The sequence below is a fragment of the Pteropus medius genome, unplaced genomic scaffold (genome assembly GCF_902729225.1).
Source record: "Pteropus medius unplaced genomic scaffold, Ma_sr-lr_union100, whole genome shotgun sequence".
Classification (NCBI taxonomy): Eukaryota; Metazoa; Chordata; class Mammalia; order Chiroptera; family Pteropodidae; genus Pteropus; species Pteropus medius.
Window position 1 is genome coordinate 1,358,397 of NW_024344253.1, and position 72,089 is coordinate 1,430,485.

At 37.7% G+C, this 72,089-nt stretch overlaps 1 long non-coding RNA gene across 1 annotated transcript; it reads right to left on the minus strand.

Moving 5' to 3' along the window:
• Window positions 1-41,286: 41,286 nt before the first annotated feature.
• On the minus strand, window positions 41,287-56,801 carry LOC120607818 (uncharacterized). Its single transcript, XR_005654240.1, has 2 exons — window positions 56,686-56,801; window positions 41,287-42,491 (listed from the first exon to the last, which is right to left on the minus strand). It is a non-coding gene; the product is annotated as an uncharacterized LOC120607818 (long non-coding RNA).
• Window positions 56,802-72,089: the final 15,288 nt, after the last annotated feature.

Here is a 72,089-nt window from a genome sequence, read left to right on the forward strand (position 1 = left end):
GGGAGAACATATGTCAGTGATAATCTTCTCCATGCACTTAACTGGAGACCTTCCTGGTTCAGCTCATTGAGTATTTTTCTTCATTCTAACCCTCATTTTTTATTCCCTCTCTCTAAACTGAATTCCAATATAATCAGCACTTCTTGGTTTCTGTTGCCTCTCTCCCTCCTGCCTTCACTGTCACCATCTAACCTTTTTTCTTTTCTATTTTGTCTCTCATATCCTTCTTCCTAATCCTTTTCAGATTGCTGTTTCCTCAAGCCCTTAACTTAACCTCAGTTCCTCCCTGCTCCTTTAAACCTCTTTCTCACCTCTCCCTGTGAACACACAGGTTCACTGAAAGCACACTGCCTCAGCAACCTCTTAACCCCTGACCAGCTGGGGCATCACATCCCCCTCCCTGCCCACCGCAGCAGGAGTGAGCACATCTCTCTTTCAAGGTTTCCTGTCACTTAATAAATATCCCTTGGCATATTGAAAGACAGGTACCATCTGGCTTTGGTAATCCATCAGTGAACATTCTTAGAAATATTAAAATCACTTATAGTTAATAACATTTACTTTACCTTTCCAGAACTTTTAATCCACACTCAATTTTTGGATATGGATGCTATTTCATTTGTTCATTTGCTCCTACAGGACAATTCAAGCCTGAACTTTTTACACAAATATCTTCAGTGTTACAGAGTGTCAAAAGCACTATATTTCGTAGTCAGGGGTTGGTAGAGGATGGAACACATTTAACTTATATCTTGATTTTTGAAAGTTTAGCTCATTCATTGTTAGCAAACTATGTTCTCACCATAGTTATAGACACAGAGGGCAGGACACAGTCCCAACAGCAGGAAATCAACAGGAGAAAGTCCAGGCAGATGGCAAATGTGCGTCAGGGGAGAGTCGGCAGGGAGCAACAGGTGTGCTGGCAGAGAAGGCAAATGCAACATCAGGAGGTGGGTTGGCAGCAGACAGAGTTGATATTAGAGAAATCTGGCAACAGGTAAAAGGAACCAAGCACAAATACTAAAGTTTTGGTCCATAAAATGACTCAGGTCACAGCACAAAATCAGTGGAGGGTATAAGATTCTAGGCAGAGGCGGACAGTAAACACAGGAGCACCAAGGGTTTATCTGTTACTGAACTCAAGGTTCAAGACATATTTTTATTCACAAGGAAGGTGACAGCTAAGGTAGAAAGTCAACAAGACTGACGGGAGACTGAGTCATTGTGTTCCACTCAGTTACATGTGCCCAAGACTAGGCTTGGTCTAAGGGTTCAAAATAGAAGCAAACTTCCAATTGGGAATCGAGAATCCCTGCTCTCCAGTTCAAGGCAAATGAAGCCCTCTGATGGTTACTGGGTTAGTCACAGGTTGGTAGAAGGATATGAAGGGAATGACAGCAGCTTCTGGGACTGCTGGGTTGACAAAAAGTCCTTATTCCTTATAAGAGTTTGTCTGGCAGATTCCAGCCTTCCCATGGAGCCCTGCCCACCTGTGGGCTGTGTCCCGGGGGCAACTGCTCTACAAATCCATTCCTCTGAAGCAGGACAACAACTTCTGTAAGAGCACTAGAAACAACATTCCGTTTTACCATCTCACAGCATTTGATGGACAAGGCAAGTTAAGCCTACAGAACCCTACAGACATGCAGGCCAGAGAAAGCAATGTGGTGTCCAGGATGCCTTTTGGTCAGAGTGGGCACTCGATCAATCGGGAAGATTGATCTTGCAATTACTTTAGAGAAGTAGAAATCTGATTCAAGGCAAGTCCCTGGCCACTGTCATGTATCCAGTGGCCAAATTATGAGTAATCGTTTTTTTAATTGACTGTATTCCTGTGACTTATTTTATAACTGGATGTTTGTATCTCTTAATTACCTTCACTTTTCCCCCCACCTTCCACTCCTGTCTCCTCTGGCAACCATCAGCTTGTTCTCTAGATCTGAGTCGTTTCTGTTGTGGGTTTCTTTTTCATTTGTTTTGTTTTTTTAGATTACACATATAAGCGAAATACAGCTTTTGTCTTTCATTTTTCATAACACCCTCTAGGCCCATCCATGCTGTTGCAAATGGTAAGATTTCATTCTTTTTTCATAGCTGAATATTATTCCATTGTATGTATGTAGCACTTCTTCTTTATTACTTTATTATCAGAAATTCTTGGTCTCTCTAGCGACAGACATCTAAGTTGCTTCCATATCTTGGCTATTACTAGTAATGCTGCAATGAACAGAGAAGTGCATATATCTTTTCAAATTAGTGTTTTCTTTTCTTCAGATAAATATCCAGATGTAGAATTGCTGGGTCATAGAGTAGTTCTATTTTTAATTTTTTGAGGATTCTTCAGTCTGTTTTCCATAGTGGCTGTACCGACTCAATCCCACCAACAGTGCACCAGGGCTCCCCCTTTCCCACAGCCTCGCCAACACTGTTATTTCTCATCTTTTGATAATAACCTAACAGGTGTGAGGTGATATCTCATTATGGTTTTGATTTGCATTTTTCTGATGATTAGTGATGTTGAGCATCTTTTCATATGTCTATTGGCCACCAGTATGCCCTCTTTGGAGAAAAGTTTATTCAGGTCTTCTGGCCATTTTTTTAATCAGATTGTTTTATTTTTATTTTTTTTTATGTTGAGTTGTAAAACATGAGCAATCTTGACCTCCATACATTCTTTGGTGACATTCAAGGGCTGAGTGTTATATAAAGGTATCATCCCTGAGAGCAGATAGAACAGCCATGGACATTTTCTAGCTATAATGTCTACAACTCAAAATGCAAGATGTCCACTGTCTGGGAAGTTGCCCAGATTTCAGTACCAAGTTGCCCAGGTAAATATTTTTGTTTAAATACAAAGAATGGTGTGTACCATCTATTCCAGTGTTGTTTCAGAATTAAATGTACTTTTAATGACTATTATTTATATGTTTCTCAATGCAGTCATTTTTGCCAAATAAATCATACCCTAATTGAGCATGGCAGAAATTCGTACATTTTGCAGTCATAAGAAGTTTGAAGACTCCCATTTGTATTGCTACAAAGCAAATACTGATGCCACTCTGCCATTCATGCATACACGGGGTGACCAATAAATGCCTAAAATGCTTCTATGTTGTCCAAGCAAAAGGTAGAAAGAAGTAATTCGTTTCATTTAGAGTTGTGAGTATCATCTTGGCATCAAAGTGACAAATGATCCTTCTCCATGTGTGAAGCATGCTGCAGTTAGTGGGCTATGTACCAGGGCTATAAAAACTTGGAAATGTCAACGGCATATCCAAGCATCTGCTCTCTCTAGCCCCACATTTCTGGGCAACTGCAAAAATTTTTCAGGATGATGCATTCAAGCCCCAGCTTCCAGCATAAACTGTCAGGAGAAATTTTAAATTTACATCAAAGAAATTAGGTGAATCATTTTACTCCCCTCTGTTACTGCTCCATGCGGGTCTCTGGGATGAAATGAAATTGTGGTTACATTTTCAAATGGGTTATAAACCCAATACAATGCTCCTTAGAGACTCACAACTTATAGTTTCCCATTTCCGGGTACACTATTGCATCTCTAAAGCTACTCTGTACACATTCGATGTAGCAGTGAGCCTTGGGGAAAAGGCAAAAATAAGGAAGAGAATTCTGATGATGGACGGTTGAGATAACAGTGAGTGGACCTTATTAAACACACACACACACACACACACACACACACCACACACCACACACACACACAGAACCTCAACCCCACGTCAAGTGTTTCCTGGGTAACTCTGTCCCATTATAAGCTGATATAATAACATACCAGTAAATAACTAATAAATACCTCAGTAACAGCTGTGCTCCCTGACAGGGAATTTCTACCCTACAAAGCTTCCTTTATTTTTGTGACTACTGGGCTTTCGATGGGGCTTCCCTTCAAAGCTTTCAAAGATGAGATTTTTTTTTTGTAGTGAGACTCCAAACCTATCTAGACATTTTAACCAAAGTTTTTGAATAGATACCCATGTTAACCAGAGAAGGATTTCCAGTTGGAGACAGAATCATTTTATTTTGATAATACCTACTCTTTGCCTCATCTCAGAAACAATGGTAAGCACTCCCAAACGGCAGACTCTGGTAGCCCTTATCAAATTCTGTTTTAGCTTCCAGAAAATTAGGAAGACAAGCGTAGCTTTTCTTTAAGTATTTTTAAAAACCAGACAATAACCAAGAAATAAACACATTGACTAAGTGTACATGTCACTGAGATGATTGTTAATTTAGAAATATACTTCTAGCAATTCATTTTCTCCTACTGTTTCCAGGCAAGGTAACAGCAAGAAATTAATTGCCTAGAATAAGGGGGGGGAGGGTGTAAATAAAATGAAATCAAATAAACTTCTTTTTAAAAAGTAGCGCAAATGGATTTTTAAGAACATTTTAAGGTTGCCCAATTAACTGAGTAGCCAGACTCCACTTTAGTAATCTGAGACCAAAGTCGATACACAGAACACACATTTCCCATCTTGTGGCAGTGACACCTCCCTGGCAATTTCTGTGATATATGCACACTTCTACTCATCATGAAGCTTTTGATTAATGTTCGGTTAATCTTTCTTCTTGCTAATAGACCAAAATATTTCTCATCAAGGAATAAATGATCAGACTACTGATACAAGTGGCTTTTGAAAAGTCCATTTATAATGCAGCACCTTCAGCAAGAAATTCTTGACATAAAAGAAGAAGAAGAAGAAGAAGAAGAAGAAGAAGAAGAAGAAGAAAGAAGAAGAAGAAGAAGAAGAAGAAGAAGAAGAAGAAGAAGAAGAAGAAGAAGAAAAACTAAAATTGATGTCTTTAGACTCTCTTCCACTCCTCTTAGATAGGGGCCTTTGGATGGCAAAAACGGAAAGGTGAAGGAGGGAAAGAAAGCAAAGAGCATTTGCTGGGTACTCACAGTATCCCAGGTCTCATGCTAGGCACTGAATTAACACATTATTTCATTTAATTCCCATAGCAACCTTTCAGAGCAACTATCGTTATCCCTCCTTTACCGTTGAGTAAACTGAACTTTACTGATGCTAAGTGATCCAAGGGCATGCAGCCAGCACGTGGTGAGAACTAGTTTCAAACCTTTGTTCATCTGATAATAGCCATGCCTTGGTAGTACTAACACCCACAGTACTGAGCATCCACACATTGAGTATAAAGAAAAATCCTGTAATCCTGTCATTACAGATGTTAATTTTAGACTAATTCCTGTAAAATACACAATGTTTCCTAATTCGCTGAATTAAGAGTAGTAAGCATTCACACAGGTATTAAAACAGAAAATAACCAACCCAGGCTTATCTCCCACAAGGGCAGGAGAACCCCCAAGAGACAGAAGTCATTAGCTAGAGGGTCGGAAATGTTTTACTCAGAGGACCAACCCTGACCTTTAAATACATACCTTAAAAACATATCACTTATGTCCACTTCAGCCCATAGTAAGGAGTAATCACTAATTCTTAGTCAGATAACATAGACAGCTGTAGTTCTTGATGTGAAAGTCAGAATTGAGGGCCAATTCTGTAAGTAACACAGGTTGATGTGTGTACAGTGGCCAACGTGAGAAGGGCATGAGACACTGAGAGGTTGATAGGTGCGCTAAATGATATAGGACTAGAGTCAGGTGACTTGAATTTTGGTTCTGATTCTCATCTGTGGCAAGAGTCCAGACAAGACACTTAACTTCTCTGGGCTTAGTTTCCTCATGTCTTTAAATAAGAGTTTTATATCAACAACCTTCTAGGTTCCTTGCAGACTATTTTAGCGTTCAACAAAATGAAAGAGGAGAGAGTTCAGAGCTGGGGGATAGAGAAGGCTATACTTACGTTCAGACTTGCATCACTACAAAGGGCCTGGACAAAACAAGAACGTCTCATTGTTCCAGGCCAAGGGACCAGAGCAAAGAGGAAACCAAAACACAAGGAAAAGATAGTATAACAGTGACAAGATATCAGCAGTAAGGAGGATCTAAGCAACAGTCCACTCAGTTTCTATCCCAGGCTTTCTTCCTCAAGAAATTTATAAATTAATCCTTAATAGGGGCTGACTTGAGGATGGCAGGTGGAAGTGACGGGAATGCCTGGTTAGAATGAGAAATTTTCTGAAAGAAAAGTTTCTCAGCAACTCCTGCATATTGGCACACTCCTTTTGTTGTCTCTAAGCACAATTTTGACAAATATTTTCAAGCCTTCAGTATCAGTCTCAGTTCCGTTAGTGATTTCCATATTCTTGAAGGAGCAGAACTAAAGAAATCAATAATCCACAGAGACATTTTAATAACATTCTTCTAATAAAGGAATTTGGGTCCTTAGGTTTCTCCTTGAGAGAGATTGGTTTAATTGACTTAGAGTAAGAACAGGTTGATTTATAAAGGATTTTTAAAAATCTGCGCTACATTTTAAATCAGTTTTGCTAATAGTTACCACCTCGGCTACCCAACTTTAAGTAACATAGCCCTCCCAAAATATTTTTTTAAATGTGGTTTTATTTATTTCGCAATTGAATAACTTTTTTGAGAAAGATGAGTAGACAATTTGGGAGTTTTTTTGGCATTGCTACTTGCCTTTGAAATCAAATAGAATAGTTCTTTAACTACGAAAAGAAATATATGTACACATCATCTATGCTACACATATATAATAATGATTACATCATATTATAATCATCAATGTTTATACAGTATATTGGTAATATTTATATAATATATGTATCACAGCATGTGTTTTTATTTTAGATCTAAAAGCAAAACAGGAAATTCTAGGTTAATGAGTACAGTTCACAAATAAATATAGACAGAATGAACTTTATAGCATCCATTTTGATAGGAAGTAATTGTTAATAACCCAAATATTAATTAAGTACAGATTGGTTAAATAAACTATTATTCAGACCTACAGCCTTACAGAAAAATATAGCTGTTCAAAAATATAGACAGGGATTTATAGGTATAAACATGAAAAAACAATCAAATATATTGTTACATAACTCAGGTATTATAGCACAGCACTATATGTGTGTTCCCATGTTAGTATACATATAAGAACACTATGCATCACACTATTGTTAATGGTTCTTTCTGAGGTTAGGACTTTCATTTTCTATATGATGTATTTTCTATTACGTGCAAATTATATACAACTTTATGTTATTATGATTATCAGAAAAAAATTCAAAGAAAAAATAAGATGAATCAGGCTAGACTGTCCTAGACGTATATGCTTCTTGATGTCTTAATCTAAGTTGAGCAGTAGGGCATTTTGGCAGTGTGCCAAACTAATTATCTTTTAAAACTTTATGTAAGGTATCTAACATATATATCACTCAGTAATCTCATGATGATGATGACGATGATGATGATGATTGAGTATGGGAATGATCTTGGCTTTAAAAACCTATATGAATACATTCTGTCGGAGAGGAGTCGAGATAGGGAGCTGTGTGGGATAACATCTTGTAAGTGTTTAAGCTTCATCATTACAAATTTTTAGGACTCAAAACTCAAAGTAACACAAAGTTTTCAATTTATTAATGAATACAAACAGATAAAGGAATAGAGGAGCTATTAGAAACTTATATGAACTTTCAACATGAAAGTATGCTTAAACAACTAGTTTACAAAATGTTTCAAGGTCAATTAATACAGTTACCTAGCGCTGTGCTAGGCAAAACCCAAGCTGTTGCTGTTTTTATTGTTTTTAATGAATTCCACAAATGATGAAAGAGCACAGACACAACTCCACCAATGACACACAGGCTGTGTGATGCTGGCTAATCTCCTTAACCTCTCTGGTCTCAACTTCCTTATAAGGGTTACACAACCTTTTGTCTACATTTTCTTCCACAGAGTCTATTTCACATCACAAGTAACAAGTCTGAACTGCCCATGTTGGTGGTGGATGTATTTCAAGCACGTAGAGGTAGAGTGGTGTTTCCTACACAAAAGATGCTTAACGAATACGGTGAAAGGGCCAATTTTTCAGTGGTGCACTCTGAGGTTTTTATGTGTGTCTTTTGCTTTCAGCATAACTTGAAATAAAAGTGGGAGAGCAGCGAATAAATATCAGGATCTGTTTCCTGAACAAGAGAACTTCTTTGCCTAAAAACCCAAAACAAACAAACAAAACCAAAAAACCCGTGGCAGAGCCATCGTCTAGTCTTATTGTGCATCAGAAACCTTTTTGCAAAGTGCCTGCCGGGAAGATTATACAAACAAAGCCGAGCACGCTCAGAGTCTCTCTTGGAGCTCCAATAATTGACACCCTCCCCGCGCCCCCGCCCTCCCCCCGCATTCCTTTCCTCCTTCTTACTGTCGCTGTAACCTGCCCTATAAATCAGATTTAATTATCTATAAAATTTGGTGTAGAAAAGGGATTTACTCATTAAAAATGTTCATCAACTTGCTACCCACGTTCCAAACTAATAGAAGAGGAAAAGGAACGCCGTGGAAGCGCCAGACGGCTGGAGAGATAAGCGAGCTTTGAAATACCTGAACCTCAATTAAATAGCAAGTTCCAGTTTCTGTATCTGCCTTTTAAAATATCATGTCGGAAAGAAGTAAATGTCACCAAATCATCAGCCTATTTTCTCCTCTTTTCTTTTTAGGTTACTTCCTTCAACAGGTTTTTAGAACTAGGTTTTCTTCATTGACCTCCTTTGCCTGTGTGTTACCCAAGATATTTTCCTCAGTCCTGTGTGTGTGTTTGCAAAATGTCATAAACCTTTCTACAGTCAAACAGAAGGGCTCGCATTTAGTCGCAGACTGAGGAGCAGTTAATTAATGAGAGCCGAGGGAGGCAGTGAGGAAACATTGGAGAAAAACGTCGCCAGTGGAAGATCAGAGGGGAAATGTCTGAAGTCAGTCCAAGATAAATCTTCGGTCCTTAGAGATGGCCCTGGGATAGATGATGCTGCCTGCCAGCTTAGCTGGATTTCAGAGAGGGGTGGGAGGGGAGGGTGTTTGGAACTTGGAGAGAATGTTAGAGTAACTTTAACAACAGCAAAGTTCTTTTCTAAAATTGCGGATCCATTTCCACGAAACACTTTGTGAAAAGGCAAAGATCTAAACTTTTTCCTCCTTCTCCAGCACATGACAGGATTTTTGTCGTGACTTTCTTAAATTCTTGCTGTGCCAAAAAAGAAAGAAAGTGCCCACAGGAGGGGGAGGGAAAAGACATTTGGAGTGGCAGCAAGGAAACCTTCCTAGAGGAGCCAGCCTTCCCTTCTGGCCCCTTACTTTCTTCCAGAGAAAACGTCTTTCTTTGACAGTGCTTGCCTCCTGTCACTTCTCCCCAACACTCTGCCCAACCCTGGAAATCTGGATTTTCTTTTTAAAGAAAGATGTCTAGAGAGAAAAATAGACTATGAACAGCCAATAGAAAACACAGCAGAACTTGTTGATATGGTACTGTCAAGATATTTAAAGTGTTAGTGGTGAGACTCACTTCTTATTTCTAGAGATTTGTTTCTTTTCATTTCATGTTGTGTACTCGTTTGATTTGTCCCTAGTCTATATATTCTTTTGTTATCTCTCCCTATGATCTCTTGCTGAGCCTTTCATTCTATAATTTATCTAATCTCATGAACTCACCAAAACTGACCTAAATTAAGGTTTGGTATGTTTTAACTAGATTCTTGGAAAAGCAGGTTGCTTCAACTGCTATCCACTCAATAATAGGATGGGTCCATGTTCTCAAACCATGCATGGTCTTTGAAGACTGGTGTTCTTGACCATAAAACTATAAGAAAATTCCACAGCCACACTATGCAGACTGATGGTCTGACTAAGTAAGAAGGCGTGGTCTTGGCCCAGAGTCTGCCCCACAAGACCGTGGAGTAGAAAAATAAATGATAATATATATCGTGCTTTGTGATGCTTCTTTCCCCCTGAGTCATTGCTTTATTAATACACTGTATACATGGCTCCCCTGGCCAATGAACAACCCATAGATGGGAATCTCGTTTTATCCATTTCATATTATTAACGGTTAAGACAGTGCCTAGCATTTGGAAAGACAATGATATTTTGAAATGAAAGAATGAATGAACAAATTGACTTTTTGATGTTAGAGGGGCTGAACCATCTTACTTAGATGCAAAAACTGAAAATGTAAAACCCATAGTACTTCAACCTTCTGGGTTCTCCCCACTGCTCAGAATGCAGGACACTACAAGTGATGGCGCTAGTATTTTCCACGAGAATGGTATTCTCTATTCTTTGCTCTTCTTGTTTTCTCATTATCCTTGCTCCCCGCCCCCCCAAATAGCCATAAGAAGTCACCTATTCAAATCACTATGCTGTAACTAAGAGAATATGTGGATTTCATTCAAATCAACATCTACTAAATCAGAAACTCTGTGCCACTCAACCTTTGCTGGCAGTGTGAATGCAGGCTTTGGGAGCAGGCACGGAGCAAAAAGTTGCGAACGAGGGGAAGAAGGTGTGTAGGAAGAAGAGAATCAGAGAGTGGGAAAAGTCTGTTTGTTCACTCAACTTCTATTTATCATTTACTTACTCTCAGCCTAATACTGTGCTATTGTTTATAGAACAATGGCAAACAGGACATAGTCTCAGTTCTCAAAGAGTTAAAAAATTTAGTGAAGGCAGTTGCGTATGAACCTGTTAGCATGGTTGATTTTACTGCCCTGAAAATCATGCCATATAAGTATTGTTGGGCCTCAGGCTGTTCTCCTAGTGTCAAAGATAACTGGTAATGGATGAAATCTCCCAGAACTTGAGCCAGGAGCTTGCCTGTTAGTTATGCATTGTTGAGCTCTATGATCATTCTTCCATGCCCATAGACTTCCTGCCACTACCACAAAAATACTAAATATATACTCCTTAAGTAGTGGCAGAATCTAATGAAATCTAATGCTGGACTACTTAAAAGCAATAGGCAGCCATCATTGTTTTTCCAAATTATGCAAACACAGCAGTTGGCATTCATAGGCAGAGAAGATTGGCACCTCCATCAAATGACTGAAGGAGCTTCAAAGACCACTCAGTCCTAGAAACAGTCCCCTCAAACCAGCCACAAAATTCTTAATGCCCCTCCAGGAAGGCCCTTCCACCGGATTAAGTCATCAAATGCCTGGAAAGAAAAACTCATATCAGATTATACTCATTATGAGGAATTAGCTTATTTAATTAATCCATTTCCCACTCTCCTCCTAACCTCCTACTTTCATCCCTACCCCTTCCACTTCCATTTCTGCTCAAGTTGCAAACTAGGGAGTGGAGTGGGGTGGTGGGGATTAATCCTTGAGTAAGTGTTGGAAGGACACGTGTTTTTTTTCAGAAGGCTTATACATAGCTCACTGGGAAGTCTCGCTCTGGTCATAAGGATCTGGAAAGAAAACATACAGAAAGGGAAAGAAATGCTGAAAACAAATTGTCCCCGTATAACAATTTTGTGAGCTACCTGATCTGCAGTGATAACTCTTCTACTCAAATCTCAACTCCGGTTCAGAGCTCTCTAGAATGTCTGTTACAGGCACAAAACCCCCATTAGACGCTTGACGATCTAAACCATGTCGTTCCTCTCTCAGTAGCAGCTACACTAAGAGCCATCTAAACGTTGGTAATGAGGAGACATCTGCATACACACTGGTTTTGAAATATAAAGCTCTGGAGGAGTTATGAGCTGTCAATCATTTCAGCTGTTCTCGGCCCTATGTTTATTCAAAAATGATTTTCAAGGCTGTGGGAAGTGTTGCTACTAACTGATGAGAAAGTTTGAACACTAAGGATGAAGAATGATTGATGTTCCTTCCGGTAAGCTAGGAAACTCTTCACCTATTTGAGGCAGGCACAGCTCAGGATGCTGATAAGGTTCTGACACGGAGAGTGAGTGATGCGTGGTGTGTAAGGTCTGCTGGAAAAGGGAAGCGATGACAGCGACGTGAGGAGGCATCCTCTGAACACAAATCCCATGCCTCCACACAAGCAAGTTAATAGCTCTGATATCTTGACTTGCTCTATGGCAGAAACCCCAGTCAAGATCACTTTCACTTCTCCAGTGGAAGAGACTAATTAATTGGTAATAAAATCCTCTTTGATTGATCGATTGGTTGATCATTTTGGAATTCTCTAATCTGAATGGTTCATTCAGAAGATTTCCCATTCTGTCGTACGTTATAGTTTTAATAAAGAAAAGAAAAGGAACTTTTAGAAACATTAACACTATTAGAACCTGATAAATGCAGATTGTGTCTTGGGATTCCTATTAGAAAGTCAACAACTCTGAAATTTTGCCCAGTTAGCTTTCTGGAATCCGATCTCAGGAATCAGAATGTCGACTCAATACAAATCTATGCTTCTGACAACTGCAGAAAATTCTTTTGATCACATCCATTGACTGGCTGGCTCACAAGCTATGGCAATGGCCCATTGTTTCTCTCCTCCAAGTCTCCAGCAAGGCTATGACCACCACCCTTAAGTGCAGCAGCAGCATGTATGTACACATTCTATAACACTTAGTTGAGGCATCTTCTGTGCTAGGAGTGGTACTGGATCCAAATCCACAGGGCTGGGCGAAATAAGAATGTTTCCTGTCTCCGTGGGGCTCACAGACCAGCAGAAGTCAGAGATTCTGAATGTAAAATACACATTTCAGTAAATGCTATGAAAGATAAGCTGAGCAGAGTGTTACGAAAGAGAATAATGAAAGGGAAAGGCTCTCTAAGGAAATTATATTTAAGCTGAAGCATGAAGCTTGAATAGGAGGCCAGGCAAAAGATAGGGGTGGGCGAGTGGGGAAGCGTTCTAGGCCGAGGGAACTGCATGTGTTAAGACTGAGTGGCAGATTAGAGAAATGTGACCTACTTTCCTTAGACAAGTGAAATCTTTCAAATTCAATGAATACCTTCTTTATCTTAAAATCTAAAGCCTCTAAATTTATTATAAATAGGTAGTTATTATAAATCCTCTTCTTTCTCACTTATTCTAGATTTCAGTACTGATTAACCAGCATATTTGGATTCCTTCCTCTGGCCTCATCCTCGTTCCTTCAAAAATTTATTTGTCTTTTTTAGGAACAGTAATAGTGAGAGGATAATCTTTGCGGTATGAAGTTGCAACTTAAACTCGCTGCTATAGAAAACTTGAAGGAATTGAAAGGTGGTAGAAGCAGAGAGCATGGGAACTTGGAGAGAATGTTAGGTTAACTTTAAGAAGAAAAGGCTTCTAACTCCCCCATTCATGGGAAAGATAGCTAGGCTCTTCTTTTCCTATTAGCAGGCAATTAACAGTTTACTTCTGTATCAGAGGCTCCCTCAAAGTCCACTGTCAATCAGTCAAAATACCCATTAGGAGGAAAGAGGTACTGAGTCAGGGCTTTGGGTTGAAGAGAAGGGATGATTTATTCACCTTGTCGACAATTTATTAACAGGCGTTTGCCATTCAACTACTCAAGGGCCCATAATGAGGTACCATGGACAATAAAATTCAGTTAAAACTGCAGTTCAACACATGCTTTCTACTAGAGTGCTCATCAGATCTTTCATATGACTATCTCTCACCAAGGGCAAATTCAGTCCCAGCACGAAGTCCTACCCCATCAATTCTACCTCCCCTGTAATTCACCTCAAGTCTCTTTTCCTCTTTGTTATCTCCCAAATTCACTTTTTTTCACTTCACCTTGGTTCGATCTCTCATGTTCCTGATGTTCCACAGTACTCATTGCCTACACCACACGTCGTTATTAATTACATCCTCTTGTATATCAATCAATTTGAGAACAATGCATGTATTGTTTTCTCCTCAACTCATTTGTAGAATCCTTGGTTATACAAAGGAAGTCTCACATTCTTACATTCTCTTCCAATGCCTAGTGCAAATCTGGATTTATGGCAAATTCTCAAAAATAAATAAATAAATAAAATAAAGTTCATGTACAATGCCAAGCTGGGTACTCTAAAAATGTGTAAGGGACATGTCAGCCTGACCAACTCCTCATCTTTCCAGCTTCAGTTTACATACAATACTTTTCTCTTGGTAGCATCCCCAATTCCAAGTACAGTTAAGATGCTTCTTCAGTGTGCTAGTTACCTGTTCTCTGCATAGCACAGCACTTTCACATAGTGAGTCACTTTATGCAAGATTTTCCACCAGGCCGAAAGCCCCATGAAGATAGCGGCCATATTTGACTTATTCATTATTTAGATTCATGGTAGACACTCAGTAAATATTTGTTGAATAAATAAGTGAAAAATTTATTGACTTCAAGGCACAAATGACCTAGTTATTGAAACAGAAGAAATGCTTAAATACTTATATGATGTACACTTATACTAATCATATGTGTTCACATATACTAACGCATCTGTTTAGTTATTTGCCTCTAAGGCTAACTATTGTGGTTCGAATACACTTTGGGGATGGTAAGAACTCCTCGTAATGACAGTTGATAAACTATAAGGCTGAAAAAAAGTTTGTGGATTTGCCATATGTGACAGCAGATCAGAGCACTGGGCCATGTATTCCCCTCACACTCTCACACACTCGCCCTTCATTCTTCTTGTCTTCCTGACTCTTCTTCATTAAGGCCACCTCCTAAATAACAGAGATTTACTCTTGAGTTAAGTGAAAACACATGTCAAAATACTTTTTTATCCTTATGTTTCTGGGAGTCCAGAGAGTTTGATAAAGACTGAATTAAGATGGAGGAAGCTTTTATGAGCTGCCATAACCTTTTCTCTACTTCAAAAACCAAACTGTATCAAAATCTGCATTCCAAAAGCACAAATGCTGGATGTAGTTTAAAATATTTGTAATAACTGACATTCTTAAATAAATTCCTCTTACCATTTAACTCTAAGACACTTCATTCTTTATACTTAGATTATAGATATTAATTATTGAATACCATCCAACAGTCTCTAGCTGTCTATCAAAGTTGCCAGCATTTGAAATTTACTAATTCCCACCTAGGGGTTGTAAGGACAGATAGCAGATTTTGCACCATACCATTTTACTTATTTATTCTTTCAAGGAATGTCTAGTACATACCAGGCATTATACTAGGTGCCAGGGATTTAGCAGGAGGCAAAAAAAGAAAAAAAAGAAAAAAGAAAGAAAGAGAAAAAGAAGTCTATTTTCTTCCTGAGGTCTCTACACAAAAGAAGAGAGCCGAGTCCAGGAATCTAGTTTCTCTCTGCTAACGTCTTTGGCATAGTTACCTAAGTTCCTCAGGATCTACATGTTTATGAGGGTGAACATGAGGCCTAGGTAACAGGTGAAACGATATAATGTTTGAAGTCCTCTAACTTACTTTCTGTACCATTAATTTGCACTATCTTAGTGTTACCTGTACTGTTAGTCATAATTCATGCATCTGTTTTATCTGCCTAAAGAGATCACTAACTTCCAGAGGACAAGAGCGTTGACAAAGACCTCATCCTGTCACCAAAAGCAGTATGCCTTACACACAGGAATAAACACTACTTATTTTTCAGATTTTTTATTTTGGACTTCTTTTCAGGAGCCATTCTGAAAATGCCTGCTTCAACTCTAATACATGAGCAGTTCACCCTGATTGAATAAATTATTTTTTATAAACCATAAAAATAAAAATGAGGGAAACTTATTTCCAACTGATGCTAGTAAATTTCATTCCTGGAATTTCAACACATTTCAACATTAAATGGAAACAAAAAAGCTCTACATTTCACAGGCCAATGAGGGTCACTGGAAAGAAAATAGAAAAAGAGGAATATTCATAGTGCAGGGGAAAGACCAACGGAGCACAACTGGGAAAACATGTAAACCTCAGAAAATTCCTTCGGTCATTCACCAAAGTATTGCACTTGGTACGAGGCTGCAAAGAAGGTCAAGCCCCTGCCCTTTCAGTACTGAGTTGAGCGAGTTGCCATTAGGGCCACACCATCCCAACCGGTGCCTGTGGGCAGTGTCAGGAATGACCCAGAGCAATTGTCCTTAGCCCTCATCACTCAGGACTTTTCATATCCAATTTGTCGAGGGAGGAGCACTCTTTACTGTTACACTGTACTGTATGCCCCCAGCAGCAACTTGTTTGGGAAATGAGTGTGCTTGATTGTAAAGGAAAGACTGACTTCATTATACATTGTTAATATTGGTATATCCAAAAGCTCAACTTTACTCTCTTTTATTGAGGAAGAATTGTTAAAGTGTTTTTCCAATATTTGACTGTTTTAAACTGTGGTTTTTAAACTCTGTTCCTGGGAGCCCTAGGATTCTACAAATGTGCCCCCCAGGGAACCTGTTAGGGTAGCTGGGAGGCTTAGGAGGTATCTGAGGGATTCTCTAGTCTTGCTACTCCTATTTAAATGAGAAACTCCATTTAATGTGTGTGCGTTTTTTTAATTTTAGTAGGAAATGGTTTTTTGCGGGGCAAGGAGAGAGAGGATCCTGTAGCTTTATATAATGTATAAATCAATGGCTTAAAAATGAAAAACTGCAATATATACACATGATTTTTTATCTATTTCTATTTGAGAATAATATTAAATTTCAGTGCTGTGTAGTGTGAGTCCCTTGTGAGTTGCGGTCTTCTCGTTTTTTGGTTGGGTTTTGGTTTTGATTTTTTGACCTTTATTTAAGCAAGTTAGTGTCATGAAGATTATTTCTCTACTAGGTCAGAGTGCTAAGTGATATTGTGGAATAAACATTCAAAAAATGCAAAGCTACTTGTCAAAACCACTTAATATAGTTTTTAGTTTTCTCCAAGAAGATCCAACGGACTGGGCATCACTGTCAAATACTGCTTCTTAGCCCTGGAAGCCAAGCCCACATTGAAGTAAAACACATACCAATTTCGACGGGAAGCCTAAATATATAGAGTGTTTATGTAAGATAAAAATATGTTCATTTCCTAAAGTAGTTTAAGATTGCACCAAACTAAAATACTCTATTATTCATTATTTGAATTCTCTCATGCGTTTTTACATCCTCCCAGTGCCCACTGCGAACTGTTGCTACAGAGAAACTGAGATGTGTAATTCCCATTAACGATATGATGGAAACAGCAACTGTGTAACTAATTCCCCACATTGTATGTATCTTCTGCTCACACTACGTTGAACATACTCCCTCATGAGCCTGAAGGGAAGCAAACAGCACACCATCCTTTTGAAAAGTGGAGCAAATTCAGAGATTCCTGTGATTGTTTTGGGCACAAAAAATAGTCAAGTCTTAGACGCTGTATGCTGTGGGGTGGAGCCGTTATCTCTATATGTGCACAGGACACAGATGCTAACATTAAATTAGCATTACGAAATGAATTAACTCTCAAGAAGGTCAGCACAAAGCAGAGAAATATGTCTTGATGCACTCTATTAGGTCATTTATTTAATAAATTGAAATACTCAAGGAAGCAAAGTCTATCTGGCATTTCCCCTAGTCTATTCTCTTTGGTGGATGACTGAATTGCAGAGAAAATTCAAAGAGTGGAGGCAACACTCCATTAAAAGCCTCATAATCAAAACAGAGCACATAAAAACACTTGAGCATTGTCTAATGGACAATTTATCATCCAAACAGATGCATTCATTAAGGGAGAAATTACCTTCAAATATCAGTAAAATATATTGAGTCTATTCCTATTTCTTATTTCTCAAACAAGAGCATTCCAAACTATGGAAACAAGTGTAGAAAAGATGCTTCAGTGCACAAGCAGGACATTTCAGGTATTTAAGTTTATCGTGCGAAGCTGTTTGAACTGCTCAGAGATGGTAAATCACACGAATATGGAACATTCCCATTGATAATGTCTTTCCGGGCCAATTATTCCTCTCCTATATTTGGGAGACAGAGACTGTTTTGTTACTTCATGGCTATTGTTATTATTAATGCGACAACTACTTCTAATAAGAAATCATTTTCTGTTTTGCTTTACAAGGTGAACTCCAATCACTCACCACCATTTCCCCTTCTGTGTCAGGAAAACACATTTCTCAAGCACAGAGCAGAAAGACCAGGCCCCTCATGTGGTCTTGTTTATGTGAATTCTTGGTGCTGAGCTCACAGTCGGATGGCAGAGGGGACCACTCCGCACAGCTGGTGGCCTGAGCCCCCTGCTCCATTGGTTTGCCACCTTGCACTTTAGTTGCCCTAAGGCCATCATCCAGTTATGGAATGGAATAAAGAACTTTCCTAAATAAATGGCCTACGCAGTGTCTCACTGAGCTGTGGCCCTCAGGTGCATGGAGACCTCCTCTTTTCCTTGTGAGTGAACTTGAAAGAACTGGCGTAGGCTTATTGTCACTGATGACAGTAATGATAACGGTGGCTGATGCTTACAGAGCAACTACTGTGTGCCCAGCACTGTGCTAGTGCTTTCCTTGCATTGTCCTAATTCTCACAACAAACCACTAGGTAAGCATTATTACCATTTTACAGATGAGGAAACAGGTTGGGCGTCAGGTATAAAGTCTTTCCACCACATATACCACCTCTCTGCTTACTGTTCCCTGACTACAGAACTTGTTTAAATGCTGATAGTAGTCTAAGGAACATTTGGGTCATTTTATTTTTGCATATGAGTAAATAGAAGTAGCAAAAGTAAAGTGCCACTGTCAGCTTGCATCCAAGCAGGCTACATTTGGGATAAACCCCGTTTGAGCCAGTTTGCCTCTACACAGAGTGGGAGGCACGGTACTGACAAGGGCAAGAAGAGATTTTGGCATCAGTCTGAACTGACGCTGTCTCTGCCTGTGTGATCTTTGGGAAGCCTGTTAACTCTTCTGATCCTTATTTCTTCATTTGTGAAATAATAGTAATAGCCAAAATTTATTGAACATTTACTATAAATGAAATGCTTTTATAAATTACAATCTATAAACTCATTTTAATCCTCCAAACAACTTTCACTATTAACTCCAAATGATAAACCTGGGTTTCAGAGACGATAAATGTTTTGTCCAGGGTGATATGATGAAGAAGTGCCACAAAACGTGTTAAAGGGCCGAGATTATATACAATATGTAAACTCCATGTTCATACGTAATATGAGTTATTGATACTATGGTCATATTTTAAAGAGTATTCAATGCTAATATATTACATAGTAATAGTTACATTATTATAATTACTTTTTAATTTATTTAAATTAGTTTCAAGTATACAGTACATTAGTTAGATATGTATATAGTTCATAAAATGATCCCCCCAACTGCTCCCTCCCTCCCCTGGCCCTCCACCTAGCCATCATATTGATGCTAACTGCATTCCCTCTGCTGTGCTCCCCATCCCCGTGACCAACTATCTTATAATTATTTAATGCAAACTGACTTTGCAAATGAGGCCAGGTGTATGGTATAGAAATTTACTGTGTTATTAAAGAAACAGGTTTCCTAGGTGAAGTCTTCATTTAAAATGTATTTATAAATGAAATTAAATGGCAAGTTTAGGGGAGAAGAAGCAACATCTTAGGCATCTCGTTAGCCTAGAAAGCAATACTTTGCTTTAAGAAAACACTCAGCAAAGTGACTTAAGTAGTATTGCAACAGGAAAAAATAAGCATAACCATTGTATTTATATTTTAGTCATTCCTTCATTCAACTATGCACCAAGCCCTGACCAAGAGCTGGGGGATGCGAACATGCATTCAACATGGCTCCTATCCCTGGGGAATCCATCATAGTGTGTCTCTAAGGTCTATTATAATGCAAATATTCTCTGAGTGATGGCAAGGTTAATGAACAATCTCAAAATCTTGGTGTTTTCGGTGTTTTAATAAACACCAAAAAGTTTCTTTCTCACACTCAGTTACGTGTCTCTCGTGGATAGTGTTTGAAGACTGTTCGACAGAGATCCTAGGACCCAGGCTGGTGAAGAAGCCACAGTTTGTAACTGTACTGTCTGGAACATGTGGCCTCTCACCACGAAGACAGAGAAAGAGGGTATCGAAGGATTTCACCCCAATATCTGAAGCAAGCAAATGGAGCTACCTCAGGGTCTCTAGAAGAACATCCTGTGCTTCTAGCATTTCTGGTAGAGAGGATGTGGAATGGGTGAACAATGCTAGCTAGCAAGGCAAAGTGAAGACAGTTTGTCTTTTCCTCCATCTCTCCACAGTCCTGTTAAGGGAAAAAAATCCAAACCATCTGGAACAATTACAGCAATAGCTCTTAGTCTGGAAGAGCAGACCAGCAGCCCATATTTGGTTTGTTTTAGAGGGTTCATTCTTTAAAACAAATAGATAATTTCCAATGAGCAAGGTTTTTTGTTTAGCTTTCTTATATCTAAAGTCCATTTCTAAACGTGAAGGTTTTAGTTCAAAGCAAGCACCAAATCTCATTTTAGCAATGGCTACATTGCATAACACGAATGCTTTGATTTCTCCCCTCTAAGTTGAAGAAGTTGTCACAAAACACCAACAAATTCAAAACAGCTCTCAAAATGACTTTCGTTAAAGGCAGATTCCTGAACTATTCATCTGTGTTAAAATGCATTTTGCCTTGAATCATATGTCATGTTGCCAGCAAAGAGTTGTTTCCATGCCAACTCGTTTGCAACACGGGGGAAAAAATCAAAGCTACTAACATCTGGAAGATGTCAGCCCTGATGTAAGCCACTTGCAATGAAAAACACAGGACTGCGAGTGCCTGCCAAAGAAACCGTACGTACAGGGTAGCATTTTATAATATCATTACCTAACAATACATTACTCTTCCTTTTTTGGTTGTTTTCTTGATCTAAACTCTATTCCAGAAAAGGTTTCCAGCAAAAAAAAAAAAAAAAAAAAAGAGAGAGAGAAAGAAAGAAAAAAATTAATATGCTTCATACGCAGTGCTTCTCTCTTAAAGCCGGCACATTTTTCTGACATGAGCACTTTAACAAGCCACTTTATTTCAGGCATAGTGTTAAAAGTGGAACAGGAAACAATTGTTTCACTTTCTACACCTTTTTCTTTACATCTGTGGTCTTGCAAAGTCTCTTTTATTAAAAGACTATCAATGAGATAAATGAGACCTAGTGACGCAAACAATGAATTTCATTACCGGCAATTCTACATACTTAATTCTTCTCCTACATATTTCTGGGGGTTTTTTATCCATGTGTGTGTACACTCAATGTGCATGCACATATATGCATCTGTCTGTCTTAAAATAAAACAGATTAATTTATTCATTTCCTAAGTAAAAGAGAATGCCACCAGGCAGAGTGGCTCCTTGCAAATGGTACTCTATGGTCAAAGCACCTAAGGACATCACATTTCGAGATGATGCCTCATGCTGTCAGAACAGCTGAGGTCCTTTAACAGGTAACAAGGATCCACCAACCACTTAACTGATAGTGGAGAAGCTCAGGCATTTCATGTAATGACTCAAAAATGAAACATAAGTTTATACTGAGCCTTAGCAGATTATAAGCACACAGGGGTTGTGTTCATAGAAATAGGTTATGTTCCTTCCATTTCATTACTCAAGCAGGACCTCAGACTCTCCTCCAAGTCCTCTCTTTCTCCTGAATATTTCTGGGTGTGTGCAGAGTATGCCTCATCCAAGCGCTCAGGAAAGCTCCACTCAACTGTACTGTCAACAGTGCCTTCCTTCTGCTGCTCTGCTTGCTTTCACCCAAGACACCAGGTCTGCCACCACACACTGCTGCCAATGGGTTAGGGTTTCAGTGTGTGAAAGCTTCACTAGTGTCCATTACAAGGTAGGACATCTCCTTGTTAGGGTCCTCCTCCACTGGGAGCACACTTGGTGTTATTTGTGGCCAGAATATTTGGTGAAACAATTTTTAAGCACTTGAAAGAAAAAACTTCTGCTATCCATGGGACTCATACAGGATTCCAGTGGGACCTGGGCCAGAACTGATCCATGAGATAAATTCCCTGTGACAGTGACTGTACTGTGTCTCCCCTTCCCTGAAGACATTCACATCCTCTTATTGAGTCAACTTACTCTTGTCCGGCTCCTCTTCATTTGAAATGAGTTCTTTCCCAAGAAGCTCATCAGTCTCATTTACAAAAAAGTATCTGGCAGATCCATCCCACCAGTTGACCAGACACTCAGGTAGCTTGCAGTGCTACCTGGTTTATGTAGATGAGAGTCAACCACAGGGTGGTCAGAACATTGGTTGCTTTCAGAGGCCCAAGGTCTCTTGAGGCATTTGCAGAGCGGACTTTTCTTTAGGAATAGTCCTGGATAATTCCAGGCCCTCCACTATGGGCTCTCACCATCGTTGCAAGTGGATGGTGGACACGTTCTCGAAACAAATATGTTCTCCCTCTCTTTCTAAAAAGACAGACCTCTTGAGCGATCCTGTGCTCTTAACATTTGACCTTCCTGATCCCTTGCTCACAGCTGCATTGCAGTCAGATTTCTTGTTCCAGTTCCTTTCCTGACTTGCAGGCTCATCCTCATCCTAGGCTTTGCAGCTAAACCTGCCCTTACCATTGAGTGGGAGGAGAGCCCTCATCCAATAACCCAAGTGATTCTCCATCATGCCATTTATTCAAGAACCACGTCTCTTCCACATCTGAAACAAGTCCCTACCTTGCAGTTCTAGTTCATATCTGTCTTGCTCTTCTCAATCCCTTCTTCTTCTCAGGAATCCTGCTGCTAAGCATGTGTGAACAGGCCTGAGAAACAGACATCTACTGCCTCCTCCCCACTACAAGTTTCTCTGCCCAGTGTCTGCTCCCACACTCCCACCTCTCCCATCTGCTATGTCTGCTCACCTCCTGACAGGCCGTGAGTGACTTTCTGGGACATTTTCTCCACATACTGCTAAGTTTGCACTGACCCACTGCCTCACCCCCAGGGCTATGCCTGGTTTCTAGTTATCAGCCCTGATGTCTGGTCTGCCCCCACTGCCTCCTGACCTCAGAATGCAGGTTCAGACGATGAAGTCCCTCAGATTCCTACCTAGTTATTGGAGCATCTCGGCCTTGGCTGATGAAAGCAGTGGAGCACCTCAGAGAAGCCAGACATGGAAGAGAGATCACACAAGCCATTAGGCCCCATTCAACTGGCAAAGAGATGTTATTTCATCCATGCAGTAACTTAAAAATATATGTATCAATCTTGAAATTTGATAAATCTCACACAAAATCCCTGATTCCTGGTTTTCTTCAGAAATCAGAAGCTCTCGCAGTATGGGCTCAAAGCTTCTCATGGTAACAATCAGCCAGAAGTGAGCAGAGGCTCCCCAGGAAACACGTGTCCCCCAGTGCACAACAGAACTCAGCTTACCCTATGCAAGGAAGGCCGTCGAGCATAACCCTGGCACTGCTGGCTTTCTAACAGTAGAGAACCATTTCTCTGTACCTCCGTCTCTATCAAAAGTAGGAAAATAAACAAAAGAAAGAAAAGTACATGTTTTAGAAGAAATGCGCAAGAGAGAGACTATGTGGCTATGGGTGTGTGTGTGTATGCATGTAAGGGAAGAACAGTCTTTCGTGTCTAATAAATAGAATGTGTAAGTGTCACTATTTCTTACAAACTGTCTCCATCACCCATTTAACGGTTATCCTGATCCAGCCCCTAGCTGGAAAGATTGATAGGGCTTCTGCAACCAAGTCTGGTTCTATAAATACTTCAAATAAATAGCTACCTACACATTATGATTTAAGAACCAATGAAAATTGGCCTTTTCATCAAGAATTTTCTGAACAGCTGGGTCATGCCTTACCCCCAATCCCTCAGCACCAACAGCACAGATGCACTCGCCATGATTAGCACTATTAAACTCATTCAACCAATATGTACTAAGCTCCTCTATGTGCTTGGCACGGAACTGTGCACTTTACATAATTATATTTACTATCATTTATGGAGGGCCTACTGTGTACAGGGCACTCTACCAATCCCTTTCCAAACACTGTGTTATTTATAATACTTCAAGGTAGTGATTATCCCCACCTTATAGTAAAGAAGCTTGTGCTCAGGAAGCTATACCAGCGGCCTATGGACACACTTTGAAAATGGGGTGTCAAGACACAAACCCAGGCTGGTGTAAGTTTAAATACCATTCTCTTTTAGAAGAATAGTGTACTGTTTGTTTAGGTAGCCAAGTCTCTGTACATTGCTCAAAGTTGAATATTATACACTTTAACTATAACATAAGAGATGGCTTCATATGAATCTGTGTACCACTTTACCTTGTAGACTCCCCTACAAAAAAAGAGCAATCGACTGACCCTACAAGTCCCAGCCTGGTTGTTTAAAAGGCTTTATTTCTAATTTTTAAAATAACTTCAGTATGTTACAATACTGCAAAGAAGCTGAGATTTCTTATAATCTGACTTCTAACTGAATTCTCCATTTCGGGGTGGCACTTAGCCTTCCATAATGCTATGATCGGCATTTTATAGGTGAGTTCACCTCCGCATGTTAATAAATAGCAGCAGAAACCCGTATGTAGTAGCACAATGGGAAAAAGTAATAAAGCTGTTCATTACCCTTGACTCTTCTGCTCCCTTGCCCTTGTTTTCCCATCGCACGTGGCCAGAAATTGAATTGATATTGAATTTGCTCCACTTGTGTAATACTATTCATACATGCTTTGGTAATTCATTCACTTCACTCACATTTCACCTTTTGTCATTTCAATCACTTTAAATCTGCTTTGGCCTCTTTCACATTCAGTCTACTAAGTTCCTGGGCATGAGTAGAAGATTTATTAACTTTATTTTCTGGGCTTCTGGTTCCAGTAGAAATAATCTCGTCAGGGGATGGGTTTAGATATTGACATCACGGCTAGGCCTGAAATAAGACCTGAAGAGTAGATGGATGCCAGTGCCCTGGAGTGGACCCTCCAAAGCAGGCACACGGTCAGGAAGGGTGGCCTGCAGCCCTTAGCAACGCTATCACGAGGTGGCTAAATGTTCAGCCTGTGTCATCAGATGAACAGAGTTCACATCCTAGAGTGCCATTTTCTACCATGGAACTTTGACTAGTGACTTATCCTCCACATGCCTCAGTTTCCTCATCTACAAAATACATGTAGTAATAGCATTAACCACATAAGATTGTTCTGAGGATTAAAAGAGAAAATCTACATTAAATACTTAGTTCACAATACATAGTCAATAAAGATGCATTATTATTTTTATTATGGTGAAGCCATGAAAATGTAGAGCTAATCTCTCTCTTTGGAGGCAGGGAATGCACTGATAGAAATATGAAAAAGACCTAAAAACTATATTATTTCAACACTGTCATGGACATAAAAACAACAAAAATGCTTCATTAAAACAATTGTTTATTCATCTAAAAATCAACAGTTTCATTTAGTGAACAAACCCGGTTGTCCTCCAATATCATCTTTAAATGTTATAAACACTGAGTATAAAATTTCCTTTAATGAAATAATGGGTCGGTCCTTTAACTGATTCAAGCTTTCGGGTCTCTCTTAATTTCTGTCTGTACAGCTTTAAGATAATCATTCCTTAGGCCTGCTACCTGTTATGAAAGGGGCATAATTTTTACTCCTTGAGTTCTTAAATTTTAGAAATTTGATGAATGAATCACAATTTTATAAAGTCATTTATAACCTACTTTCCCTTTCTCTGTACTAATTTCTCTGTCTTGAGTGTAAAGGCAGAACTGAATAAACAAAGACAAATCGATGAACCAAAGCATATTAAGTCCAAGGCAATGTCATAGGAAGGACATGGTTGACTTCTTGGGATCCAAAATGACAGTGACATTGACACGGGGATGATCGACTCAGGTAGTGCTTACAGTAGGAATAACAGATGAAGAGACACCGAGTCTAAATGTAGTTATATTTCAGAATTAAGCCAGGTTTAGCAAATTGTGTAGATTAAAGGAAGCTGGGCAGAAAATTCTAAAGGTAACTGGTTGTTCTAATGAAGATATGAAGCAAAGTGACTTGAATATTTGATGGCAGCCGAGTACTTTCCTATCTTAAGAAAACAGAGTCTGTTACTGCAGCCCTGAGTCTCGAAAGGCAGAAGTGATCTCCTCATTGATTCAAGATCACTGATGTTTATATCTGTGGATAAAGCTGTATATGCCGGCCAGACCCAAGGGTCTCTCAGGAATCCAGTCCGATAGAAGCTACTCCCTTGGAATCTTCATGTTCCATTTGTCAAAATCTCCCTTCTTTACACCCTGACATAGATGTTTCTTTGGTAACAAAGGCTTCTAAACAATCCATAAGTCTAGCCAATTTGTTTATTCTCATCAGAAGCACTTATAGGACCTTGATCAACCAAAACCTGCCCATCTCCAGCCCTTTTCCAGGTCAATTAGAGCTTTCTGGAAGTGTAGTGACCAGAACATGTTCTTCCTCACGGTAATATTATACTTTCTATTTTCGTTCTAATACACTTCTTGGTGATGCCAAGAACACTCTGGCCTTTTTTTTTTTCCTGCAGCTATGTACAGTCTTCAGGACCTAAGGCTCCGTGGTCCCTTAGAAGCAATTCAATCCAGCCACTATTTATTGAGTTCTTATAGAAGATGAAAAAAAAGTAAAAGGCTCAGTCTTGGCCCTACATGCCCTCAAGTAGCTATAATTTTCATGAAACCATAAACTCACAAACACCTTAAATACCCAACAAAGCAATAAAGCAATAAGTATCAGAGATTAGATTGTAAATATTACAGAAATTCAAAAGAATCCCAGTACTTTTATTCTAAAGCAATTATATTGCTGGGGTATAGTAATAATAATGCAATTATTCAATAAATGGGACATAATAAAATAGAATAAATTGAGTGATTATCTCTGCTATTAGTTGTGGTTCAATGGTAAAATATTTGACCACAATCTTATTGTTATTTTACATTCTCATGGGACACTCAGACAAAGACAGACTGATTAATATTAACTAAAGCTTTGGTACTTCTAACCTGGACAGGTAGGCTATCTTACATGTGAGCAGATGAATTTCTTTTACATCACAAGCCTCAGACTTAACCAGAGATGGCAAATGCAGAGCATAAGTACTTCTCCACCTCCTAAAATCAATATTACTGCTAGATCACAGCCTTTCTTCACTAAGTACAGAAATTGCTCCAGAATTTTTCTCATTTCAGCCTTCCTCATGGCCATCACTACCAATCAGAAAACAGTATTGAAAACTGATACCTGCCTGTCAATCTGACCTCAAGTTCAAGCATGTTTAGCCCATATTGCAGCCTGGAAACAGGGGTAAAGCCTCTAGCATTCTAATAAATTCTTGGGATGCTTTCTATCTTTATGACTCTAACAACTGCAAATCAGTAACAATTAGAGGCATTTCATCATGAAAAATCTTTATTTCCAAATAGAAGTGGAAGACATGAGTATAGTCTTGGTCTAATATGTCAATTGTGACAAAAAATACATGATGTGCTCTGATAATGGGAAAGAAGTTTACTAAGTGACCACATATTAAGAGGCACTGTATTTAGCAGGGTTCTCCAGAGGAACAGGTAATATAGGGTTGTGCGTATATAGAAAGATTAATTTTAAGGAATTGGCACCTGTGGTTATGGAAGCTGGCAAGTCCAACGAAGGTAGGCAGGCTGATGACCACGAGAAGAGCAGATGTTACAGTTCAAGTCCTAAGGCCACCTGCTGGCAGAACACCTTCTTGGTCAGGGGAGGTCAGTCTTTGTTCTATTAAGGTCTTCAACTGATTGGATGAGGCCCACCCACCTTATGGAGTGTAATCTGCTTTACTCAAACCAATAAATGTTCATCTTATCCAAAAAATACCTTCATAGAACATATCTAGAATGGCATTTGACTAAATATTTGGGCACCATGGCCCAGTCAAGTTGACGTATAAAAGTAGCCATCACAAGCATTTAAGCTTCCATAGTGAAACACCTACACAGCCACAGTGGGTGATTTGGTGTTGATGTTCTTCTCTCTGGTACTTTTCATTAACCAAAGCTTTTTTATTTGTTAGGCAAAGGTGACCCATATCAAAAAATGTACAAAATTTAAACTTACAATTGCAACAGATTAATATTATCTGAAAGTTTACAGTCTATTCTCTATATCCAAACAAATACTTCTTTTAGTATTTTTTTTATTTCATCAAAGTGGTGATCTCATGTAGTTTCACTGTTATATGGGAGTAAAAAAATAAAACTCTAAACAATATGAATGTCAATTTTTTGGTATACTAATTTTTTATAAAGTTTTTTCTTTCAAATATTAACATGTAAAGGTATTTTCTAGAATAGGATACAAAATATAAAAAGGACTGTTCAAATCAATAAGAAAAAGACAAACAATAGGGGGAAAAAGATAGTACAAGATATAAAAAGGCAAATTTACATAAAAGAAAACCAAAATGGCTAACAAACTTACAGTGAAACAATTTATCAGTGTTCAGTAATATGAATTACCTACCACAAGATACCATTTCATATGGGAAATGCCATCAAAATTTTAAAATTCTGATAGCATTGAATGTTGGAGAGAATATGGAGTGGCAGGTACTCTTTTTTTTTTTTTTTTTTTTTTTAGAATCACATGTCAATATATTTTTTTTAAATCTCAAAAATATTACGTTAAAGAAAAAGGTCATTGTGGAAGAAAGATTTTTAGCACACACAACAATACTCTACATTATTAATGTATGCACTGTAAGTAGAGAAAGAGGAAACATCTAATTTGCCAGGAAATAAAAGAGGAAACATGATCAGGTTGGGGCTAAAATGACTTCAACTAAAACTGGATTTCTTTTTTTAATTTAAAAGAATAAGTGAAGCAAATGTGACAAAATGCTTACATATGTTTAGTCTGAGTAGTGATATACACATGGTATTATTCAAATATTCTCTATATTTTTCTGATATTTGAGATATTCTATAATTATTTTCCAAATAATATTCAAGGTATCATAAGACTTTTCCTCAAAGTTTGTGTGTTAGCTTGTTTTATTTTCTCAAAGTAACTTTTATCTAAGAGAGGTAAATACAGAAAATGTACCCTCTTTGGAAATTCCGCCATAGTCAGACAAATAAGGCCATTTTCGACCTTCTTATAGGTGGACAACAGTACTCTTCTCCTCCTCAGAGCTCCCTTCCTCCCGGAACCAAGGACCTTTCTTTGTGTTTGCTTTGTGTTTTTTTTTTCAAACTTCTGCCTCTAAAGTCACTGGTGTTTTGTTTTGTTTTGTTTTTTTTAACCAAACCAGCCTTGGATGTACTTTTCCCCACATCCTTTCCTCAGCCTCTTCTGTGTTACTTCAGGCCATGAGTGTTGGATTAATATCAAGGCCCCAGTTTGGACTAGACAGGCAGCAAAAAAATCAAATGTTCACTTTAGAGTTTATTATTGGGAAGTAGATTCATTACTTAGTCATTCATATTCTTGGGTTTCATTTAGGTATCTCGGTTTCCACAATATAATATGAAAATAATGCCACTTCTAACTGAATCGGTTTGCTTGGGGCATTAAAACAAAATTTTGGAATTGTTGGAAGAGCACCAAACAGGTCAGTCTTTGTCTTCTCTTTATTCCTCGACTTTGTTCAGTCCGTCCCATTGATTCATTAATTCATTCAATGAACAAATTCTCATTCTGCACCTACCACGTGCAAAAACTGTTACGAACTCAGGAATTCAAACATGCTAAGTTGTTCTTTTTCACCTGGTATATAAGCTAATAGAAAAAAACATAAATTCTTCAGTAGGAATAAAAGATGTTTTTATCCACAAGGACACTTCAAATACACAGAATAGACTCTAAGATCACATGAAGTAATAGGTGAGGAAAAAATTTAAAAGCTGATAGCACGTATTATGCAAAGAACTAACGAGTTAAAAGCAATGTTGTCTGACAGCGGAAGAGAGCACATTGCACTCTGCTCAATAGCAGGGGTGGTCAGACTTTGTGAATTAATAAACCAGTGAAATTTCTCTCCCAAATGATACATAATGGCCAAATTTTATTTTCCAAATAAAATTATTAAACTAACAAATAAATAAATCTTACCATAGTCTATTACCAAATTCAGTCAGACGAAAGTACATATAAGACATAATGTCTTAATCTGTTTGGGCTGCTGTAACAAAATACCGCAGACTTGGGGATTACGAACAACAGAATTTTATTTCTCACAGCTCTGGAGGCTGGAAGACTGAGATCGGAGCGGCCGCAGGGTCAGGTGAAGGCGCTCTTCCGGGTCGCAGACTTCTCATTTATCTTCGCGTAGCGGAAGGGGACTAGGGAGCTCTGTGGGGTGTCTTTTATAAGGGCACTAATTCCATTCATGAAGGCTCCACCCTCACGACTTGTTCACCTCCTAATACCATTGCATTGGGGATTAGGATTTCAACACATGAATTTTGGGGGACAAAAACTTTCAGACTACCACAATTATAGAATTAAAAGTAATATTTCAATGTATGGACTATTCCTTCATTTTGTTATGATTTCCTATAATGTCATGGGAATGACACAGTTTCACTTATTCAATAAACATGCCTAGCATTTTCCAAGAAGTACTTCAAGGATTTGTATATATCCATGAACAAAATAAAGGTTCTCATTCTCAATTCTGAAAAAGAAATAGTTTATGATGATTAATTTAGCCTGAAATACGAAATCCACTTTCCACACTAAATCACAGAATTTTATTCTAAAATTAAATTCAGATCTTAAATGAGAGTAAATAAAACTACTCTCTATTTGTAAAATACAAATGTCTTATTCCAAGGTAAGTAGTAAATTTAAGGCTGAAGACAGCAAACTACACTCAGTTGACAGAATATATAATAGAAATTTCTTTTGATATTAACTGTATTGTTTCCATTTTCTTTATAGTTATGCATATTTCTGGCTGAGCAGATATAATGATTTGATTGTTATTAATATTTCTGTTGAACCTGGGATAGGTCACTTTCTGATGTACCTCCATAATAAAAAATTTTTGTTATTATTATTATTCATCTTTTGTTCATATTGGAACCTTATTTTTATTAGTCATATCAATTTTCTGAGGTTATTACCTGATGATCTTCACAAAGATTTCATTTTTACAAGTAATCTTGAGTCAACGTCTACCTTTTCTAAAAATACTGTCATACATGCTATCTGCCAAACTACATCTATCAGAATTCTCTTAGTTTCCTTAAAATTTATGAATTTTCGATTAACTAATATGTGGTATGAGTTAAGAATACACGTAGATATTCAATGATCCCTTGAGTTCTCTGTTTGTTTTTATCATCAAAAAAGCTTTCCTCCATCTGTTCTTCATTCAAAGGAGATACCCCTATTTTTCTAGCGCAATTCTCAATACTTTTACCTCATCTTAAAACAGAGATACACACTATAGTAGCCAGAAAGGTAACAGAAATGAATGTTCATGAACTTAACCTATAAGACAGTAGCAAATTATGGAGGTTATGATAGAATTGGAGCACATATGCCCTTCTAAAGACATTCAAAGGTGTACCATTATTTTAAAACCCTGTTCATGACCAAATCAAACACATCAGCAGATGTGGCTTTCAGGTAGGTCTGCATTTTGCAGTGTATCTGAAATACTGCTTGCCTAGATTATAATGACATATTTGGCACACTTGGCAAATCCCCAGGTTCCAACTCTCGTTGTATAAAATGAGTACTATTAAATAACCAATAAGGATGTATTTTATTGTTCTAGTACTATGCTATCTACTATGATTTAATCGAAAGAAGTATAAAGTATGGCTTCTTTCCCTAATGAAAGAGAATAGAAAGGAACAGTTATTTTGAACCTGCTACATGCAAAACATTATACAAATATAAAAGAAATAGCATTTCTTTTAATTTTCACAACCCCACTATTAGCTACTATTTGTTCCAGTTATTCATTCATTCGACAGATATTTAAGAAGTGCAACAACATACCTAAGCACTTTGCTAAGGACCGGAATTTTAAAGATGATGGAAACTAAAGGCAGAAAAATTAGGAATTTTCCTCAATGGCCAGGATGCAACGTTATACCTTCCTGATCCCAAAGCCTATGGTCTTTCCCCCAGAGGGAAGCACAGAAGGAAAAGTATGAGCTCTGACTAAATCCAATCTGATTTTGAATTCTACACTAGCACGTTATAGCTACATCTCTCTCTACCTCTGTGTTGCATTTCTTACTGTCCCTCTCAAAGTATTGTGGCAATGAAAAGGGCTTTATAACCAGTCCTGGCTTTTTGATGGATAGAGAAAAACTTCCAAGCTGAATTCTTACTAAAATTATTTTCCCTCTGTGAAAAAGTCATTGATTCTGAAACTTCCTGTGCAGCCATATCAAAGAACTCCTTGCATTTGAAAACTAAGGTTGTGCTATTTAATTGTTTCTAGCATATTTAGGTTGAGCTGTAACCTCAGAACTTTTCTCATATTTGCATACATATATATCATATATCACATTTTTTATGTATGTGTGTATATATATGTATTATCAGCAATGAGCTGGACATTGTCCAACATGAATAAATAGTTTTGCTTTTGAAGTTATTGTTTTATGATTAACATAATAGATCCGGCTATTTTTATTAGAGCCATTTACATGTTTTGGTGTACACTAACTATTAACCATCAACAAAACTGGTTTGTTTAAGACCTTATACTGGTAGGATGTTAACTAAAGACCAAAAATTCTTGAAGCACAGAGGCTAAAGCTCCTCTGTTTATTTACTTATTTTTAATCCATTGCAGCACAGGGAAAAGATTTGATGAATGAGTGAGTGGGGATATAGATAAAGAGGCTAGTCCTTCTCCAGATGGTCTCTAAATTTGAACAAGTCATTTTTTAAAGAAAGCCCATATCTCAGAGATTCATTTTCTCTCCTGTTTGACAAATTTCAAATGTTTCAGGACATGATACAGTGCCCTGGCATTCAATCAAACTTTGATGGATGGAGAGAAGTGGGTATATATTTGGAACAGAAGCACTTGTAATTGAATGTTGTGTTACTGTTAGTAAAGTTCCATGGGCTAGGCATTAAAGAAAATAAATAAAAATATTAACATCAAAGTGTCATTTTTAGAAAATTATTGAAGAACTTTTTCTAGAAGAAAGGAAGATACATTGTGATTTTATCCACTAGAAGAATTTGGTGGTACTTACACTTCAGTTTTTATCAGTTATTACTTTGTTGATCATATTTATATTTCTTAATGTAGCATCCAGTTTATATCCTCCAGGGCACATTTCATCTGGTTTATATTGAGCTAATTGGCCATTTTCCTCTGTGTTGACCTTATTTCTCATCTTCAGCCATTATCTGCAAATACCCCTGTTTGAACTCTAAGCTGTTTGGATAATGACCTGATTTTGTCTATTAGCTTTTCACAGAAAGAAGAACTGACATTGCCCTAGAGGAAGCATAACTGCCCTCTGCCTATTGTCATTCTTGTCGGCATCATACAAAGCACTTCATTTATTTTTTGTTCTTGCTTCGCCTCTCCAGAATAAACCCATAAAGCTGATTTGTCCTGAGCTGATTAAGTATCAACGAAGCTAGAAATTTTCACATCTTCTACTTCATTTAGCTTTAGCCCCATACGAGGCTTTGAGTCTTTTTCCTATATGTGTACTGCAGCTATACTGATAGCTTCTTCCAAATTACTGAGCAATTTCCCAAGATAATAACTAACATTATTGAGTGTTTATCATGAGTTCATCATTACTCCTGGATTACTTTATTTAATCCTTACAACGACCCAAAGAAGTAGGTATTAAAATACGATGCTTGCAGGGCAACTATTTCAAGCCATCATGCCTTTACACAATTCCTTGTTTTTCAGTCATTATTCCCCTCATTCCCTCCACAGCCCTGGCAAGCTTCTATTTAACCTTGAAAACCCATCTCAGATGCTTTGTCTGTGAGCTCTTACTGAATCCACCCCAAAGAGTCCGTCATTACTTTTTCATGCTAAAAATATACTACCAACTACAAAACTGAAGTACTATTATCTCACACTTCATGACTTTTTTTTTTTCCACATCTGCTTCCTTTACCAAATTGTAATGACTTTGAGAGCCAGGACTTGAATCATTTACCTTTAAGTCCTCATCTTGGACATCTAAGAACTGGCCCATCTCATGGTTACTTTCTATCCACTGCTCTGCTTCTTGATTATGAATCATAATTTTCTGTTTCTTTGTATTATATCTAGTAATTTTTTGATTGAATATTGGGCATTGTTGCTAATACATTGTTGCTAATACATTCTGTCATCTTCTGAGAGTATTTATTCTTATGTTAGCAGACAGTTCAATAGCTGGATGGTGGTCACTGAATACTGGAGTAACTAGGTTTTATGCTTTGTTATCAGGGTCTGTGAAAAGTCTAATGTGTTTCTCAAGCACTTTCATCCAAACTCTCTCCTCTGAAGGTCTTATTGGATTTTAGGCTTTGTTAAAGAGGGTTCTAACGTAAGCTTTACTTTACGTTGTGGCTCATACTCCTAAGGTATGGTTTTTCTAATATCTCAACTTAGTGTGAGGGTGTTATCAAGGTACTAAGATGATCTCTTCACTATGGCAGGGCCAGAATTCCAATGTTCACTGGCACCTCTCTTCCCATCATTGCTCATTCTAGTGTCCCTGTTCTACTCTCTAGTGAGTGTGGATATAGATAGCCCAGTCTTCAGGCACATATTCAAGAGGTTGCCACACAGAAACTTCTGATGTCCCCACTCTGCATAGTTACCTATCTCTGATGCTTTATCCTGCAGATAATAGGCATTTCGGCTGACTCAGATTTTGATCTTGGTTTCCTTAGCTCAATGAGGCCACCATGCTCTTCTCAGATGCCAGTTCTCTGTACCATTATTGAGAAATTGTCCCCAGGCAGAGAGCCGGGCAATCATGAGATTCATCTCTGGTTTCTCTTGTTCCCTGGATTGCAACATTGTGCCAGCTGTCGTCTAATGCCTGAAAATCGTTGCCTCGTATATTCTGAAGAGACTCAATTCTTTCATCTTCTAAAGAGTATTTTATAGTTGATTATGGCATGAGAAGTAGTCTGGTATCAGATATAATAGCATAGCTAGATGCAGAAATCTCTTATTATTTTTATTTCCCTAGTATTTATAAGTATCTAGCAAATAGTAAGTCTCTAATAATCAATAAATATATATTTAGCAAAGAATTGAAAGGATGATGTTTTTCAATGAGATATACTATTCTAGCTGAGTAATACTTTTATTATCCTATAAGATCATCAAATAGATTTTATTCTGAATTTAGTTAAATTAATTTACAAAAATTAATGGGGGGTGAGGAGAGAATTTTCTCTACTAGTTTTCAGTTGCTTTCATTTATTTATAACACAATTTTCTAGTCCTTTAATGAGAGACGGATAAATACTTAGGCAAATTAAAGTAAAAATCTAGGTTAACAGGAATGCCTCAGAGAATGGAATTTTCTGTTAATGTAATTTAGCCACCCAGTGAGGGTTAACAGAAAATCTTTCTATTTTGTTATTTATTAAAATGCTTATGGAATAAAGGAATTCACTTTTCTTTAGAAGACAGAGCCCTTTAACATACAGCAGATTTTAGATAGATTGTTCTTTCATCAGTGCCTTTGAATAACAATCCACCCTGTCCAGTCAAGGTGGACTCTAACACCTGAAATATGTTAATGGAAGGAAGAAACTTTCCAAGCAACTCCCCTAAGTTATAACTACACCAAATGTTAATTGGTAATCATATATAACATAGAAGCCTTAAGTAAATGAAAATATGAATAAACTAAGCCCAAGTTGAAGTGTGATTCCAGAGACAATTGTATATCTTCTCACAATACCTCTGATAAGCAAGACACAGTCTTCAACCTCAGATTTTGTAGAACAAATAGAGGCTACACACACTCTCCCTGTTTTCTGCCACACGATCGATCGATCGATCAGAGGACAAGCAATACCTCAGCCCTCCAGGATCCCTGAACTCTTCAATGATGCAAAGTGGCAACTGAAGGAATTGCAGACCAGCTCCTGTGGGGGAGCATACCCACATGCCGAACTTTGTTTTATTTCAGTTCCATCTCTTAAAAACAAATGACCAACCCGTCAGTTTGCTGACTGAGGAACAAAACATGTTTCTTTTTTAAAAAAGTTATTTTGAGATTTGTATGACTTCTTGAATCTGTAAATTGTGTGTTCCATCACTTCTGAAAAATTTTCGATCATTATTCTCTTCATATATGGGCTCCATCACATTTTTTTTCTCATATCCTATTCTCCATGAGTCTTTATCTCTCTTTTATATTTTCCATTTGTATATAGTTCCTTGATACAGTCTGGATAATTTCTCTTGATCTATCATCTAGCTTATTAATTCTCTCTTTAGCTGCTTTAAATTGTTTTCAAACCCCTCCACTGGGTATTTGTATTTAGTGCACTGTTATTCAAAGTGTAGTCTTCAGAGCTGTAGTGCTGATATCACCTGGGAGCTTTTTAGAAATGAAAATTCCTGAGCCCAGCCTCAGACCAACCAAGTCAGAATCTGTGAGAGTAGGGTCCAGGAATCTGTTTTCACAAGTTATGCAGCTAGTTTTCATGCACCTTGAAGTACAAGAAGCACTAATTTATAGTATTACATTTTTCGATTTTATAAATTCTATTTATTCTTTCTAAAAAATGCTTCGTAACAAACTTCATATGTGCTTTTCTCAGTTCCCTTTATCTTTTAGGTGGGACAGGATGACCAGAGTGAGCTGGAGTTGGGTACTTCCCTTCTCCCAGGTCCGCTAGGCTGTAATAAAACCCCAGCAGCTTAGGCTCTCATTAAATAATTTTTCCTAAGGGCAAAATCTTTGTTGAGAAGAATAAAATGCTCTGACATAGCTCAAGATGGCTCATTTTTCCATCACCCTGCCAGAAATACAATGGTATTTTTCTCCAGTGTTCATTGTGAGAACCAGGTCAAGCTCCTGGAGGTAAAACTCACAAAAGTATGGAGATCCCCTTATGATTGGGTCCCCCTAGAGTTTTTAACTCTCAGAATTGTTCACATTGAGTTTCCAACAATTCATCAATTACGTTTTAGTTTTCCCTATCCTGGTCTGGTTCTCATGTAGGTTGATACTTGTGAATTTCTGCATCGGAAAGTTGTGATTCTCTGTATTTGCCTGTTGGTCTCTCCAATTTGGGTGGCAGCTGTTTGCCTTGTTACCTCACTTCTCTTATGGATTTAAGAAGAGTTATTGATTTTTTAGTATGTGCAGCTTTTACTTGCTGTTAGGACATATTGATGACTTCCAAGCTTACTACATGCCAAACCAAAAATCTTTGGGGATCTGGGGATTATTGACAGAGTCTACATTTGTGTTGACTTGAATACTCTTCATATCTCTTTTTAGTTTATAAATATCTTTGCAAAAGAGAAACATTCTGTTAGTCCATTTATTAAAGCTTTCAGTTGGATTCACAACACTTTTTCAAAATTTTGTTAAACTTAAATCATCTTTGGAATATAAGAGTATTTCTTTTATCTCTACTAGTCCACTTGCCTGGTGAATTTTCCACATTGAAAAGATAAACTGATGGAACTCGAGATAGTTTCTCCCATTATGATATCAGAGTTATTTTCTGGCTCCTCTTTCAACTTTTTCATTTGTTCTTCTCCAATAATCTCTGAGGACGCTGTCTTTGCTCTTATCTTTGAGGTTAGACAGACTTCTTGTTTCTCTGAACTTGTCCCTTTGGGTTTTCTTCAGAGACTTTTTTTTTCTTTACTTATACAAATAATATCTCATATCCCCTGATTTCTTGAATTTTTACATGTAATTTTGATTATCCATTTGTCATCTCTTATATAAGAAGAGAAAAACTTAATGTAAGAATCTAGGGAAGATTTCCTATTGGCCTAATCCGTCATTAGCTATTAGATTCAAACAAGGGAGACTGATTTCCCTTTACTTACAGACTCACAATTTGGTGAACCCAATTCAACCCAGAGTGTTATTCATTTAGAAGTTACACCATTTAAAAATCTAGTGAAAATATAGTGGTAAAATTGAATGATTTATCATCAGTTGCCATCTGGATTCTTCTCATGAGAAAACTGAAGCTTTCATCATAGAACAATTTGCTATCAATTGGCTATTCTTAAATTTCAGAATTAAATATACAAAAAAAAGTATCCGTTGTGCTTCTAATAGCCGTTTTTTATTCTTTGCTTATTTTAGTTCTCTTGTTCTATGTTCTTATGTTAGGATTTTCTCAGTATTATGAGTTGGCACCTTTTAAATAATTGGGTACCTACTGATGTTTGGTGAATTTTTTCAATTTTTAATTTTCATTGATATACTGATGATGTCAAATATAAATTGGCTTCTCCACTTTTACAAAGGTATATGCTATCACAGCTTTCTGTTCTCAAGTGCTATGAAATGTTATAATTCTCTGTCACTGACCGTATTTTATTCCAGACCTTTAAATTCTTGGTAAATTTCCTTCTCCTATAAATACAATTTTAGATACGAATCATAAATGTTTACCCAGACAACCTAGAAAATAGCATGATTAATATCCAGTCCTTCAAGTATTTTAAATATTTAGCAAATTGATAGCAAAGGTTTATTCTTTATTTATGATCTAATTTTTAAAATTATGTCCCCTGGAAGTTTCTAGTTGAAGTAAATGTGGTGCTTAGATACGCTGTCTGTATTATACTCATAGTAGTGGTAACTCTTATTGAGCACTTATCATGTGATAGCAACCCTACATATAATTAATCCTTTCTTTAAGAAAACTGTTTTACAGATAAGGAGGCTAAGCTCTCAGAGATTAATTGATTTGCTCAAATTCAGGTACTATATGGAAGATTTATGATCTGAACTTGGATTTTTGCAACTGAAAAGCCTATGTTCTTTATACTGCATTACCTCTCCATGAAACAGGTAAGCCATCTCTTCAGTGATCATAATGTCTGATTAATACTCAACTCTCTACCTCATTTTTCCTGTATAGATTATTAATATGTGGCAGGACTAATGAACTTGGCACTGTAAATTCATATATTTAATCTCTAAGTGACTGATATAGATCACTGGATGGTCATTAACGCCATGCCATTAAATTACGTTGTAAAGATAGCTGAGATGAATGAATCATCTCCTAGGTGGGGGCATAGGGCATGGTGTTTCCAGCCATCCATGGTATTGAAAACCAGTTTCAGTCACAGGCTTGAATTGAGACTCTGCTCTACTACTTATTAGATGTGTGATGTCGCACAAAGCCCTTAACCTCTCTGAGCCTCTTTTTTCATATCTGTTAAATAGAAGTATAGAGATAGTGACCTCACAGTGTTGTCAAGAAGATTAAATGAGATAATGTGTGTGAAAGGGTATATAGCCTGAAGAGTACTCTATAATTTTAAGCTATAATTATTACTTTATTAGAGCAGTATTCACCAATAAAAATTCTTATGATACTGAGACTCTTTGGGAAAGAGAAATGTGTTGCATGTTACTGTTCTATTATTTAAATCTTTTCGCACTTGGACTCCTACATTGCTTTACAGTCTGGATCATGCTTAACTTTCTGTTTGCAACTTAACATCCTGCAAATGATTTATCACTTGCTTTACCATCTGTGCCTTCTACAAAATCTAGGTTACATTAGGATTTTTGTGTATTTAGTGTCCTGTGAAGATTTGACTAAGTATTTTTGGGATCTTGTAATGCAAGTCTAAATCTTTATTCTTCTTTCTATAATATTCTTCAATATCTTGGTATGCTTGAAAAGGAGTTTACGGATTACTCAATAATAATTAATAAGGTTTCGACTAGGACATACGCTAAATACAGTCAAGTCCCAGAGGGCAACACATACAGCATGTCGCAAGTCTGTCACAGTATGTATGATTTATGTATGTAAATACTAGGTCATAATCAGTCTTCATTTGAAGAAATCACATATTTATAAAACAAAGTAGTCAGCATTTCACATTATTTCTGCCATCAGCAATGTTGTTTGAAGCTATCCTACTCTACTGTGTTATTAGGATAATCGATTATGGTATTTACCAAGAAAAACACTTCATATAGGAATTTCAAAATAAGATGGAAATAAAATAGGGTATTGCTTTTTAAAAATGAAGTCTTTTTTCTTTTATTCCAAATAAAATACACAATGAACTGTAATTAAGAGGGCAATATGATGGCCCATTGACAAATTTTAGTGAGTCCATTTTCCATGGAAAGTATACATAGCTGAAATACAGAAAACTCTGTGTGTTTTAATTAGCGAGATTTGATAGTATTCATTATAATAAATTATTTCAGCTGTAATGTTAAAACAAAGATGTAGCACACAAAGCAAAATTGAACAAAGGTCCAAATGAGATATTATTAAAATGTCAAAGTGAGTAAGCAGATGGGGTTTGTATGGCTCAGTGGATTAGTCACCAGGCCCCATTACCTTGGGGATTCTAGTGAAATCCAGTCTCAATAGAATGATCAGAAAGTAAAAATAAGGGGTATATGCAGAAGCAAATAAATCATTTTACTTACATTCTCTAAAACCTCTCTAAAACCCAGAGGTTTTTTTTTTTCTTTCTTTCTTTAATCACAAGACTACATGAAAATTACAATACCACTACATTTGTTTTGATCAGAGACTTTTTTCCTCCTAGGTTGTGTAAAAGGAAATAGACGGAGAGATTGGAAACTACACAGATTTGTCATGCTCTTCACATAACCGAGCATGTGCAATGCAGCGGCTGGATGAAAGCGTTCGTTCCTTCTAATGGAGCTTCAGCATAATGCACGAGCATGTGGGGAGGCACCACTCAAAAACACTAACTTTGTAACAATCCCATAAAGAAGAAATTAAAAATTTTTAATGTCTTTCATCCTGGTCAGCTCCCTAAAGCAATTACTAGTACCTACTTTTTTCAGACACAAGAAATGTAGCCATTTACATTTCCTCCAAATTTTAACAAATCATTTTGACTTTTATTATGGCTCTACAGTTTAGCACACATCAAACCTCATGATCTGTACTGTTTAGATGTAGAACACGAACATACATCCTGCAGGAAAAATTAGAATTGGTACAAAGTTCTTTCTTCAGATCAAATGGAAGCGTTGCTCAGATATTTCACGATAAAAAGAAAGTAATTGCATGTTACGCACTAGAGTTTGTGGAGTGTGATTTCTGGATGACTTTTTGGTAAGAGCTCAGAGCTGTTTGGGTGGCACTTTACTACATAAGATAAACACTTGATGAATGCAGATTCCCCCATACAAGTAGCTCTTGAGACCGCAGCTGCCGTGTAATCATGGACCCATTATTACTCCAGAGGTGGAAGTCAAAGCAAGCTAACAGAGTAAGATGACACAACACAATCTACTCAGAGCACTATGTTGATTCTTTTTTATTTTTTATTTCATTTTTGTTGTCGTTGTTGTTAGTATAGAGAAGCATGGGCTTCTACTAAAATTTAGGCTGCTCTTTAATAATTCTTTGGAACCATTAGTGCTGAATACGTGTGTGTGTATACAGGGTTTTCCAGAGAATCAGAACCAATAGAATGTCATAGATATTACTTTAAATATATATGACAATACATTGCAAGAAAGGACTAAATTGAAAATAGAATAGGAGTCTCTTATTGCTACACTGTGCCAATTATATTACTACATTGTTTCCTCACTGCAAGACTCATAAGAATCTACAAGCGCCCAGAGCCCAAGAGACTTGAACATGCCTGGTGAAAATTGGAAATCAATAGGAGTCTATAATCGCAAGCAAACAGCATCATTTTCATTGGGGTAAAAGATGACAGGCATCACAGAGCTTGCACAGAGCTGTCGCACATGTGGCCACATGACATCCTTTATGTTCAGCCTGCCTTGGGTGTTCCTAGATTGGACACACCTAATTTTTGTTTTCTCTGTTTTTTTTTTGTCTTTTTTTCTTTTTAATATGGTTCTTGTTTATAAGAGAAAAGCTAATTATTTCTTAATTTCGGGCAACAAAAGAATGGCAAACTTTTATACCAAACTCGTGCTAATCAGATAATGAATATTTTTCTGAATTTACTAGGAATGGGAGAATTTGGTTCCTTTGCTTATCTATACTCCTAGTACCAAATGTGCAAATGTTTCCAAGCTTTCTGTCAACTCACTACACATTTATCTCGATTCTGGCTTGAGGTAAACTCCATTTCCAAAGCTAAGAGGTAATTTAGTCTCCAGAATCATTTGGTTCCGCCCTTTGTTTAAGTAAAGACCATCAATTCAACATGAAAATGAACATTAGCATCCACTAGGGGCCAAGCTAAACCAAACATTTAATTTCACTGTAAAAGCCTATTTTTTTCCCAGTTGAAAGTACAAAAGTCTTTTTTGTTGTTGTTCTTGATTTTTCGCCTGTGACATGATGTGTCCAGTTCAAAGCTGTCCTTGATCTCTCTAGCTGAGGCAGAAAGGCGCAGTCCCGCGATGTGAACGTGCAGTCCCTACAAGAGACAGAACTGCATCTACCCATAGAAAGGCAAGCAGTGCACTGTGTGACAGCCTCCTGGAAACAAATGCAGGCAGAGATGTCGCTCTTCAGATAACAATGCCTTCAAAAGATTTTAAAAATGTAAACCAAAGTTAGCTTCACAATATTTATGACTATCTTGTCCACTTTTTTAAGCAAAGGAGGATGTACTGAGTTTGATGGATGCCTAGGTCATTTCTCAAAAGACGATGCCTAGTCAAACGTCAATTTATTTCTAACATTTGTACAAATATAAAATGTACTAGGGTGGCACTTTCTCAGTGGAAAGTGAGTAAAGATTTCAAGGGTTGCCCACGTGGATGACAAATGCCTGGATTTGAGAGCATTTTTGAGGTCGAGGTGATTCTATTTTGAAGGTTCTATAAATCAGCATTAATAATTTTTAGAGCAAATCAGAATTAACTTATCGAATGAGATATAGGTTACTAGTTATTAATGTTCTGCAGTCCACAAAATTCAGATTTAAGAGAAAATGGCTTTTCTTACAAATTGGCTTTTTCTACACTGCTTATGTTCAAGTAATTTAGTTTGTTAAAAGGGAACACTGACTCAAAATAGAGATAAAACAAAAAAGAATACTCAATACAATGTCCTACACGGACAACATAGTAAATAAATATTTGGATTTTTTTGAAAGGCATACAGAATTTTCCAGAGTTTAATTAATATCCTGTCTTCTAGCATCTTGGACTTATCGCAACATGATTTATTCTTTAGCGAAAGCTGCCTTTTCCTGCCACGAATTCAGATTTATTTTCTCAAGTGTGCAAATTCCACAGGCACAGGCTAGCACTGGGCATAAGCAAAATGGACACTAAATTATGGACTCCCATTTGCTAAGAACTCAAGAACTTTACCCCCAAGGCTTTCAGAGCTGACTTGAGTTTCCCCTCTGGGAACTCTCACAGGAATTCTTGCCTCATTCCAACAGAGCTATCTTTCTCAACACAGCTCTGATCCTGTTTGTCTTAAACTCACCAGTGGTTCCTGCACCACAAGGAGTGGGCAGGGGCAGTCTGGACATTTTAAGAATTTTTGGAATGTCCCTGACAGGCTTCATCATATTTGCCTAAATTTCTTTCTCCTATATCTTAGCAGCATCACAATAAACAAACACCTTACACTTGGATCGATCGAGTTGTTCACCACTCTCCGTCACTTACCAAATTCTTATCCTATAAATCAAGTCCCTCCCAGGGCTGACGTATAGTAGAATCACAATAAAATATATGATTGATGAATGAAGGGGTCCCGTGGACTGAGATGAGAGCAGTCTTCACAGGAGCCCCTTCAAACTAATGCCCAGAGGGCATCCCACTGGAACTTGGAATCTTGGAAGATCCCTTTCTTTCTGGTCCCTGGGAACATCTCCTAAGAAAGTTGACAAAATATACTCATTTTACAACTATGAAATTTATAATTTAAAAAAAAAAGTGTAGACTCCTTCTCTTTTTCAGGGAAAATGGGTGCTTTTTATTATGTGAAGCAACATCTAATTTATCTTGATATGCTATTAGTTAAACATCCATGTTTACTAGATATATTCTCAAATACCTTGATTTGGGATTTTGAGTATGTTTGTTAAAGCAGTTTCTGGAAAGAATCTCTTTTTGTGTAGGGAAAAGGCAAAATATCAATGTTTGGTCGATTATGTAATATTTAACATTTAAAAACATCTTTTATTTCTGCTCTTTATTGAAGACAAACACTCATATACATACAGAACCTTAAAAAAAATTAATAGAGATTAATTTTCTTTGACAAGGGTATTAGTTAATATTTTGGCCTATTAAAGTTTCCTTAGTATTTGGATTCCCTGTGCTTATTGTTCAACTTGCATATTATTATCCATACATACAGTTTATTCAGTGCCAAACTGATTCCAAAAGTACTATACTACATTACAGATAAACTTGTTATTTGGTGACTGTGTTTCTTCATAAAGTTCTGTGTTTGGCATCTTCACACTTTCCAAAATATATGTGTACATTAGAAATGTCATTATTCTCGGTGTATTTTTAGTGCATGTTTTTTTTTTTCTAATAGTGAACATATGCTGCATCTTTGTTTTATGGTAATAAGTAATTAAAAATAGACTTCGAAAAATGTTAATAATAAAATAGGGTGTCCTAATGGAAAGGCAAGGGTATAGGGCAAAAGACTGTCTCAAATTTCAGTTCATTAGTCTTTGGCAGAGCCCTACCAAGGCTAAGTTCACCAAGGATGTCCAATAGCTGTGAACATCTCCACAAGATCAAGTAAGCAAAACCAAATGGAAACGTTGGATTAAATTTAAAATTTTTTTAACATTGCAAAAGGTATTTATTTTATAGGCACCACTGCCAAATGAGGAATCGTTTTAAAATATATCAAATGGAAAATTTTAACTTCATTTTACTTGATGTTTATAACTAATCATGATTTTTGATCTTGCTTATAAAAATCTACTTTCAAATCTAGAAAGCAAAGGTTTACCATAATGAGATACGAACTGTCTCTGTCCACGACTTTCCTATAATACAAATTCTTTCAACAAGCAGCAATATTTGCAAACATGCTTTAAACTTCTGTAAACCTGCACAATATTTTGCTTTCTAATAAAACTTTTATGCTTTTTTTAGTAAGTTAAACCATGAAAACCTGTGCATGTATAGCCCAACTCTGGACACTGCTGGTTTGCTTATGAGTATTTAATTTTTGACTAAAGAGTTTGATCATTTTCAGTTTAAATCTTGACCTAAATAATATATTAATAATTACTCATATAAAACATATTCAGCAAGGTGACATAAAAATGTATATTGGCAGTTGTATTTATGTTTTAGGCAGAAAAAAAATGTTGACTTTTTTTTATATGCATGTAATTTAAACCAATTATTCTGTGAAAGTATGCTTAATTTAAAAATTTTTTAATTTAAACACAAGGAAAAAATAACAAAAAAAAAGTAATCAGATTTTGCTATTTGAAAAATACTTTTCGTTAATCTTGCCTTCCAAGATATAAGGGTCGTTTTCTTCAGTTAACATAGAGCTATGACACCAGAGTTGTAGATTTCAGGAATTTTGACTATAAACATGATGACTGCATGTATTTGATATACGAAAACAAACAGCTATAATGGCAGTGTTCTTTTTATACATAATGCAGAATGAAAATGAGATGGTGGTCACTGCTCAGTGCTAGCTGTACACCCTGGAACTGCCAGCGACCTGTGCCTTGTGTTGAGTTCTTGGATTGCCATCTGATTACCACCCTTTTGTGCCTCAGCTCACTGATACCTTTCTCCTGGTCGTCAGCCCCTTGCTACCCTTTCAGGCGATCTAACCTTTTCTGCATCGCGAGCCTGTGCCTCTGCCTCTGCTCCTAGGCCTTCACCCGAGAAGTTCTTCCTTTCCTCTGCTCAGTACTGCACCATCTTCATCTCACTGATGACTTAAAAGGAGGGGGTCCCAGCTACTGGTATTGAGAGTAAGGGCTGGACCAGAGGCTAGGACTAAGCAACCAAAGAGGCGGGGGCTCCCAGGGCCTGCCAAGCACCCCAGCCCTGCCGCTCCTTCCTCTAGTGCCCTGCTGAAGACCAGGGCCATCCCTTTCTCAGAGAATTTATCATTCCCGCTGCCTTCTCCAGGGGGTGGGGGTAGGCAGCTCAGGCAGACCAAAGACAGGAGTGAAGGCAGCTGGTAAGAAGAAGCAACAGTGGACTCCAGGGCCCTTTATCTGCACAGAAGACAAGGACTTGGTGCATAGAAGACAAGGACTTGGTGCATTCTTAAATGACCGAGATGACCAAACCAGAGCTGCAACTTGGGCTCTTTTCCCGGGGATTGGGTAAGACTATTGTGCTACATGTCCCCATTAAGAAAAAAAGATGGTGGGGGGAGAGGGGTTCCAAGAGACTGTGAGTGAGTGGGAGTGAGTGTGTGTGTGTGTGTGTGTGTGTGTGTGTGTGTGTGTGTCTGGGTCTAGAGCTTTGGGGCATTTGGGTAAAGTACTATTCCTCTAGCAGTAACTTCTCCCACTCTCCACCCCTCAGCCAGCTGGTCCCTTCTCCCTCAGCCTACCCTGCAAGTCTCTGAGCCTCTGAGGACCCCAGCCCATGAGAAAACGGGGCTGCAAGGGCCTCTCACTACCTCCTCTCTCCTGGACCCTCCCTCCTCAACCCATTCCTGCTTCGCAAAATTTAATTACATTTTTTGGTTACTTTTTACATAGTGTTTAAATTTTTTTAAAAAAATTAATTAAGCATACTTTCACAGAATAATTTGTTTAAATTGTATGCATATAAAAGAAGTCAACACTTTTTTTCTGCCTGAAACACAAATACTGCCCCTCAGGGCCCTCTGTAGGGTCCCTGGGGTAGTCCCAGGAACTCAGTCCTGCCCTGCTCCCCACCCTTGTCCTGTTGTATCTGTACTAATACCCTTGCTGTCAACTGCCACTGACCTCGCAGGCCCCACTGTGGTGGCCCCGACCCTGGGCCCCCAGCCTACCATCACCCCCTTACAGTCCCTCACAGTGCTCCTCACCCTCTCGGGGCCTTCAGGCCCTCTTCCCTTCCCCTGTCCTCTGTTCCCACCCAGAGGGGCGGCAGGAGCTTGAATCTGTCCATTACATGTTGTGCCCTCCTGGTCCCCCCACTGCACTGGGGCGGGGCTCAGTTTTGCAGAGAGAGCTTCCTACTGTAGGGTATGCAGGGGCCCAGTCTAAGTTCCTATCCCACTGTATAAACTGTATAAACCATTAAAAAAATGCATTGGGCAGGACTGCCAAAGACAGTTTGTTCTGACTCATATCAAAGCGATGCAGGGAAGGGTTGGAAACGTTGCTCTGAAAGGAGACCTTTCGATTTCAGCCTTTTAAAATAAATCACTTGAAACAATTTTGCAGGTATGCAAAGGTCTAGCTCTTCAGCTGCAAATGTTTCCTTTTTACTCCCCTCTTTCTATTTTTTTCCCCTCCTGTTCCTCTGTTGAGCAAATGTGTACTCAAAAGCTCTCCATCATATACTTGGAATTGAGTTGGGCAGCTGGTAGCTGGTAAAGCTTACAAGAAAAGCCCAGAATGATGGTCTTTTTAGGCCCAATAGGGCCAGCTACAAAACCTTTTCTGCCCTGCACTATCAGACATTCTTGCAACTGCTAGGCCAGCCGAGACAAGGACCCTTTCCAGAACTTGTGCTAGAAAGTCATAAGCAGATCACAGTGCTGATTTTCCTCCTTTCCATGCGCTCAGACACTACTCCATTCTAACTCCCACCCTCGACCTGGGAAACTCACCAATATACTCTCTTGTGAGAGAGCAACGAATGATCAAATAATTCACAAGACAAGCTACAGCTTGCAACAAGGTATAATTAAAAGGTGTCACATATTTACCAACTGGCTCACCTGTAGCTCAGCATATGGGACTAGAAAACTCCTTCACTCTGCTGAGAGAATCCAGCCGCCTGCTGAGAAGCCTGTGCCAGCCTGACAGCGTCTGGCTTAATTACTTCAAACTTAAAATAATTAACAAGTTCCTCTTTTTCCAACAGGAAAGCACTTACTGCTGTTCAATAAAATAATTCATAGCCTATAGAACTTGCTGCAGTTAGGAGTTGTGTTTATGCTTTTCATCCTGTAACTCTGGATATCCACTGCACATTTGAAATGATGTTTTCTTGCTGGGCCTCCCACAGGAATGTGAGTTCCAATCATTATATTTCCCCTAGCAAACCCAGTCTTCCACCAGGGAGAGTCTCACTTTTCCCTCCTCTTCCCTCTACTAATCCTTTCGAGTCTCGAGATTCATTGTAAATGGTCTGAGGAGACTTTCAGCCTCGAAACCTAAATATTTGCTTAAAATAAATGTAGGAAGAGGGTGTGGGGAAATGGTTGAATGAAAGAAAAAAGTTATGCTGAGGAAAGGAAGCTGAAAAAAAGGAATCATAGAAATGAAACAGCAGTGAAAGATGGGTAAATGGTCTAAATTTCGCTTTCCTCTAGTGAGATTTCCGTTTGGCAAGCTTAAAGCTGCCTGTATGAAGTAATATGGAGACACGAGGCAGCAAATCTAATTTTTAAAATTATTTCAACAGAGGTTTTTAGGCCGTAAGTGAAATTTCTTTCAAGGAGAGACATTCTATTTGACAATGCATAATGGTGAGCAACAGAGGAAGCTGTGGTTTCTCAAAGGTTCTATTTTTTATATCTGCCCTAAAAGAAAGTATTTCTTCTATCTTGAGTCATTTTTAATAGAAAAGTTATGGTCGGGAGTTTTATTCAGCTATTAAAAATGGAGGGAGGGGAGGAATAAAAGGTGACGTGTCAGCAGAGCTGTACCAGGGACCCTCTCGGCTTCCATGCACCGTTCTCGAACTTCGAACCTCGGTGTGTGCGTGCAAATCCCCTCAGCGTGGGAGCGCGCTCCGTGCTGGGTCTCATCCCCGGAGCTTCTGATTTAGGGCGGCAACGGGACTTGAAATCTGTATATTTCGTAATGACTCAGACGTTTACGTGTGATCACTGGCCCACACCTTGACAAACGCCGCTGTTATCAACGCCTCTGCTGGGGTGGGATCCCGGAGATGGCCTGACAACCTTCAGTGCTGCCACTCAAGGGAAGCAAATGAGCTTCACCAACAGTTAGGATGATCAAGTGTTCTTAAGCCAGAAGGCAAAAGTTTTCTGTGCCTTTCCAACTGTCAGCAGTGAGGCAGAGGCAGTGACATTGAAAATCCTTGCTTGATTTGTTTCAAAATCCTGCTAACTCCTTTGGGGGAAAAAACTTATAAATAATTGGGACAACCTCTCCCTTCGTATTCTGAATCATATGTGTTTTAGAAGTTGTGGTGTGGTGTCATCATGGGTCCACAGATCTTCCCCAGGAAAGGAGATTTTTGCTACCCTTCCTTTGCTGGAAGCATTGCTCAGTCGTCTTTATGGGGCCTAGACTGCGGACTGTGACAGAAACCCCTTTGTACCCACTCCCATCACCGCATTGGCTCCGCCAGCAACGGATCTTGAGGGTGTCGGCATGGATGGGGAGTCCCGCTTTGGGAAGAGGGACCAGAGCACTGAGGGCGGTATCGGAACCTGGCTTGGCATCGTTTCAGAGAGCGAGGAAGGGGAGCAAAACTCTTTTTTGGTCTCAGTTTCTTGATACTCCTTTCATTACGATCATAATATGAAAGCACATACTCTCACCCAAAGAGGAGAAAAGTCTCTACTTTTGACAAATCTATGTATGAATAATAATGATGATGAGTATGCATCCAACTCTCCAGACGAGCAGAAGCTACTCCTTGCTAGAGAGTCTAAGGTTTAAACACTAAGACTTTGGCAACAAACAGCTCAAGGTTGAAGTCCAACTCTGCCCTTCACCATCTGTATGATTTGGAACCTGTCATTTACTTCTCTGAAGATCAGTTTCTTTATCAAAATGAATTGGAGATAATAATAGGACCTAGCTTAGAGTGTTGCTATGAGGATTAAATGATAATCGTTGGTAGAGTGGCTGTACAAGGAAAAGAAATAAAAACTGCTAGTTATTCTCCTCTATGAACCCATGAGGCAGGGACTATCCCTTCGCAGCTGATCACTGAACTCCCGGTATAGACCCTGGCATATGACTCATGTTCCATAAATGCTTTTGGAATGAAGGGCAAAAGGAAGAAAAGTCGAAGGGAAAGAAGGAAGGAAGGACAGACTATGGAAGATAAAAGAACTCTAGTTCCAAGGCAAAGAATGAGGCGTGTTCAGAAACCATATGTTGGCTTAGACTATGTGATAATAACAAATAATATATATAACATTTCTTGCTCACAAAAATTCCCTTGCAGGTCCAGTGAGTCAATGACCCATTCAGATGCCATCTGGTGGTGCTGGCCTCTCAGTATGTGTCTTCTAGTAAAGCTGTGGCAGGAGAAGAGAGCTGGAGAGCTTCAGCCTTTGAGTAACATTTATCACTGCTCTTCAGGTTCACATGAGCCACCTGATGCAGGGGGAGTGTGGAAGGGAATGTGCCACACGCCAAGGGAGGAGGGGAGACCCAAGTGTGGGGGAGCACTAGTGATGTCTACCACATCCTGTGTCCTGGCACCAAAGTCTAAGGAAAGGCAACTGGCAAAGCATATATAGGAAAATATATCCTGAAAATAATTAATAAAAATGTTAAACAATCTTGATTTTTTTAGACTTTTTTTCATAATCTCATACAATTTTCCCTTGGTATCTGGTACGTGCAGATATATAAGGGAAAACTCAAAAAGTACAGTACAGTGTGAATTGAGTCAAACTCTTAGTTTCTCTCTCTCTACCTCTCAACCCCTTTCTCTCCCCCCACCCTCTTGCTCACTCACTCTCACACGCACAATACACACTACAATACCCACACCTTCTCTTACCCTGGGTTAGATAAGAATCCATGTTAACCTAGACCCTAGGAGGAGAAAGAGTTACAAATGTTTGTTGATGTCTAACATTGACTAAAAGGCAACAGCTTATTAGAGATGGATATCTGCCCTGAAAAAAAAGCCTTTATTCTCATTCCACTGCTTAAACAAAACATGGACGCTATCACCATGAACTAACAACTGACTTGGACCAGACTGGTACATAAGGGACGATCAAATTATGGCAGTTATTTCTTCAGGTGACCTAAATTCAGTGAAGATAGCTGCACAATTAATTCACTAAAATGTACTAGATGTGGCCAGATTAATCCAGAGGTAATCTGCTCACAGTCCATCTCAAATTCTGTTAATTTAGTTTGCAGGATGCTTGGACTAGAACTAGTCTCCAGTTTTGGTTATAAATTTCTGAGCAGACTACCAGAACTTTCAATGCCTTAGAATTAACGTACTATAGTTTAACTCTGTACAAAGTATTTTAGTTAGCTTCACGGTGGTAAATAAACTTCCCAAATGTCAGTGACTTAAACAACAAACATGTTACATGTTGGCAGCTGCAGGTCAGCTATTTAATCTTCTTGCTCCAGGTCTCAGCTTAGGGTTAAGGTTATGTTTTGAGTTGGGAGCAGCTCTATGCCATTCTCACAGCAAAAAGAAAAGAGCAAGGTGCTGATGGAAACACACAATGATTCTTAAATCTGCACAGAGGTAGCCTGCCTCATGTCCATTCACATGCCATTGGCTAAAGTCAGTCATCCAACCAAGTAATAGAGAAGTATATTCCCCTCTCGAGCAAGACATGCTGCAAGATACAGACCTCTTACAGGTGGGGAGGTGTAATCCTTTTACAGGAAATGGGGGTGGGGTGGAATACTTGAGAACAACAATATAATGTACCCCAGTCAGTAACCTATACTGAATCTTTCTCATTTTAATATTCCCTAGGGCTAGCACAGGTGTCCAATGAATATTTATTAAATCACATTGAATATTCATTGTATTGAATAAATATATCATTTCAGAGTAAGTCAGTCATCTGAAAGAAAGAGTATTTTATTATTATATCTATCACCTCTATTATCATCAAATAATATTTTTTAATTAGCATGTGTACCTAGTATTTATCTGAGCTTTCTACAGGTAACAATAGATTTTATCGATTACCTTTAGTGGTTTAACAATCCGAAAGAGAAAAATGATAGAAAGATCATTCTAAAAAAGACATTAGTATAAATACTCATTTATTAACATGCAAACTCACAATTTCTTTTTTGAAAATACTGTTGATAATGCCAATCAAACTTTGAAAAAAGGGGAACTTGTTTTTCTGAGAATTGTCTCTGAGATTTAAAATTGTATTTCTTCTACTAGAAATGTTTTTTGGGGAAACACCAGAAATAACTGAGAAGATATGAATGATTTCCTTTCCATAATGAACTCGAGAATTAGAAGTTGTCTTGAATCTGTTGATTTTGGAGGCAGTCTCTGCAATAGTTACGAGGTTGGAATACAAAGTGAAGATTGCATATCCAGCCTGAATGAACTCAATATAATGAAAGTTTGGAAGACATTTGGAGACGGGTTGGTTATGCCGCTTTTGGATAAAAGTTCAGGCAAAATGAAATTCTGAGAACCTGCCAGCCCCGTCGTAGGGATCTGGGTACAGAGGCTCTACTACAGCACCTTCGCTATCACAGAAATCATTCCTTTTAATTTGCATCCATTTCAGGAGCTGGTCACGGGCAAATGCACACATCCAGAATCTGGCTTTTCCTCAAAGATACCAGTATGCTACACATTACATGACAAGAATCAGGACTAATACCTTTATCCTGTAAAACAATGCATTCTCTTCCTAATTGTTACTGGAAATTATACCAAAGTTATCATCTGTGCTCAGTGAGTTTGTGAATTAATTTACTATACTGTTAAAATCCAGCATCTCTCATCACCTGCTGCTTTGAAGACTCAGGTTTGCATTACTCATGCTGTCCCATCAGCTGCCAACTGCTTGAGCTGGAGGCAGCTAAGAAGTGAATCTTTGAGCTGAGAAATTCCACCTAGGGTAGGAGACACAGCTTTGACTTGCAAACCTGGCCCAGGAACCCAGCAGAGCTATCTGGAGAAACACCTGAATCATCGATCCATAAAACCATCATGAAAGTCAACGTCTCCTCCAGCACAGATCAGAGTCAGGTTTGGATAAAATGCTGTAGGTGATGATAACCCTCTTTCTCTGAGCATGGTCAAAACTAAGGCATCGGTTGTAGCGTGCTTGGAGGACAGCTGTGCAAACACTAACCTGAAAACAGCAGTCGAGAGAAGCCAACTCATCCCTTTGTTTTGAAATCCTTTCCTAAATATATGTGACTTATGCATTTAAAGTTTGATGTTACCTTTGAGTAAATAAGCCAGCATCGCTGATTAAAAGAATATTTATTTTCTGCAATGCCACCACAAGCCACATATATTTGCCTGGCTGCCAAGAGATAATTAATTTCCTAGTGTGCACTGCCTGTCTCGAGACTTCCACAGAGCTACCTAGTATTTCTCATTAAAACGAATCCTGAAGGCACTTTATTATTGTTCAGTCTCAGAAAAATATTGGCGGGTTTTTCTTTTACCCTCCATCAACATCATTGTTTTCTAAATGTTAAGTGTAAAAGAATTTTTTGTGCAGCTTTGAAGTATTCCTTATCAATAATTCATTTACAATCACAAAGGAGCAAAATAGCTGGGTGGTCAAAACTATAGCGATGTTAGGAAAATCACATCTGCATTTAGCTCATCATATTACTGAGCTAGAGCTCCACTGAAGAAACAATAACGTCCACAAGTCCATGGGTCTCTTTGTGTTCAATTCAGCTGTGCTTTTAAACTGAGCTTTAGGGGATGTTTTACCAACATTTCAGATGACAGCCCCAGGGTGTGGGCACTCGCAGATCCGTTTTTTGTTTAAACGCCTACTGAAAAAGCAGAGTACTTGTGCAGTGTTCTACCTTTGCCTGTGTTACGGATAATTATCTCTTAATGTTGGAGTTTTGTTTACCTTATTTGTACACTATGCCCATCGGGGATGGATTACTCCTACTCGATGATATTCAATGCAGAGCCGACTCTATTGCCAGCGCTAAATAAATGTTAAATGATAAGAATCATATCATTTCTGTCAATGAAGAGCGTCATTTTAAGAAAAGAAGAATAAAATTGAAACCTATTATACATTTGCCAAAAACATCCTCGACAAAACTTAGATATAAAAAGTCAGACTCTCCATTTTGCTTTTACTGTCACAGGAAAAGGCCTTGCTATTTAATTATTCCAACTATAGGTTAAAGAAAACAGCATTAGCTCTTTTGTTAAAACATTCTTCTACTCTCTTCATTTGAAAGTTAATGCCAGTGGTTTCCTCTGTCACTGCACTGAGTTTTAAAATTACTAAACCTTATTCTTGAAGTCTAAAGTGACAGTTAAATGTTACATAGAGTTTATATAAAAATCTAGGATATATTTTCTTGACGTTATTAGACATCATAGAGTTAATGTTTTTTTAGAATCTACAAAAAGAGAAATAAAAATGTTGGTTGAGTCTGGCTTGTAACTTATATCTGAAAAGTTGCCTGTTGGCACACTCAGAAACCCATTCAAACTTCCTCCGGGCATCGCATGAACATCCTTCAGTATGTCTGCTTTTTAGTCGAAAATAATGAAACCTTATTTAATCTGAAATAAATCTTTAATATCTGTTTAATCTTTTATCCATGGTAAAATATAACATTGTGCAAAACTAGTTACTGAACAAAAAATACCAATCATATCTCATAATTCACTTTTCTCTCAGCAATGGTAGGCAATACTTAGGGTGTGCCTAACACCAAGGTTAAAAAGGTAAGTTTTATTCTATTTCATTGTTTACAGAAACATGAAAACCTCAGTCAAAGGTTTGACAAACTGAGAAACATGAATAGATTAAAACTGTACATTAGATTATTTCAAGAATAAGAAACATAAATGTTAATATATCATCAGTTGTCCACAAACTAAACTAAGCCAAATATACCTCATTCTTTTCTTTCATCAGGTATTAGTCTGATATAGAAAGACATATATTGATCAAATTCTCTCATAATTTCCTCAGATAATAATATCGATAATAAACATATGTAAAAATCTCAATCCTTTTAACAATGTTTTGGACTAGTATTCTTACTCCCATTTTTCAGTGGAGGAAACAAAGTTTTAAAAATGTTATATCTTGGCCATAGCCAAAAAGCATGGCCAGGATTTGAATCTATGTCTGTATCACTCAATACCTGTGTCCTTAAACATTACTAGGCAATAGTATTGTCAGAAATCTCAATAGTTGATTGAACAACCCTATGTAAAGAATATGGATATATGTTATCAGTATTCTCCCAGAGAGAGGTCTCTCATACACAGATTTTCACATTTGGTTCAACTATTTTTAATCACCAGCTTTATTAAGATCTACTTTTCAAATTTACATATGACACAAATCTGGGAGGAATGAATAGCTAATGGATTATGAAATCATATTTAAAAAGAGCTCAACACACAGAAATCACAAACCTAAACTAGATATATTTAATAGGAGAAGCATAAAGAGGAAGACCTATCTTAATCTTGGTCATGGTAAAAAACAAAAAACAAAAAACAAAAAAACATCCTACAGACTTTAAATGGCCACAGATAACATGATAATGCAGCCCAGAAATCAAAGATAAAGTGCATTATCCAGACAGAGGAAAACAGTTCTATCACTGTACTTTGTAATTGTCAGGGAATATCTACAATATAAAAAAATTTCCAAGAAGGACACAAGACAGCTTGCGAAAATATGGAGAGGGGAACTCTTGCAGTTTTCAGCCAGATTAGAGACCATATCAGGTTCGCTGTGGAACCTCTGAAATTACATGGGCCTGGGCTCCTTCCCTCTGAAAGCTCCACCCAACTCCACTGGGATGTGACAGATCTTTCAGAGGCTTCTGCTGATGTGTTTTGAAAATGATTCTTCAATGATTCCGATATATTTCTATCTACGTTGCATCTTATTCTCCTACAACCATGCCTGTACCACCCTCAATCATTTCCCAAGTAAAAGCCATTTATCTGCATATAGTAAGGCTATGAAATAGAAATAGACACTAAGAATCAAGTAGTAAGAGAAAGAAGCCAAATATGTCTTTCATATAATAGCCAGAATTCAGCAACTCATTAGCTGAAATATCTCAGCATCAAATCAAAAAGTAAGAAACCAGAGTTTAAAGTAAACTTTGAAGTAGTTAAAAGTTAAAGCTTTAAAGCCAGACAGATCTTGTTAGAATTTCTGCACTGTCATTTACTAGGCTTTTGACTTTGGGGAAATTTTTTAGCCTCTTTAAGCCTCAAGTTTCTCTTCTGCAAAATGGGATAGTAACTGTTCCTCAGCTTGAATCCCAGCTCCACCAATTCTGTCTATGCAGCCTTGGGAAAGATGTTTGACCTCTCTGTGTGGCTTTGAGTTGACCTTCAATAAACCTTAGCAAGAGTTAAGACAAACACATCTCTGTTAACAATGGAGATGATCTAAACTGCCTTACCTATTTCATTGTACTTTTATAGGATTCATATCATGTAATGAATAAGGTATCATTCTACAAACTGAAACTCCAGTTGAATATTCACTGATATTTTTATTTTTATCATCCAGGTGTCCACAAAGCATTCATATTAATTTAAACTTAAATTTTAATGATATATTGTTGTATGTAGCTCGGTCATTTATCAGATTTTTGGGGGGACTTGAAACGAATCTCAAAATATGTTGCCCAGAATTTTGCCTTCATATTATAAATGCATACTTACACATTTGCATTTGCAGGAGACTTTGGGAAGAATCTAAAAATTGTGAATTTCAATCTGATCTTGGAAGCTAAGCAGGATCGAACCTGGTTAGTACTTGGAAGGGAGACCACCTAGAAGACCAGGTGCTGCAGCTGTAAAATAAAATAAAATAAAATAAAATAAAATAAATAATAAAGTTGTCCTTACCATTTAAAAAATAAATAAATAAATAAATAAATAAAAATTGTGAATTTCAAAACAACTTTTTAATGAACTTCATCTTTAGGTTTCCAGGGAAGAAAGCAAACAGCTGTTTGGGGTTTGAGTTTGTTACTCTCACTCAGACCCAGGATTGTTTTTAACTGACTTTATTGGCTAACCTTTGAGAAATAAATCACTGGTTCACAGACAGTAACACTCTGAATGAGACCCCAAAATCATCACTAGCAGACATCATTTCTAGCCACAGATAGCTGAATCATCTTCTAAAACATGGCTGCAAGTTGTACTTTTAAAATCTTTCTTGCTATTTTTTAAACTTCTAAGGTAAATTTCTCTGTATCTGCTGTTTAATGAACAACATTTTGAATTCATGTTTGATTTTCCTTAGCCTTTCAATAATAAATCAACTGCATTAGTTTGTTTGTGTTACTTTTTCTTATGCTGTCTAATATTCAAAGCTCAAAATATAATGCTTGCAGGCTATAATCAAATTATATGCATAGAATAGTACTCAACCAACAAAAAGTCATGCTACCTTGAAATGTATTAGATTTACTGAACAGTGTCTTCAAAGAAAAGGCTGTTTTACGAAGAAAAAGAACTAGCTCTTTTTTTTCCTGACCAGAAGATTATCTAGTTTGAAGTGAACTGTTTTCTCAGAATAAGTGAGAAGCAGCTATAGAAGCTGAGTGAAAACCCAGGAGACAATGCCTGCTTTGAACTGAAAGTGGAAGCAGCATCACACTATGTGCAAACGTCTCGCAAGACCGTCAGAGCCAGGTCCCCTTCAGCTCTGTGAAGCACGGTTAATCTGTGCCTATTTGACAGCCATCAAAGGTCCCAAAAAGGAAATTTGTTTTCAAATGCCCTGGAGTGTTGATGATGCTGTTAATTTCACAAGGGATAAAATAAAACTTTTGTTTTTCAATTGTAAAAGTGAAATTACATTTCTCACAATCACCTCCTAGTAGATTAAAAATCAATTGTTCATTGGGAAAGTACAGAAAGAATATTGCTAACAAAGGCCTTTCAAATGGACAATTTTAAGCAAAGAGCAATCATGAACCAAAGGTTCATAGATTTTTTTTTAATCACAACAAGATAGGTATCTGGGATGTTTAGTTTATTTTTAAAAGTGTTCACATAGTTTACTCTGGGATAATCTACCTGCAGGAAAATGAAGACCACCTTAGATTAAAGATAGATGGTGCCATTTAGACTTGCCAACCCTATGCTACCACAGAAGTGACTCCAGTTATTACTGAAAAGGAAGAAAAAAAGGGGAAAGGTCAAGGCTACTCCAAATCTGTATGTCCTACTTCTTGGTGGTAGCCCTAACAACGACCTTTCACACTGCCGAAGTTATCATCAGGAGTTAGGTCATGGGGCTTTACAACCAAGCAAAAATGTCGTTAAAATTGTCTTTTTCTTTTATAAAGGCAACATGCCCATTAAAAAAAATCTTATAACTCCATTTTCCCCCCAAAAAGAGACAGTACCCTGAATGCAGGAAATACCCACTCCACAGCTTAAAACAGAATGACTTTGAAATTTTCTCCAAATAACTTTTTGAAAGAGGAAGGAATGCTGGAATTGTCATAGACACCCCCAGTAAACAGGAGAATAATCTCTCCACTCCAAGTGAAAATACTCTGTAATTGGGCCCAATTTAAACTTGGACTTCCAACAACATTTTTGCTTCAGGAAATAATATGTTAAAAAGTAGAAAGGATGCCAATTGAAGTCATCAAGATTTAATTCTCATTACCAAAAATATAATCATAGAAGGGAGGGCTTCTAAAATTAGAACCCAAAATAACTATTGAGCTAAATTCATCTTCAGAGGCAGTACTAAGCATTTAATTAGGCTATTTCTGCAAGGAAAGAGCTGGTAAATCAATATAATCTAATAAGCTTTTGGCCAGGGCAAGGAAGAGTGATCACAATTGCTTGCCATGTGTTTACTCTTCAGGCCTTTTATTGGGTAAGTTCCACTAAAGAACAATACAATCAAAGAGGAAGGAGTTGAGAGAATTTTTTTTAATAGAAGAATCCTGGCTTCAGGATACTATTTTATATATTGAAGATACACTATAAACCTTCTTTGAAAATTCTCCCTACTTTGAGCTTCATAAGTTTGATAAATGGCTGTTTTTTCCTCTAACTTACTAAACAGAGAGAACAAAAAGATGAGAACATTTTGGTTTTAGAGTACTACTGTACATGCACCTGTGAAAGTTTTCTGATTTGAGTCACCATAACACAAAAACGATGTGGCTTACCTTGCGACAGGAGGAAAATATCTTTAACTTTAAATAACTCATTTAGCTTTTCTGGGTCTTGTTTTAATTATTCTTAAAACAAAAAGGTTAGGTGAAATATTTCCTTACCGCCTCTGTTTGTAGGATTTTGGTTCTTATATGTATATATTGTTAAAGAAAACCTTATTCTGACAGGTGTAAAGGCTGTAAGGAAGAATTTATTCAGGACTACGCCGATAGGTGTTAAGACTGCCGCAATAGGGAAGATATGGAGCTCTACTCCACTCCAAAAAAAAAAAAAAAACAGAATGAGAAGGTCAGTGGATGAAAAATTACTAAGAGGACACATCAAGGGTAGAAGGAATTCTTACTCAACAGATTTAACAAGATATTGCTGAACGCAGGTCAGGGCGATCAGGTCCTGGGGGGTGAGGAATTTGATCAGATATGGGGGCTGGGGGATTCTCACAAAAGTAACTCAGCAGGACTTAGGCTACAATTGGGTGACGTGCGCAGGCCCAGTAAGGATAGGGCCAAGGTTGAGACCGGTCAAGAAGAGGGCTCTGAAGGAGCCTCACTAAAGTTTGATCAAGGACAGTCCTTGTCAATACGTAGGGCGGAGCACTGAAGCAGACAGATTAGAATCAGAAGCAGCAGCAGGTGCACTTCAGAGTGAGAAACAAGATTAGGGTGACGCCAAGTGAGAGGCTGCCCACAAAAGGGGCATGTTTTCAGGCACCCGAACAAGTGACAAACATTTGGGGTAATTCAAAAGTCAAATCAAAGGATGCAAAAATGGGGCCGCTCCTCAGGCCCGCCAGGCCTGGCCGGACCCGGCCGGCGCAGTTGGTCCAGTTTGGCGTCCAGCCGCCCCGGCGCTCCCGGGAGCCTGCGCCTCGGCTGTTCCTCCCGCGCTCGGCGCCTTCTCACCGCCCCTGGTTCGCGCAGCTGGTCGGGGAGGCAGAAGGAGGCTGTACCTTGGTCTCCCCCTCGGGTTTTCTGCGCCTTTTCGGAATCTCTGCCGGGTCTCAGATTCCTTGCAGGGCCAGTTCTTCCAGGACTCAATCATCAAGACAATTGGTTACAACCGACTAGTCCTACAAGTAGAGGAAGGGTGGTACCTGAGCTGTTCAGAACTAAGTCAGCCATTAGTGTGGGTATCCACAGGTGCAAGGATTCCCTGAAAGAAGACTTTGAGAAAGCAGATCTTGTTATTCGTCACGCAGGTGCAGGAAGCTGTTTGGAGACCCTAGAAAAAAGAAAGCCAAGTGTAGTATTTATAGACGAAAGTTTATGAACGATCATTAACTGGAATTGGCAAAGCGACTACACAGACGGACGTCTCTTTACTGTACCTACAGCACGCTTCCTGGGCTGTTACAGGCAATGAAATTATTAATGCCAAAATGTTTTCCTCCTGGCCAGCCGGAAAATTTTTCTGCTTTTTTTTTTGCGATAAAGTTGTTAGATTACAAAAATAAACGCTAAACTCTCAACACTTTAAAAATACTCCCCCAATCCAACCTATGGAATATGGTTAAATTATATTAAATACATAATATATATTTGCAGAATAATATAGAGTAATAAACTTCTTACATCTATAGAATATTAGCATTTGAGTTCAAAGCGTAATTACAATTTAGTAAATTTATTAGATTTTCCCTAATCTGCATATTTTTGTAAAAGAAATATATAGTGAGCGTTCACAGGTTTTATCCTAGAATCCCAAATGGATTTGGAATCATGAGGAAAATGAATTAAATTTGAAAACTTAGACAAGAAATATAGTTAGTTTGCTGTTTCTTAGAATAAGAAAATGAAACAGTAACACACTTGTAAAATTTTTTTGAGGGTCCGTATCTTTAGCTTCATAGTCCAAGGAACCAAATTTTTAAAAAAAGAAGCAAAAATGATGGGTTATGTTCTGTAAAATAAAAAGCACAGTAATTACCTAAAAATGATTAACTATCAAGTCAGTTGATCTATTGTACTCGGAGAAACTACTTTTATCCTGAAGAATAGAGGGAAGTGGACGCGTTCACTTTTTTCCTCTAAAATATAAACAGACAATGACAAAATAATCTTGCCCAATGTCAAAGCTTTACCATTTTGAAAAGAGTAAACCAAAAGGACTTAAGCCAACAGGACTTACTGTCATTTTTAAAGAATCCTCTCCAAGTGGTATTGAAACATTTACTATAACATCGTAGAGGAATTTATAATTTATGTACTTATAAGATTAGTTTTACAAATGAATAAATGATCTGAAAAAAGGAGATGTGAAACTGAATTTATTAAAGTCTAACCTCGCAGCTCAAATAGCCAACGTCACAACAAAGCCAGGGAACAGAAAAGTATTCCTGGTCCTAATGGTTTCTGGATTCGAGGTCTGAGGGGGAATAAAGAAACTTTTGCCACTTTTTCTGTGTTCTGTGAAAACAAATGGCCAAAAGCCCTCAAAGTTATCTCTGGGCAGAGATTCCGAATGGAGAGGGGAGGCTACACAACCTCACCTCTGTCCTCTAGATGTAGAACTTGTCCTTTTCCTGTCATGTTCTCCAGTTCTTATGGCTGATCCCCGACTAGGTCTGCCTCTATGGGCCGTTGTCACTGAGTAATAGTTTGGTCTTATATTTCTCATATTACTTCAGTGGAGTTACTAGTATAAGAAGACACAGAGAACAAAGGCTCACTGAGTTGTAAACACTGCATCTTGAGAAAGACTCACTCTGAATGGCTCAATCCCCAACTTCATGTCACACTGATTTCAAATATAAAGTCCAATTTTATTAGTCTTGGCATTGTACTTGCTGTGGACCTTCAGGGACTGTCTCGCCCAGAGATTCTCAAACTATTGATCATAAGAATAACTGTGCTGCTTTTTAAAAATGCAACTTTATAGGCCCCGTGCTCGGAAATTCTAATTAGGTCAGTCTTGGTTGGAATTCTCAAATATGCATTTTTAAGAAGCCTTCCATGAAATATCCATTTTTAAGATGGCTTCCAGTAGATTTTGATGTATTCTTCGAGAAATCCTCATCTAGGGTTTGTCTCGTCAAAATCGCAAGTGTCAAAACTCTAAATTCCAATGACCTGTTTTCTAGGTCAGATTGAAAGTATTAGACCTATTATGGACAATTCGAACTTAAGGAGCAAATAATCACATGAGAATAAATCAAACTAAATATTTATCCCTCTACCATGAAGATATGGGAACACTATTTATAAATTTCTTTTCTAAAATTTAAGTTTTCAGACTTTTCTTAAACTAAAAGCTCTTGTCCTAATTGGAGGGAGTATATGTTGTTATAAAGTCAAAAACTGACTCCTCTGCTAAGTAATCCTGTAGTAAGGGCCCTGATTCACCACAGCCACATGTATTTTTCAACTCCCCAAATTAAGACAATCTATAAAGAAATGTTCATTTATTAGCAACTTGTGTTTGACAGTTTATTTCATGTCAGCCTCCAGCTTTCCTTTGCAAGCTTATTTGCATAATGTGTTATTATGTCTAAATGGAAAACTAAATGCCTGCATGTGGTCTTTAAATGACAAGTGCTTGTCAGCTTCATGCAATATTCAGAAGTAATAGATCCAAATCACAACAGCACTCACTGAGATGGTTAAAAAAAATTTAAAAAAAAAAAAACTTGTTGTATATCCTTCCTTGACAAATTTACACTTTGGTACAGAATTGTCAATTAGACATTCCATGTGTTAAACAGTTTAGTTCAACTGTGAAGGAATTTACTGTAGCTTTATTCTACAGGGTTCTAAGTAATTACAATTCACATTACTTTTTTTTTTTTTCTAATTTCAAACAAAGCAGCTCAGGGAATAATCTCCAAATGACCTTGGCAAGATATCTCCAAGAACTTCTGTTTAATTATTTTAGAATACATGGAAGTTTTGTGATAATGTTTTTAAGAACTCTGAAAAATCCACTGTGGGAATCTAAAATTATTTTGGCCTTGGACTTGATGTTTAGGATCAGCAAAATGGTGCTAATACTTGGTATTTAACAAGAAACACACTAGTTTAAAGGAGTTTTTACTGACTCGTCATGGGCTTCCCCCTCATGTATTTAGTATTGTTCTCATTTTAACATACCAATTCCACATTAATATTTGATTTAACATGAGCACCAACAATTGAATTCACGAAACTTCCTCCACATAAACTACTGAAAAGAAGTCTTTTGTCTCAAGGGCCTTTTCAATTGAGAGACAACAAAGAGAATGTAGCCACAAAATATCCATTCATGCAGCTTCTCTCACTTCATGTTGTTTGAAGTTGTGGATGTCCCACAGTGGACCCAACCCTGGAAAGTCCCCACAAGAGAGAAGCACAGAAAGATAACAGAGGCTTGAGACCCCTGGTTTAGGGATCCTAGGGATCTGGAAGCAAAACATGGCAGGACTGAGGTTCCCATGGGGAGGGAAGACTGACCTGGCCTCTAAGGAAAGGGAAGAGGGAGAGGCCTGGTCGAATCTACATGCATCCCATAGACCCTCTCCATAAAATGAATGGGCAGGAATGGAATGAGAGAACTGCCAATGTGACTGATTTCCTGAGTGCATCCCCCAGGACTTAGTTGATTTGGGACTTTGAGTGATTAGAGTCTGCACCCCAAGTGCTAGTTGGTGGGAAATGTGCTGTTAGGGATGTTTGACCCTCGTCCTGACCCTAGAAAGTGATGATGTGTTCAATAGGTTTTGTTTGGGAGTTCTGGAGACTGGTGATGGATGGCAAATGAGTGGGCAGAAGCTGACCTCAGAATAACAACAAGGACTCAGTGAACCCAGATAATGGCCTATTCAAGTCAGTTCCTAAGAGACCTCAAAGAGCCACAGAGAAAGAATTCAGAGCAGTGTGATGAAAAGTAAGCATTTAGGTTGATATATAAAGGAGAAAAGAAATGGATCCAAAACTGTGGGAATCATGAAATGCTGACTATAGAAGGTACCTGAAAGACATTTTAGTCCATCCTCTTATTTGACTGATAACAAAAGAGAAGCCCAGAAAAGTGAGTGACATGATTTACCCTGCTGCTCAGTAGCATAATTGGGCCTGGATTTGGATCATCTAGCACTTAGTCGTGATTGTTTCACCATGCCACGTCGGAGAAAATATTCAGTTTTCCCAGGTCCTCTCTAACCCCTTAGTCATAAAGTAAAATAGAGTTAATGGCAGAGCGTAAATCTAATTCTGTTTCATTTACTGTCCAAGGTGTTCTGGGCAATTCACATCCTTTTTAATGTTATTATCTATTATAATGATAGTAACAAGAAGAGTGAAATTGCTCTTTTTGGAATCGTATTAAACAATTCTGATTATGGTACATTTCTGCTCAATGCTCCTCTTAGCAGAACAAGGACATAATATTCATGTATTAAAAATTTTTAGCACTTCCTCCATTTATTCATTCAACAAAAATATATTTATCACCTATTAGGTGCCAGGCTTTGTTCTACAAACTTGAGATATAGCAGTGAACAAAACATAAAATTCCTTACATTCATAGTATTTATGCTTTAGAGGAAGAGACAGTGGTTACCAAAATAATGCGTAATACAAGCTCAGAAGTGGTAAGTACAGTGTAGAAAATGAAGCCAGCTCAGTGTACAGGAACACTAGTCTACTCCGTGGTCACTTCTCAGTAAATTATCTGGCCATTAAGGCAAGGCTAACTCACTGAAGAGCTTGAGAGGAATAAAACTGCATTTCACAATATGTGATCCATGTAATGCCAGTTGTATCAGATGATAAGAGGTCTTTTGCGCAAAAACAAAAGAAACCCTATAGTTAAATAACTTTAGAAAATTTTGAATTAAATAAAGTAAAATAAATGTATTTCTGTACAGTTCTTCAGAGGCTATGGAATGCTAGAATGCACTGGGCCTCTGCAATACAAGAATATTAGAATATTACACTCAGTATTTCCCCGTCTTGACCTTAGAACTTGCTGAACAGATTCTCTGTGGAAAGAATTTAGAAAAAGTGCAGTGCTGTAGACTTTTGATAGAATGGGAGTTATAATATATCTGCAAATACTTGTACTATGTAGACCCAACTATTTATTTTCTTTCCTAACATGGTAGGTTCAATGATGAATTTTAAAAAGTGATTGAGGCATGAACTTTGAAAATTGGTGCCTGAGGAAAATCTGTTGCACATTTCCATTAAAAGGAAAAAAAAATGTTATTTTAAATTACAAAACATATAATCAACTTGTAATGTGTTATGTGTAAAAAAAGTTTCCATGGTCCATATAAAATACTTGTATGTCTATATCCCACCTAGACTACATGTTAAAAAGATACCAACAATGACACATCATACAGTGCTTTGCAAACGGTACACAGACAATGTGTATGTGTTAAATATATGAATGAATCAATAAATGAATAAGGGTACCACACAGCATTCCATATTACCATACTTATCTTATCCTGTGGTTGACATATTGCAATACTCCTTTTTTTATTATTGAAGTATAATTCACGTAACATAAAATTAATTATGAATTTTAAAAAGCAAACAATTCAGTGGCATTTGGTACATACATTTACTATGTTGTGCAACCACCATCTTTATCTGTTCCAAAACAATTTTATACCCCCAAAGGAAACCCATACCCATTAAGCAGTTACTCCCCATTCCTCCAGTCCTCCTCACCACGAGCCTCTGGCACTAACTAGTTTGTTTTCTATCTCTATAGATTTATCTATGACAGATATTTCAAAAATGAAAACTTTTAAGTAGGTGACTGTCTTTGAATTTACTTTCTCATGAACATGTGTTCTATCTTTCCATAATTTATTCATTCCAACTTTAGTAGTCCATGTGTTCCCCTCACCTCTCCACATCAAACTTGCTCCTATTTATATGTTACTGTGAATTTAAGCGACTGTGTTACTTCTTTGTGTTGTCTCTATCTTTACCAGCTTATAAGATCCCTGAGAGCATGGACTTTTCCTGCTCTTTGCTGTTTTCCCAGCACCTTAGACAATAACTGGCACATAGTAGGTGCTCAATAAACATTTATGGCCCGATTCCTCTAATTACGGAATGCAAATAGTTTATGTTGTTTAAAGAACTTTAGGCATCAACAAACTGTTGTGTGTGTGTGTATGTGTGTGCGCGTGTATATGTTTGTGTGTTTGTGCATGAGAGATAGTTACATAAAGGGGAAGGAAAATGAAATACTACCTAAGCAGCCACTTACTCTGACTATGCACAAACCAGTCAATCTATAACAGTAAGTTATCAAATTTGGAATCTTCCAAGTTTGGTTTAAAAAAATAAATTATGGAGGCTGCTAATCTCTAAAGTGACAGTGATTTACATATGAAGCTCCCTGAGTATTAAAGAAAAAAGGAACCCTAAAATGTCTGAAGCTAACAGAGATAAAAAGCTTTCAGATGCATCTGTACATAAGCTACCAACTAGATTTAGTTTAAGTTACCTGGGTGGCAATCAGACGATTTCTCCAGAGAAGAAAAAATTTAAGACATTATATAAGTACTGCTATTCATTTTTTCATCTACTGTAAAACTGGGGAGAAAACAAATACAATCCTTCACCTTTCTTGGGTATTCTTACTTGGAAATAATTATGCACAGAGAGATTGGTTGCAACCCTCATGGCAACTGTGGTAGCTTTTAGTGGTTGATAAGGTCCAGTAGTAATAAAATGAAGCGGGACCCTCAAGACAGCTTGGTGGGGGGCAATTATGGCCCATTACTGTGTGAATCCCACACTGTGATTAAACTCGTAGGAGGCGCTCAGCATCCGCACTTGTTGTGAAAAGGGTCCTGATTAGCATTTGTACTGTGCATTTTGGTAATCAGAAATCATTATAGAGAATGCAACATTAAATGAAGGAATATGGCAATCTCCCATGCATTAAATAGGCTAATTTTTAAAAAGAAATGACTTTATATCTAAAGCAAATAACATCATTTCTTTTCCTGAAAAGCATTAGCACGTGGTCAGACTCTCTATAAGGGTAGAGACTCTGTAAGTGTTGCCACAGCGAACATTTGATTAGCAAATACTCCACTCTGCATGTTAGAGAGAGTGTTTTCATTTAAATGTTGATATATAAGAGCTATTTTTGCTATATGTCTTTAGTCTTGTAGAGAGCTAAATGATGAATTAAACTAGCTAGATAGAAACAGCAAGTTCAACTTCTTACATCATTCTACAAATTAGGTCAAGATTCGAGAAGGCTTCTGACAGAAGCATCAGAAATATTTTTAATTCTATGAAATATTAACAGGGATGAAAGATACTAATATAATGTTTTCGGCATATTTTGACACTTGATCTATTGTCATTTCAAGAGACTTAAATTTATTTAACCACTGTAATAAAGTCTTAAACAATTTTATCAGAATATTTTGTGTATGAATTTCAAAGGCTTTTTCAGTTTTATATCTGTAAGTAAACAGTCTAAGAAATGCTCTTTGTATCAAATCTTTGCAAGATCATATTATTCCACCCACAAGTATTCAATTCCATTTATTTTAATTGTATAGATTCTTTTGTAAAATATTCAGGAAAAGAGGCACTGTCAAGAATTGCATAAAACAGTCAAACTCTACGTTCACTCAAAAGACATTTTAAACACTTTATTGTTAGCAGGTATAATTTAAACTAGTTATTAAATGACCATTCATTCATTATTTTATGCTATATGATTAAAAGAACTTTTAACTTTGACTGTGATGTTACCAACTTGACTTACCTAAATCTTTATTGCTATATTTTTAAACCTCTTCTCTGGCAAAGCACTTGGACTGATCAACTAAAGAGCTAAGACTGGCTAATATAAAGTAATCACCACTTATTTCAAAGTGCATTAGACAATAGCTAAATAAGAAACTTCGTTAATATTTCTTTTTAAAAAGAATAAAATATGATAGTTACCCAGAGTTTCTTTTTGCTTTGCCTTAACTGATATTATTCTAAAATTATTTTGTAGTTTACACACTGTTCACAAAAATGAACTTAGTAAAATACTACATGTTGTAATAATATGTGATTTGTCTATAGAGATGTTTATACTGACCCATAACCATGACAGTACTCCAATTTGTTTTCCCACATTCTATTCACATCCCATATCTCTGTCCCACTTTGTGACTAGAAGCATAATTTGCAAAGCTATCTGTCATTAGGACTGTGGTCATTTATGTAAAACAGAAAGCTGGTGACATAGTCCTATATTCAGAAGTGACAGTTTTGAAAAAGAATGGAGAAGAGAGAGAAACTAACAATTAATGAGTCCCACTAGGCATCACGCATACATTTTAATACATTTAAAAAATAATTTGAGCTGCACATACATTTTAAAAGTTAAATTGAGCACCATATAAGAGAGTGTAACATAACATGAGAAAGCAGTCAAATCACCAAGTACAAAGGAAGTCATCCTCTTGATTCTCAAATGAAGCTCATTTAGAAATTCCACATGTCTCATAGTCAATATGAATCCAGTGAAGGAATATCATTTGAATTCGTGGAATGCCAATGCTAAGTTGAAAAATATGTTGTGAGACAAAAAAACTGCATGTTCACTCAGAAGAAAAAAACACTAAACCTTTTTCTTAACTTAAAAAGGTCTTGACCTGGCATTACTATATAATAGAGGTTTCACTGATGATAGAACTTAGGTTGAAATGCTTTGCTGAGGTTAAGAGGAGAAGTGTATAAGAATATGGAATTGTCTGTTTATTTGTGTAAAGAAGGAATCGTGCAGGATATTTTGTGTTTTCAAGGTCAGGGTGAACAGAAAAATTCAAAGAAAAACCATTGGGGTGGGTTAAACTATGAGAGAACATCTTTTACTGATTTTTTAAAAAAATATTTGAGATGCTCAGTTCTGATTTGCAATAAGGTTAAAAAGTTACTGTTGTTGAATAATAGGAGAATGCATAAAAATATATGATTTGGGGAAGGTTGGACCTGGATTCTAATTCTCATCCCACTTATTAACTGATTGACCTTGATGAAATTATTTAATTTCCATAGCCTCGCGCTTTTTTTTTATCTACAAAGTAGGAGTAAAAATAGTAACTGCAGGGTTACTATGAGTATAAAATGAGATAATGCAAATAAATACAATGTCTGGCACTTGGCAAACACTCAATAAATGTTAACTCATATGCTTTTTACTTCCTCAGGCTGCTTATCAAATTCAGGTGGCAAAAAAAAAAAAAAATCAAGGTAGATAGAAGTAGAATGAAAGAAGACATAAGCAGCTCCAAATAAAGCTTGCATTACCAGTGGAAATGATTGGGGTATGGGAGGCATTTGACTGGAGTACAATATAACCATTTGCCTGTGTGCACAGTTTCTGAGTAGAATTTAGCAAAGAGTAACTGGGAAACTAAGGGCTCTAAAAACATCCCTTGATGTTTGTTCATGTCAAGTCACAGGAATATGTTGTTTAAATCTGAAATAGCAACAGCAACTATTTTTCCAAAATAACTAATTAAAAAACCATCACATAATACCTGCTGTTTTGTATCCTTAATCTTAAACAGTCCACTTGTCAAGTGTTTCGCAGTCGTTTAATAGATGGTCAGTCAGGTCAGTCAGGCCACAAGAGGAGATAGAAGAGAGGCTCAGGAAAACAGTTTATTGTACTCACAGATGCTAGAGACATGAAGCACGGCTCGCCACTCAGGGCCACAAGACACCACAGCGGTCAGGAGGCAGAACCAGGAGTGAGGGCGAAGTTCAGACTACAAGCCTTTATTGGAGTTTCCGTGGGAAAGGGAAGGCCGGGCAGGGTAAGCTGTTTAAGAATGGCTAGTTTGAATAGTTTCGGTGTGCTCTAAACATAGGCGTGACCCCAAACTTCCTGGTATCTCGCCTGGGGATAATTAAAGCAGAGGAATATTGCCTCCTGGGGTGAACAGGCATGACTTCGAATTGGTTAGTTTGCATACCAAAGGCATGTTCCTGGCTGAGCCCTTTGCTCTGGAAAGGCAGTCCTACTCCAGCCAGAAAAGTTTGTTTTTTAAGATATCAAAATGTGATAATATATAGAAAATGAAAAAATATATACATATATATGCAATACAATAGGTACCTTTTTAGTTACATACTTGCATATCAAAATATTTCTTCATATGTAATTTGAGAAAGATCTTGAAACATAGTTATCTATATGAGACCGATTTAACTAACTATACACTCATTGAAATTATGTATTGAATCAGCTAATTTCTAATGGCAAAAAAACTGGATATTTGGGTATATTTCTCTAACAAAAAGTTATAAAAACTATTCTAATTAGGCGTCTTTTTACACACCCCCTGTTTTATAAATGTCCATATGTCTTTCATTCTTGGTATCGCTCCTGTGTGAATATTGGGGTAGAATGCGCAGTACTCTTTTCATAAGGGCTCAGGGAAATGGAGCATCATTTCTCCCTGTGGGATGGGGGTGACCAGACCCCATGCCTCGGGCTCGAGCTGATGATCACATCTCGTTGAGTACTCCATCTTTTCCTTATTGAGACAGGTTCTGTCAAAGCTACTGCTGTTTAAGGGTGACAGAACATGACCTCCACAGAACACAGGAGAATTCAAGACAAATTGAAATTTCAGGTAATTTATTTCAAGTTAGAAATGTAACAAAAGCCTTGTGCTGATAAAGAGGCTCTCGCACAGGATCAGAGCCATTAATCCGTAAGATCCAACTGAAGAAAAAGTATTATTCACCTAAAATGCAATATCCTATTAGTGATATTCGCATTTGTGAATTAAAAACCATCTGAACCTCAATTATTGAAAATATACCCATTTATTGAGTAACTACTAGATCTGATGCCCTGACTAGATATGGTAAAAAATAGAAAAATGTTCAAATCATAGTCTTTGCCCTCAAAATACTGGCAACCTAAAAAGAAAAAGACCAAGTATGCAGGGTAGAATTATATTTTTCTTGTTCTGGAAAGACCTTTAGATCCCCTGACTCTGCCACACCTTATCCCCACTTCTTTGGCCCAGAAGCTCCAGCTCATTTTCCAAATCCCCTTCTTTGAAATCCCTCCTCAGATATCCCTCTTCAGATATTGAGTCACTCCTTGCTTGGTGCTCCTCTAGAGATTGTACTCACTTCTCCCGGAGCATTTATTATGTTATATTATAGCATTTGTCTCCCCTTCTATGCTCTACCAATTAGAACATGTACTCTTCAAGTTAGGTCCATCCTTCGAATAATGCTTCCTCCCCCTGCAATCCCATAGACACCGTACAGCCCACATCCCGGTATAAGCCTTAGGATAACTTAAATAGATGAATGCAGGAATGATAGAATGAGTGGAAGGCACACAGAACTATATGAGGTCAGATTATTCTACTCAATGGGATGGATCTCAGTCTTAGTTATATTCTGTTTAAATTCAGAGACATTTTTGCTTATACCTCAGTTTTCCCAAATTTTGAGCACAACAAATTGCCCCTGGCTGATTTGCCTTAGCTGGCCAAGTAAAGAAAGACATGCCAGCTGCCCTCGAAATTTTAGCCAAGAACAGAATTGAAGCAAAAGCAACTTTTCAGAACTAGCAGGGGTTTATACTAGAGGGGACAATGTTCTGATTCACAGAAATGATTCACCTTGACTAGAATAGCCCCCCGAAATGGAAGACTCCACCACAGTATTCGTGCTGAAAGCTTGGATTTCAAGTGAAGAGAATTAAAGTGTTCAAATTTCATCCTCTGTTGGCTTGATACACTGTCTACCTAAATGTTTTGGCTATTCATTGAACAGCTTGCATAGCCCATATGGTTACCATGGAGCCCATGTTAGACTGAATGCCACTTAAATCTTCTAAATCCTCCTTTCAAAGATTTCATGCCACTCTCTCTGCTTCCTCCAGCAAAATAAAATTTGAACAGTGACAGTTGGTAAGTAGCTCAG